The following is a 56,377-nucleotide window of genomic DNA, read 5'->3' on the forward strand; positions in this document are numbered from 1 at the left end:
GCGCCCGCAAGAACAAAGCAAGGGCAGAGTCCAAAATCACGTCACGGTAGCTAGGCTACACTTCTATATAGAACCTTCTGGTTTCATGATCATGCTCGGCCACGATCTTTCCATTCCAGCCATGGTTTCTCCAAAGCTAGCAACTTTTTAAGTCTGGCTAGGGAATTCTGGGAGTTCAAGTCCACAAGTCTTAAAGTTGCCAAGTTCGGAGGCCCTTGGTTTATTGCACAAACATAAAGCTTAAATCGTGGCTTGATAACTAGCGGGGCCAGGCTTCTACAGGGAGTCCTCGATTTACAACCGCAACTGAGCCCAGAGTTTGCTAAGTGAGACATTGGTTAAGTCTCCAAAGTTGGCAACTTTTAAGACCTGTGGATTTCAAATCCCAGCATGGCTGGCTGGGGAATTCTGGGAGTTGAAGTCCACAAATCTTAAAGGTGGCGAGTTCGGAGGCCGTTGGTTTGTTGCATGTACAATACATCAAGCTTAAATCGCTGCTTGCAAACGAGCGGGGCCAGGTTTCTTCAGGTGGTCCTCGACTGACGACCGAGTCCAAAATTTCTGTCGCTAAGTGAGACATTGCTTAAGTGACTTTGGCCCCATTTTATGACTTTTCTTGCCACAGTGGTTCAGCGGTTGGTAAGTTAGTAACCCTGTTGTTAAGGGAATCGGGTTTTCCCATTGACTTGGGTTGTCAGAATGTTGTAGGAAATGATCTTGGAACCCAGGAGAGGTGGTATTCAGCCGTTTCGAACCGGTTCACCCAAACCGGTTGTGGAAATCGCAGGTTGACCAGCCCACCCGCCCCCATTCTATGCCGTCCTATTTAGGCACATTTTCAAGCCCCGCGCACACTTGCAAGCCGTGATCGTGATCAAAATGCGTGCACGGAAGACCAAGCGCATGCGTAGATGGGGGACAAGTGAGCGAAGTACGCGCTCACATTTGCAAACCAGTAGGGAAAGTAAATGAATACCACCCCTGGTCGTAAGTGTGAACCAGTTGCCAAGCATCTGAATTTTGATCAGGTGACCATGGGAATGCTTCCAAGGTCATAACTGTGAAAAATGGTCATCAGTCACGTTTTCCAGCACCATTGTAACTTTGAACCAGGGGTGAAATCCAACAGGTTCTGGCAGGTTCCGGAAAACTGGTAATGGAAATTTTGAGTAGTTCGGAGAACCGGTAGCAGGCATTTTGAGTAGTTCAGAGAACCGGTAGAGGAAATTTTGAGTAGTTTGAAGAACTGGTAGTGGAAATTTTGAGTAGTTCAGAGAACCGGTAGTGGAAATTTTTAGTAGTTTGGAGAACCGGTAGCGGAAATTTTGAGTAGTTCGGAGAACCGGTAGTGGAAATTTTGAGTAGTTCGGAGAACCGGTAGCGGAAATTTTGAGTAGTTCAGAGAACCGGTAGCGGAAATTTTGAGTAGTTCGAAGAACCGGTAGCGGAAATTTTGAGTAGTTCGGAGAACCGGTAGTGGAAATTTTGAGTAGTTGAGGAGAACGGGCAAATGCCACCTCTGGCTGGCCCCAGAGTGGGGTGGGAATGGAGATTTTGCAGTATCCTTCCTCTGCCACGCCCAAGCCACACCACACCCACCAAGCCCACAGAACCGGTAGTAAAAAAAAATGAATTTCGCCACTGTTTTGAACGGTCACTAAATGAACTGTTGTAAGTTTGAGGACTAGCTGCATAGGCCAAGCTAAAACCAAACCCCATTATGACTCAAAATGATATATGAACCACCTATCTGGGTGCTCTGTCTTGAATTCTTGAGTAAACCAAAGTCTCATCTGGGGAAAACCCATGGTAATTATATCAGATGGAGCCACTGGTGACTTCAGGCTAGGGTGTGTTGAAGAAAGTATAGTGGCTGAGCATACAGACCACATGAAATCATACTTCAGGGTTGACCAATGTGCTTCAGTTCACAAGTGAACCCAAGCCCTTTGCATTGTGGGGGTGATATATTCTTCAAATCCAATTCATATCAGTTATAAGTATTAAATCAGTTCTAAGTATTAAAATATCATACTTACAAAGTATTAGGTTAACACAGGGGTGTCAAACTCAATTTCAGTGTGGGCTGCATCAGGGCTGTAGTTGGCCTTGTGGGGCTGGGTGGGCGTGGTTAACCAGGCAGGCGTGGCCAGCTTGACACCACTTACTGGGCATGGCATGACTGGGTGGGCGTGGCCAGCTTGACACCACTCCCCAAACTGTTGGCGTGTTTCCTCTTCGCATTCAGTAGACTGGGCTGAAGCGATGGCAGGTAGACCAGCCAAAGCAACATGGGCTGGCCCCTTATGTTTTCCAGGATGGCCTTGTGGGCCAGATCTGACCACATTGCGGGTTGAATCCAGCCCACAGGTCTTGAGTTTGACACCTCTGGGTTAACATGAGTATTAACAATTAATCAATGGAACAGCTTGCCTTCCACAGTTGTGAAGTTCGGGAGGTTTGCAAAAAAAGATAAGAATATCCATTTGTCCAGGGTGATATAAGGTCTCCTTTGGTCTAGAACAGGGGTGTCAAACTCAAGGCCCGAGGGCCAGTTCCGACCCGCAATGTGGCCGGATCCGCCCTGGAAACAACAAAGGACGGCCTCGTAGTGCCTCCATGGCTCCGCTTTTGCTGGCAGAGGGCTAGCAAAACAAACGAAAAACAAAACAAAAGGAGAAATGCACCCTTGAGTATGCAAGAAGGGACAGGAAAGGAGAAAGGGAAAGAGGAAAGAAAAAGAAGGAAAGATGGAAAGAGAGCAAGGAAGGAAAAATAATAAGGAATATTAAGGAAAGAAGGAAGAAGGAAGGAAAAAGAAGGAAAGATGGAAGGAAGAAGGAAGAAGGAAGGAAAAAGAAGGAAAGATGGAAGGAAGAAGAAGGAAGAAGGAAGGAAAAAGAAAGAAAGAAGATTATAATGAGAGTGAGGGTTTGAGGGAAGTCCTGACTTGTACGTGGCCACCACAGGTATCCCAACACGAGTGACGTTGGGCTGGCCACGCCCCTCACACCCACCCGACCTCAAACACAACCCTGAAGCGGTCCTCAATTAAGTTGAGCTTTTGACACCCCTGATCTAGGAGACCTCCAAGGTCTCTTCCAACCTTATGATTGTCTGGTTTTTACATCAAACTTTGGTTCCTCCAACACCCTATGCCACATTACGGTTTATTTCAGTTTGCCGTGTTGTGCTGATAACCAATGATGGTTAGGCAGTAATCACTTAGAATAAGTCAACTCCAATCAAATCCTGAAGGACCAGATTAAGATGACAGTTCATATCTGTTCTGACCCAGGCTACCCAAGAGCATGAAGCAAACTCCTTGTCCCGACAAAACTCCCTTTTATTAATTTACTATGAATCCTGCTCATTCACATCCAGCAAAGTCTTTCAAGGGAGGATTTACAGTCACAGAACAAAACAGAATAGAATAGTGGAATTGGAAGGGACCTTGGAGGTCTTCTAGTCCTACCCCCTGCTTAGGCAGGGAACCCTGCACCACTTCAGACAAATGGTTATCCAACATCTTCTTACAAACTTCCAGTGTTGGAGCATTCACAACTTCTGGAGGCAAGCTGTTCCACTGATTAATTCTTCTAACCGTCATGCAATTTCTCCTTAGTTCTAAATTGCTTCTCTCCTGGATTAGTTTCCACCCGTTGCTTCTTGTTCTGCCTTCAGGTGCTTTGGAGAATAGCTTGACTGCCTCTTCTTCGTGGCAGCCGCTCAAATATTGGAATTTATTAATTAAAGATACACAGAGGCCCAAATAATGTATAAATCAAAAGAAGGGGGTTGGGGGGAAATAGCCAGAAAGCCTCAGAGGAATGTGCAGGCTTAACAAAAAAGAAAGAAAGAAACCATCCTTGGAAATTTCTTAATAAATTTAAAAACAAAAGTTTAGAGATAACGCAGAACTTGGGAAATTCCACCGAGGAAACAGTCGGTATCTGATACGGATCCTCAGCTGATGGAGGTGGGGGGGGGCTGAGGCCCAGTTCCCAGTAAGCAGAATCTGCTGAAGAGCAAAACAGCATATTTTTCTACTCCCTCTCGCTTCCCTTGCCATTTTCCCCAAGAAAGTGAGGACAGCTCCTCCTGAATTTTTTTTCACCCAGTAGCTCTCCCATACCTCTTTTGGATAAGATAAGCGGCCAAACACACTTGACCACGGAATACTTCAGTCTTGCGTTTCCACTGATGTCTTCATGATACCTATTATAGGTTAGTGTGTATTTGTGTGAAAAGGTAAAGGTTTCCTTCGCACATATGTGCTACCCTGTTTTCCCGAAAATAAGACCTCTCCGCATAATAAGCCCAATCAGGCTTTGGAGCGCATGCGCTAAAATAAGCCGTCCCCTGAAAATATGTCCTCCCCGAATATATTGCAACACAGCAACAGCCACCAGGTGACCACGCTCGGCGCCTCCTGCACCTCAAAAATAAGACTTCCCCCAAAATAAGGCCAAGCGCTTATTTCGGGAGTCAAAAGAACATGAGACCCTGTGTGTGTGTGCGTTTGTGTGCGATGTCACTTCCAGTTTGCTCATAGGGTCGGTTTAAGCCCTCCGGAGGCTTCAGGGAAGCCTCCTGAAGGTCCCTGAAGCCTCCGGAGGACTAAAAACGGCCCTATGAGCAAAACGGAAGTCACTTCCAGTTTGCTCGTAGGGTTGTTTTTAGTCCTCTGGAGGCTTCAAGAAAGCCTCCTGAAGGTCCCTGAAGCCTCCAGAGGACTAAAAACGGCCCTATGAGCAAAACGGAAGTCACTTCCAGTTTGCTCGTAGGGTTGTTTTTAGTCCTCTGGAGGCTTCAAGAAAGCCTCCTGAAGGTCCCTGAAGCCTCCGGAGGGCATAAACCCACCCTACGAACAAACTGGAAGTGACTTCCAGTTTGCTCGTAGGGTTGTTTTTAGTCCTCTGGAGGCTTCAGGGAAGCCTCCTGAAGGTCCCTGAAGCCTCCGGAGGGCATAAACCCACCCTACGAACAAACTGGAAGTGACTTCCAGTTTGCTCGTAGGGTTGTTTTTAGTCCTCTGGAGGCTTCAAGAAAGCCTCCTGAAGGTCCCTGAAGCCTCCGGAGGGCATAAACCCACCCTACGAACAAACTGGAAGTGACTTCCAGTTTGCTCGTAGGGTTGTTTTTAGTCCTCTGGAGGCTTCAAGAAAGCCTCCTGAAGGTCCCTGAAGCCTCCGGAGGGCATAAACCCACCCTACGAACAAACTGGAAGTGACTTCCAGTTTGCTCGTAGGGTTGTTTTTAGTCCTCTGGAGGCTTCAAGAAAGCCTCCTGAAGGTCCCTGAAGCCTCCGGAGGGCATAAACCCACCCTACGAACAAACTGGAAGTGACTTCCAGTTTGCTCGTAGGGTTGTTTTTAGTCCTCTGGAGGCTTCAAGAAAGCCTCCTGAAGGTCCCTGAAGCCTCCGGAGGGCATAAACCCACCCTACGAACAAACTGGAAGTGACTTCCAGTTTGCTCGTAGGGTTGTTTTTAGTCCTCTGGAGGCTTCAAGAAAGCCTCCTGAAGGTCCCTGAAGCCTCCGGAGGGCATAAACCCACCCTACGAACAAACTGGAAGTGACTTCCAGTTTGCTCGTAGGGTTGTTTTTAGTCCTCTGGAGGCTTCAAGAAAGCCTCCTGAAGGTCCCTGAAGCCTCCGGAGGGCATAAACCCACCCTACGAACAAACTGGAAGTGACTTCCAGTTTGCTCGTAGGGTTGTTTTTAGTCCTCTGGAGGCTTCAGGGAAGCCTCCTGAAGGTCCCTGAAGCCTCTGGAGGCCTCTGGGAGGGGGCGGCTGTTTTTGCCCTCCTGAGGCTCTATATAGAGCCTGGGGAGGGCGAAAAAAGCATGCAAAAAATGGGGGTGGAGCGCCTCTCATGCGTGCATGCATATTGGGAGGAGTTGCATGTTGTATTATGGATGCGGCATGCCCATGCACGACCCTCCCTTTGCCCCACCCCCTTAGGGCCTGCAAGCCAAGAAAGGTTTGCCATCACTGCCCTATACCGTTTCATACTTAGAGTATATCTGTTTATAATGCTTCTAATGTTTATACTTGTATCTGTTGTCTTATTCATGCTCGACAAAATAAATAATTAAAATAATAAATCAGTCAAATAGTCAACAGCAGCCTAGTCAAGGAACTACCAATGAGAAAACAACACCCTCACCAACATTGCAAGTTACTTGCACATAATCAGAGTCAATCCAACTTTCTTCTGGCACTGATGTTACCTAGTATGGTAATAAAACGTCTTCAAGGAAATAAGCAAATTCAGAGACCACCAAGGATGACCTCCTCCTCCTCCTTCAGACTCTTTTAACACTGATGATGTTACCTAGTTGGGTCATGAAACACTTGCAAACAAAGAATCAAGCGCAGCCAGCACCAACGACTCCTCCATGATGATTTATTTTAGCTACTTCCGGCTTAGATCAACTCCCTGCATGTTTTGAGACTTAAGAGGCCATAAAAAAGAGTATTTCTATTTTGCCCTGCATTCCATTACCAAAGTTTTATTTTAGTAATCAATAAATATAATACTAAAATTTTAAAAAATAATAATAATAAAACGAAGTCCACCCATCTTAAAGCCGCACGAAGTTCAGAAACGCTGCGTTGTCTCTTTAAAAGCATAACACCCTTTTCAACCACTCTGCTTTCCTTTGATAGCAAAGCCACACGGGGCCCATGGCATCATCTCAGGCCAAGAACAGTGCGAACCCATTACGAGGAGGACAAAAGTCAAAGATTGTGTAATGTGGCAGGCAGGAGTTGCGGGGAAGGGAGAAGAAAAAAATTGGTTGGTTTCCCACACAAAGGCTAAATTATAACCCAGGGGATTACAAGCCGCAATGGCGAAGAGGATTGTTAACACTCTTAACCCACCGAGAAGGAAATATGCCGTGCGGTTGGCATCGTTCAGCCAGGGAAGGAAAATGATCATTGGACAATACACGTTTCCCATGGAGCTGAAGCAGCACATCAGACGAGGTCGTAAATCATTAGAAACTGGGTTGGCCAGTTGGGTGAGCACAGCTCTCAATGGCACACATGACAGCATTTCGCCAGGCTCCCAAAGCCATCTTGGGAAGCCAAAATGGGACCTAAACATTTCCTCGTTCTTTAGATAGATTTGCAAATGGGGGAGACAACAGGGGTTATTTTTAGGATAGTATATAAAACGGGATACTTAGAATATAGGATAACAGAGTTGGAAGGGACCTTGGAGGTCTTCTAGTCCAGCCCCCTTGCTCAAGCAGGAGACCCTACACCCGTGATGGTGAACCCATTGCCAACCCACAGGTGGCACGCCGTGCCACATTTGCTGGCACGCCAGCTATCAGGTCCGGCATGCATACGCACGCTGGCCAGCCGATTTCCCCCCTGGAATGGCCAGGGAGGACTGAATTTGAATCATGTGCACAATTTTGGCACGCAGTAACAAAAAGCTTCACCACCGCTGCCCTTCACCTTTTCAGACTAATGAAATTAGTCCTTCTGTTTAAAAATCTCCAACGGTGGGGTATGCCCACAACGAAATGAAGGCGAGGCATTCCACCCAGTTAATTGTTCCCACTGTTAGGTAGGTTTTTTTCCCCCTTAGTTCTAGATTGCTTCTCTCCTTGATGGGCTTCCATCCATGGTTTCTTGTCTTAGAATAGAATAAGAGCTTGGAAGGGACCTTGGAGGTCTTCTAGTCCAACCCCCTGCTTAGGCAGGAAACCCGATACCGTTTCAGACAAATGGTTGTCCAATCTCTTCTTAAAGACTTCCAGTGTTGGAGCATTTACAAGTTCTGGAGGCAAGCTGTTCCACTGATTAATTGTTTTGTCATGACATTTCTCTAGTTCTAGGTTGCTTTTCTCCCTGATTAGTTTCCATCCATTTGCTTCTTTAGGTGCTTTGGGGAATAGCTTGACTTCCTCTTCTTTGTGGCAGCCCGAGATATTGGAATGCTGCTATCATGTCAAACCCAGTCCTTCTTTTCATCAAATTAGACATACCCAGTTCCTGCAACCGTTCTTCATATGTTTTAGCCTCCAGTCCCCTAATCAGAGGTGGGTTCCTACCAGTTCACAACTATTCGGTAGAACCGGTTCATCAAAGAGGTTCCACCAGTGGACTGGAAAGCAGGCCACACCTACAGAAGAGGTTCCAAAAACTTTTGAAACCCACCACTGCCACACACACACAGAGAGAGAGACAGACAGACTGACACAGAGAGAGAGAGAAAGAGAAAGAAAGGAAGAAATAAATAAATAAAATAAAAGAGTAAGAGAGATGAAAGAAAAAAAGAAAAAAGGGACAGAGAGACAAAAGGAAGGAGAGAGAGAGAGAGAGAGAGAGAGAGAGAGAAAGAAAGAAAGAAAGAAAACACATGGCCGGCAAGCCACTCCCACCAGGTCACATGGCCGGCAAGCCACTCCCACAAAGGAGGCCACACCCACAGAGTAGGTTCCAAAAAAATTTGAAACCCACCACTGCCCCTAATCATCTTTGTTGCTCTTCTTTGCACTCTTTCTAGAGTCTCCACATCTTTTTTACATCATGGCGACCAAAACTGGATGCAGTATTCCAAGTGTGGCCTTACCAAGGGATTAAAAAGTGGTATTAACCCTTCACGTGATCTTGATTCTATCCCTCTGTTTATGCAGCCTAGATCCGTGTTGGCTTTTTGGGCAGCTGAAGCACGCTGTTGGCTCATATTTAAATGATTGTCCATGCTTGCCTTCCAGGACCTTTGAAAATAGGCTGACCTCATTATTTGTAGCAGCCCGTCAAATACTGGAATACCGCTATCCTTCTTTTTTCCTTCTCCTAGTCATTCTTTTTCACTTGGTTGGACCCTTCATGCAGGGGTGGTATTCACTTACTTTCCCTACCAGTTCGCAAATGTGACCACATGCACACACGCCCGCTTAGCTCACATACATACCATCCATGCATGCGCTCGGCCTTCCTTGGCTTGAGAACATGACTAAATAGATTGGCCTATAGCCGATCCGAACCGTCTGAATACCACCTCTGCCTTCCTAGAATCTTGTGATCAGTGGGGGGGTAGGGGAAATAAATCAGGTGAAGAGAATCAATCGGTGACTTGACCCCAAGGAACTCAAAAGGCAACAATAGCCGAACTGATTCTATCTAAAGACCTCTGGTCCTCCACGAAGGAGGAGGAGCAAAAGGTGGTGAGATTGAAAGCAGAAGATTGAGGACAAGAACCACCTTAGGGAAGGTTCAGCTTGAGCCTCAAAGTAAAATAGGACGCTATTAAAAGATACTACGAGAAACAGGAACAATCCGTCCCGTCCTCCTTGGATTTTATTGGGGATGAAAGCAGAGAACTTTAGATAAGCTATTTATGACTTGCCTGACCTTAATGGGTGAAAACTGAGAAAACAGAGCTGGCAGCAGATTCAGACAGTGAGGAGGTTGGGGAGGAACATGGGTCAGTCCTGGAGTCCAGGGAAGCCTCTGATGAGGGCTCTGTATTGGAGGCAGAGAGGGGACCAGGGCCGTCTGACAGTTATCAGCTGCCTTCGGAGTCAGACATCAGTGAGGCAGAGGAACAGCTGGAGCCTGTTCCCAGTGTGCACATGCGCAGAGTTGGCAGATGAAGGGCTAAAGAACAGGGGTCGACTTGGGAGTAAGGCCACAGCTGGATGATGAATGGCCCCTCCCAGAGGAAATAAAAGAGGAGCGGAAGGGGAGGGGAGTTTGCAGGAGACTATTAGTTCGCTTCATTGGTTCGTGACTCTCCGAGACTCCTTGCAGGTTTTGCAGATATCATCCTGGCAGCTCTCCAAGCCAGATAAGGTCTGTGACCGTAAATCCTCCCTTGAAAGACTTTGCTGGATGTGAATGAGCAGAATTCAGAGTCAATTAATATAAGGGGTTTTTGTCGGGATCAGGCTTCACGACCTCGGGAAGCCTGGAGTCCCATTTCTCCAGGCAATCCTTAACTTACAACCATTTAGTGAAGGTTTGAAGTTACAATCAGAGGTGGTATTCAGACAGTTCGGACCGGTTCGGCCGAAACAATAGCGGAAATGGCGGGTAGCCCTGACCACCTGCCCTGTCTCTATGCAATCCCCATTTAGGCATTTTTGACCCAAAGCGCATGCACAGAAGGCTGAGCACCTGCGCCGAAGGCCACATTTGTGAACCAGTAGAGAAGGTAAGTGAATACCATCCCTGGTTACAAGGGCACCAAAGAAGTGACTTATGACTGTTTTTCACTCTTATGACTGCTGCAGCATGTGTTCATCCCTTGGATAATTCTTTTTCAGTGTCCAGCCGGGGGTGGAGTCTATGTTAAATTTCATTAAATTTGGATCACTTCCCCCCCCCCTTTTGGAGTTGTTAGTACTGGATGTGTGTTTTTGTTTGTTTTTATGTTTTGTATTTTACCTTTTGCGATAAAACTAAATATACTTTTTAAAAAATTGGGATGCGGTTCATATTTATGACGGTTGCCGTGGCCCAGAGTCATGTGAACAACTTTTCCGACTTTCTGACAAGCAAAGAAAAGGCCGTAAAGTGGGGCAAAACTCACGTCAATTCCTGGCTCGTTTAGCAACGGACATTTTGGACTCATTTGTGGTCGTAAGCCGAGGACTACCTGTACAACTCTGAATACCTGCAAGTCTAAAATTAGCTACAAAAGGTTGACTTTCACAGCATTCTATCTGAAATAAGGGAAGGGAAGCTTGGTGATTTAATTAAAAGTTGGTCAACTCTAGCAATTTTAAAAATGGGCGGAGTTCAACCCCCAGAATTCCTCAAGCCTGCAATTCTGGGAATCCCACAAGAGAAAGTTGCCAGGGTTGACAAACAATGACTTAATCCACTACCCACTTCTTTTCTCCTCTAACATAATCGGATTAACTCCTCTGTGCAAGTCCCAGGAGGAACCATCTCTGTCCCCATTCTTTGCTGAGAAGCGCTTTATCTGCAGTGATTGCTCATTAGGGATTACAGGAAGTCTTCGACTTATAACGGTGAGCTATCATTCAAAGCCACAACGGCACCGGAAAAAGTGACTTACAACCGTTTTTCAGGGTTACGACTGTTGCGGCATCCCCATGATCATCATCGTCGTGATTTTACGACCCCATCATCCCTTGTGGGGTGGAGTCTAGGCAACTGAAAGGAGCTGGCTGAGTATTTTAATGGCCGGATGCCCTTCCCCGTCACCAATGTGGAGTTTTGTTCAGCAGATATATTCTCAGTGTGCCCAGAGAGAGAAATATCTGCCTCTACCTAGAATCGAACTCACAGCCTCCTGATTGTGAGGCGAGAGCTCCGCCTCCAGGCCACTGCACGACTCCCGGCATCCTCGTGATCGTGTGATCAAAATTCAGATGCTTCATACTTATGACCGTTGCTGTGTCCCAAGCTCATATGATCCACTTTTGCGACCTTCTGTCTGGAAAAAAACCACTTATGAGCTTTATCGACTGCAGTGATTCACTTAACAACTGTGGCAAGTAAGGTCATAAAATGAGGCAAAACCCACTTAATGAATGTCTCAGTTTAACAAGAGACAATTTGGGCTCAATTGTTCCCAACCTTGGAAGGACGGAAGGCTGAGGAGTCAACCTTGAGCCTGGTGAGATTTGAACTGCCATATTACAGGCAGTTGGCAGGCAGGCATAAGAGTGAATAAGAGTCATAAATCACTTTTTAAAGGACCTTGTATCTTTGAATGGTCACTGTTATAAGTCGAAGGCTACCAACATACTGGACCCATGTCCCTCCTGGCTGGTTGCTAACAGCAGGGAGGTGACACGGAGCTGGATCCAAGCGGTTATTACCGCCTCGCTTCGGGAGGGGCACTTCCCCGCCGCACTTAAAACGGCGGTGGTGAGACCCCTCCTGAAGAAACCATCTTTGGATCCAGCTGTACTTAACAACTACCGTCCAGTCTCCAACCTCCCCTTTATTGGGAAGGTTGTTGAGAAGGTGGTGGCCTACCAGCTTCAGCGGTCCTTGGAGGAAGCCGATTACCTGGACCCCTTCCAGTCCGGCTTCAGACCTGGTTACAGCACAGAAACCGCTTTGGTCGCATTGACCAATGATCTCTGGAGAGCCAGGGATGGAGGCCATCCCTCCATCTTGGTTCTTCTTGACCTCTCGGCGGCTTTCGATACCATCGACCATGGTATCCTTCTGCGACGACTACGGGAGGTGGGGGTGGGAGGCACTGTTTTGCAGTGGTTCTCCTCCTACCTCTCGGACAGGTCGCAGTCGGTGTTGGTCGGGGGACAGAGATCGACCACGAGGCCCCTAACATATGGGGTGCCGCAGGGGTCGGTCCTGTCCCCCGTACTATTTAACATCTACATGAAACCGCTGGGCAAGATCATTCGGAGGCACGGGATAAGATACCATCAATATGCGGACGATACACAGCTGTATCTGTCCGCCCCGTGCCAACTCAATGAAGCGGTGGACGTGATGAACCAGGGTCTTGAGGCCGTTAGAGACTGGATGCGGGCTAACAAGCTGGTACTCAACCCAGAAAAGACCGAGTGGCTGTTGTGTTTCCCTCCCAACAATTTGGCTAGCATTCCATCACTCAGGCTGGGGGGCCAAATTTTACACCCCTCAGACAGGGTTCGCAACTTGGGAGTCCTCCTGGATCCACAGCTGACCTTTGATCACCATCTGTCGGCTGTGACCAGGGGGGCATTCGCCCAGGTTCGCCTGGTGCGCCAGTTGCGACCCTACCTGAATCGGGAGGCACTCACAACAGTCACTCGCGCCCTCGTGACCTCTAGGCTGGAATACTGCAACGTGCTCTACATGGGGCTGCCCTTGAAGAGCATCCGGCGACTTCAGCTAGTCCAGAATGCGGCCGCGAGAGTGATTGTGGGTGCACCTCGGTTCACCCACATAACACCTATCCTCCGCGAGCTGCACTGGCTACCTGTTGATCTCCGTGTGCGCTTCAAGGTGCTTCCTACCACCTATAAAGCCCTCCATGGTAGTGGATCTGGGTACTTGGGAGACCGCCTCCTGCCGATTACCTCCTCGAGACCGATTAGATCTCATAGATTAGGCCTCCTCCGAGTGCCATCTGCCAGCCAGTGCCGGCTGGCTACTACGCGGAGGAGAGCCTTTTCAGTGGCAGCTCCGACCCTCTGGAACGATCTCCCCGTGGAGATTCGTACCCTCACCACCCTTCAGACCTTCCGCGCAGCCCTCAAGAACTGGCTATCCCGCCAGGCCTGGGGGTAAAGATCTGATCCGCCCCCACCCGAATGTTGGATGAATGTTGTTTACTTTTTAATTATGTGTTATGTTATATGTTACTGTCTGTATCCCCCTCCCTATAAGTTGTTAGCCGCCCTGAGTCCCCTCAGGGAAAAGGGCGGCCTATAAATAAACCTATTCAATTCAATTCAATTTATTCAAAAGATAATGGAGTTTATGATCCTTTCCCAAAGGTACACATACATGAACCTTAAGAAAATATACATCACTCCTAACATACAAGGTGAAAACATTCTTATTATTAAATTAACATCATCCTCCGCCTGTTTGTAGGATGCCTTCAATTCAGTAGCTGGATTCAGATGACATACTAAGCCATAAACGGTTTATAAATCGTGTTTATAAACAGGTGGCTTCATCCATCTCTGCTTAGAACCGATCCTAGGCACTATAACTAAAACATTGTTTATGCCAACTCTTTATTAAACAAACCACGGTTAAAGTTACAACTTAGCACGTAAAACTGAGTCCATGTATTTAACATGAGGGTGGTGTTAACGGATTATAATTCTTGATAGCAATTCCTGACTCTCTGAGCCTCAAAAGGAAGATTCCTTAATAAACTTAAATGAAGTTGCTCTCTTTGGCTTAACAACTTGATCAAAGATATGCCTTTTTAAAAAAAGAATTACCCTGTTTCCCCGAAAATAAGACCTCCCTGGATAATAAGCCCAATTGCGCTTTTGAGCGCATGGACTAAAATAAAATAACATTTTTACCTGTGTACCCTGGAGTGGGCAGGGTCTTAATTAGGGCTTATTTTGGGGGGGGAAATACAGTATTTCTAGAAACGACCGCTCTTCTCAAAATTGGGGGGACACTAAAAGCAATTAAATAAAGGAAATATGTTTTCAGTGTCAACGCACAGCCTCTCTGGAGCCTTTTTAGTCTGAGGAAGGATGAATACCGGGCATAACTTGAGCATTATGTCCACATACCTGCTACCTAGTCTTCTAAAAATATTGCTGTTTAAAAATACATCCTGGAAAATGTTCACATCACAAATTATGAGTAATTTAATTCCCATGAATTTCGCTGGGGCCTAGCCAAGTCTTGTCTCAGACTCACGGTTGAGATGAAAATTCTGCAGCTTGCACAACTGAGAAACCAGTAAACTGGGGGTTGGGGGATAGATAAATCCCAATTATTGTTCTTTTTTCCCCCCCTCTTACTTCCTACAAATTATCGTTTTCATTTCTAAAGACGTCACGGAATGCTTTTACCCATTTAACTGCTCTTTCCTTCTGAAAGCAAACAGTGCTTTGTCCCTGCAAAAATAAATAAATAAAAATAAAATAAAGTACAGAATTGGCCAAAACTTTTGCGTGAATGAAACACGAACCCATTGGGGGAAGTTTGAAGGGAGGTGACTCACACCTGGATGCGTAACAGGTGGATCGGAGGACACCAAAACGTCAAGCTGGGCAAACTAAGAAATTTCCTCCCCCCCCCTCCGCCGCCTACATTTCAAGGAAAAAATTTAAAAAGGTGGGTGGGGGAAAGAGAAAAGAACAAGGGAAGGTGGACAAGGCGTTCCAGAAGAAATAATAATCTTTATACAAAGGTACAGGACTCTACGGCAAGTGAAAAGGGTCCAAATTTTATGAAATGGAAGCAAAAAACGGTGGCAAATACCACGTTGCCCTGAAAATAAGACAGGGTCTTATTATCTTTCGACCCCTGAAATAAGCACTTGGCCTTATTTTCGGGGAGGTCTTATTATTTTTGAGTGCAGGAGGCACCAAGCGTGGGGGCTGCTGCTGTGTTGCAATATTTTCAGAGGGGGGTTATTTTGGGGGGAGGGCTTATTTTAACGCATGCGCTCAAAAGCCCGATTGGGCTTTTTATTCGGGGAGGTCTTATTTTCAGGGAAGTAGGGCAGCTACCCGGATTCCAAAGGGCACTAAAAAGTCATTTTTCCCAGCTCCGGCATCCTTTTTTGCACGTATAAAATTAAGGGTTGCACTTTTATATCCATTGCACTCACCTACTTAATATGGTGCCTAGTGTTGCTTTTATCAAGCTATGCGCCCGTCTGGCCGAGTCGTCAAAAACACCTTAAACCACAACTTAGCAACTATGTAACACCTCAAATCCTGTTTTTTTTTTTGTTTGTTTGTTTGGCCTGGGCATAGCCATGGACTAGATTCCAACGCTCAATGTTGGTTGGTTGTGTAAGCCCACAAAGGCATCTTTCACAGCAAGAATGTTTCTAAAGTACCACAGTTGGATTGGCACACAGGGCATGAAAGCCCAAAGCAAACCAACCCATTTGGGCTCAACAAAAGCTGGCTTTAAAATAATGAGGCTCATTTTTAAGTAGGCATCTATACTGGAGAGTTCCTTTTAAGTAAAACTATTCAGGGTAAATAAATATGTAGGATTAGAGTCCTCTGCAAACAGTGCGATTCTGCATGCTATGTTAAGAGACAATGCATGTTTTGACATATAGCATTATTTAAGTTATTTTCCCAAAGCTTGCTCCTCCCCTTTTTTCTTTCCTTTTCTTTCTTTTTTTCTTTTGGTTTTCCTTCCTTTCTCTTGTCTTTCTTTTTTCTTTCCTTCCTTTTCCCTTCCTCTCCTTTTTTTTCTTTTTCCTTTCCTTTCCTTTCCTTTCCTTTCCCTTTCCCTTCCCTTCCCTTCCTTCCTTCCAGAATAACAGAGTTGGAAGGGACCTTGGAGGTCTTATAGTCCAACCCCCTGCTCAAGCAGGAAACCCGATACCATTTCAGACAAAACGGCTGTCCAATCTCCTCTTCTTCAAAACCTCCGGTGTTGGCGCACCCACCACCTCTGGTGGCAAGTCGTTCCATTGTTCTCACTGTCGTTCTCCTTATTTCTGGGTCACTTCTCTACATTTTACTTGCCACGGTTGTTAAGCGAATCACTGCAGCCGTTAACTTAGTAATACGGTTGTTGAGTGAATCCGGCTTTCCCACTCACTTTGCTTGTCCTGTGGTTACAAAAGCTGATCAGATCCTACGTCCCTTCTTTTCCTTTCCTTCCTCTTTCTTTTCTTCCTTCCTTCCTCCTTCTCTTTTCTCTCTCTCTCTCTCTCTCTCTTTCTTTTCCTATGACCACTTCCAGTATCTGAACCCTTGGAATAGTGGGCGGTGGCCAAAACTAAAATCCTTTCAAAGAAAAATCAAGGCGAGGCGCCGATAAAAGTCTCGTTCTCAAAATCTCACACCCACCCATGCTAGAGCGCCATTAACGTCCTGGCACCCGGTTCCTGGAGGAAGAGCCAAGTCTTTGCAGGCTGCTGAAGAAACCACGAAACCGTGCCACGAAAGATAAGTCACTCTTCGGAAAAAAGGCAAGCTTTCCACAAATTCAAACTTAGTCCTCCTCTCAATGAGGCCCTAGCCATTTTTACCAGGCTGAATCCCCTAGGGAAGTACCGTATTTTTTCGGAGTATAAGACGCACCAAGGTTTTGAAGAGGCAAATTAAAAAAAAAAGTTTTTGCACTCTGCAAAAAACCCCAAAACGGCCCCATTTCTCGCAAAGACAGGCCTGTTCCCCCCCCTCCAAAAAAATGGAATGAATAGCCTTTAAGAGGCTTGTAGAGTGCTCCTGGGGGATGGGGAGGGCAAAAACGAGCAAAAAACAGCCCGTTTTTCACAAAAACAGGCCTGTTGTTTGTCAAAAAAAAGGGCATGGATAGACTTTAGGAGAATTTCAGAGTGCTCCTCGGGGCTGGGAAGGGGGGCAAAATTGGGGCATTTTTTTGCTCATTTCTGCCCTCTTCAGCATCCAGGAGCACTCTGAAAGTCTCCTAAAGGCTCTGCACGGCCATTTTCGTGAAGGAGGCAGAGTTTCGGAAGGCAAAAAATGCTGTATTCAGTGTATAAGACGCACCTGATTTTCAGCCTCTTTTTTTGAGGGAAAATGATGTGTCTTATACTCTGAAAAATACGGTAGTCATTTGGAAGGGAGGATCTTGAATTTAATGTGAGGTACAGCTGTTTGACATCCTTTGATTTAGGAATAAAGTTCTTCACCTCAGCTGCTAAGCCACCAGAGAGCAAAACTGTTGCACTTTAGGTTTAAAATCTAGAGAGGAAAAAATAAAAAAAGAAGAAGTGCAGGATAGATCAAATTACCAGAAAGCAACATAATCACTTTTCTTGCTAGAGTCATTCTATAGACAGGGCTAGGAACATGCTCAGTCCGAAAGCTACCTTGAAAATTTCTGGAATGTTCTAGGTGGTGAGCAGTTCTGTTCACAGGCATGAGCTGGCCCCCCCACCCAAGCCCAACGGCTTGCGAAACAGGCCATCTGCACCTTCCTGAAGACCAGCCTTGGTTGTGTTGCTGCACTTGGCATGGATTCCTTCAAAGCAATTAAGCCATTTTCTGCTGCCAATGCATCAGAGTACAAGGTGAGCCAAAAGGTGGTTATTATCCAGGCAGACCTTGGCAAACGCCCAGGGTTACAGAAATATTATCTTCGAACTCCAGAGAGAGAGAGAGAGAGAAAACCCAGGATATGTGACAGAAAGAAAGAGGCAGAGAGAAAAAGAAAGAAAGAGGAAAGAAAGAAAGAAAGAAAGAAAGATGGAGGGAGGGAGGGAGGGAGAAAAAGAAAGAGAAAGAAAGAGAAAGAAAGGAGGAAAAGAGACACAGGGAAACAAAGAACGAAGGAAGGAAGAAAGGGAGAGAGAGAAAGAAAGGAAGAAAGAAAAAGGAAGAGGGAGAGACAGAGAGAAAGAAAAAAAGAAAGACAGGAAAGCGAGAGAGAGAGAGAAAAGAAAGACAGGAAAGAAAGAAAGAGAAAGAAATAAGGAAGGAAGGGGGGAGAGAGATAAACAGAGAGAGAGAAAAAAAGAAAGACAGGAAAGAAAGAGAAAGAAAAAAGAAAGATAGGAAAGAGACACGAGATTGAAAGAAAAAATAAAGAAAGGAAAGAAAGAAACAAAGAGAGAGAGAAATAAGGAAGGGGGAGAGAGACACACACACACAGAGAGAGAGAAAATAAAGACAGGAAAGAAAGAAAAAGAGAGACAGAGAGAAAGAAAAAAGAAAGACAGGAAAGAGAGTGAGAGAGAAATAAGGAAGGGGGAGAGAGAAAGAAAGAAAAAGAGACAGAGAGGGAGAGGGAGAAAGAAAGAAGGAATGGAGAGAGCCAAAGAAAGAGAGAGACAGAGAGAAAGAAAAAAGAAAGAAAGACAGGAAAGAGAGAGAAAAATAAGGAAGAAAGGGAGAGAGAGAGAAAGAAAAAGAAAGAGACAAAGGGAGAGGAAGAAAGAAGGAAGGGAGGAGCGGAGAGAGCCAGAGAGAGAGAGAGAGAGAAAGAGAAAGACAAGGAAGGAAGGAAGGAAGGAAGGAAGGAAGGAAGGAAGGATAGTTTGGCAAAGGATGACGGTCCATCACCAGCTTGCCAAAAGGATGCTAGTACAATAACAGCCTCGGGGGTAAAGTCGCATTTGCATCCAGACATCTGAGGCAAGCACAGTACGCAACATTTTTGCAGCCTTCTCACGAGTGGCGTGATGTGAGACTTGCCACATCCTTCCAGAAACCAAGAGTTGAGGGAAACCAATGACATCATTCTCTTAATGAATTTTATTCTTCCTTCATGCCACCCAGAGGCTAGAAAACAATACAAATATACCTAATTCAGAGAAGAAGAAAAAAGAGATGTTTTCCAATAGTGTGAACCATCCAACACTCATTGATAGCGTATCAATATCTGCGCCCACATATAAATCGAGGTGGAGAATTATGACCCTTTTATGGCTTGTGGACTTCAACTCCCAGAATTCCTGAGCCAGCATAGCTGGCTCAGGAATTCTGGGAGTTGAAGTCCACAAGTCCAAGGGACCATAGACCGATGTCTTACTCAAGCTAGCTAACTTGTGAGCTTCAGATCTAAGCGGAGTCTAGGTAACATGGTCAAGAGTGAGGAACTTTGGGTATTGTAGTTCAGCAAGAGACGGCGTGGTTTGCTGTGGTCTGCTCCTACGCTACCAAAATCTACACATTTCGAGGGGCCAAAACAGATGGGCCTCTTGCTCTTGCTTCCCAGCCTGTTTAACCTTCACAAAAATGACCTTTTTAAATATATTTTTTAAAACGAAATTGAAAGAAATTCAGCAGCCTGCCCGGCTAAGCATAACAAGGAAATTAAAATAATTATTATTATTATTATCTAGTGTCGACAATGGATTCCACCTGATTATACACCCTGATGCAGTTAACGAGCAAGTCCAAAAGCAGAAGGGGGGGGGGGGGAAATCAGTTTGCGAGTGAAAGGAAACTTGCTGCTTTTCCACAAACACGCACAGACACACCACCACCGAGGCGGCCTGTCTCGTCTCCAGCTTCATCCGAAAGCCAGGAGGACATCCTGGTTTTTTCCAGAAGGGACAGCAAGTTGTGCTCCCGTGCTTCAGCAGGAAAATCTTCCAAACTTTTGGGACAAGTGAAAGGCGGAGAGAGAGAGAGAGAGAGAGACAGACAGACAGACAGACAGGGAGAGAGACAGAAACAGGGAGAGAGACAGAGAGAAGGACTTAGTTACGTCTTTTTCTACCAGTGGAGGAGAAAAACAGCAGAAAAACCCTCTGCTTGGATTAATGCAAGAGGAAAAAAAATGGGTTATAATCCCACTCTCATTCTCTGGGCAAATTCTGCATTATCATTCGCCCTTTTGCCCTCATGAAAGTGGCAGCTGATCAGCAAGGAGGAGGAAAAAAAAAAAAGGACCAAAAATCCAGGAATTAAAGTCGGGTTAGTGACGTTGGAAGAAAACCAAAGCGTTTTTGTTTTTTTTTCAAATCATCCATCCCTCCTCCGTTCGTTTCTCTGAAGGGTTGGTCTTCCAAGCTGCCAGGCCGGGCTGCTCCACCGCAGAAGAAGAGAAAGGGAGGCCGATCCTATCCGCCTTTAGGATTTGGATTTGGCAATGGCCAAGCCGATCAGGCCCGCCAGGCTGGCCGCGCCCAATGCCATGCCGCCCACGATCGCCATGCCAACCAAGCCATCTGTGGAGAGAGAAAAAGGTGTGTGTGTGCGTGCGTGTCATCTTTGAGGGGGACACGTCGAAGGGACTTTGTACCACTGCATCCAGGAGAGGGAGGGGGGGCTGGATCAATCCGTTGTCGTGGCAACCAACCCCTCTCACCCACTCACAACACCCCCCCCACCTCTTCAAAGTAACCACGCCTGCTTTCCGGAGGTCAACTGAGATCCCTTGGGCATCAATCCTAGCATGGGTGCTCCCAGGGTCACAGCGATTGCTGAGCAATCTTCAAACATTAAGTCCTTGACTTATGACCGGAGATGCACAAGCAGTCCTTGACCGGAGATAAGCCCGGATATGACCGGAGATAAGCCCAGATTTCTGTTATTAAGTGAAATTAAATGAGTTTAGTTCCATTTTACAATCAATCTGAGCTAAAAAAAAGAAAGAACTGGCTTTCTCTATCTCTTCCCCGCTCTAACCTTTCTGCATGGCCTTCTTGATCAGTTTTTCCATCTCCAAGGCTTGTGTGTTGCTTGGCTCAGTCTTCAACAGGCCCCGGATGTACTTCAGAGCCTTTTCATATTCCTGGCATGGAGAAAGATAGAGTAGCACTCATATCGAAGCACACCATGTGAAGTCACGCCCACCCATCGTAGGGAAGGACGGCGGAAGCAGAAGGATCTTGTCCACTTCTAACACCAAAAGGGGATGGGCACAGGGAATCCTTGACTTACGACCACGATGTTGTGACCCACTAGCAGCCAGCAGAGCTGGCAGCAGATTCAGACAGTGAGGAGGTTGGGGAGGAACAGGGGCCAGTCCTGGAGTCTGGGGAAGGATCTGATGAGGGATCCGAGTCAGAGGCAGAGAGGGGGCCATAGCCGTCAGACAGTTACCAGCTGCCTTCAGAGTCAAACATCAGTGAGGCAGACGAACAGCTGGAGCCTGTTCCCAGTGTGCGCATGTGCAGAGTTGCCAGACGAAGGGAACAGCTGAAGAACAGGGGTCGACTTGGGAGTAAGGCCATAGGTGGATGGTGAATGGCCCCTCCCAGAGGAAATGAAAGAGGAGCCAAAGGGGAGTAGAGTTTGCAGGAGACAATTAGTTCCCTTCATTGGTTTGTGACTTTCAGAGGCCCCTTGTCAAGTTTGGCAGATATTGACATGGCAGCTCTCCAAGCCAGAGATGGTCTGTGACTGTAAATCCTCCCTTGAAAGACTTTGCTGGATGTGAATGAGCAGAATTCACAGTCAATTAATAAAAGTCATTTTTGTCGGGACCTGGAGTTTGCTGCAGCTAAAAAACAGGGGTCAATTTGGGAGTAAGGCCACAGGTGGACGGTGAATGGCCCCTCCCAGAGGAAAGAAAAGAGGAGCGCAAGGGGAGTGGAGTTTGCAGGAGACCATTAGTTCATTCCTGCATTCTTGCCAAGTATTGCGTCGTCTGAAAGATATTGGCCTGGCCGCTCTCCAAGCCTGATAAAGGTCGGTAATTGTGAACTGACTTGAAAGGCTGTGGGAGAGGAAAGACTTTGCTGGAGAGGAATTCACTCTAAATTAAATAAAATGGGCTTATTGGCACGAGGACTCGGCTTCATGCATGTCCGTAGTGCCGGGGTTTTTTTTGTCCTCCGGAGCCTTCAGGAGGCTTCCCTGAAGGCTCCGGAGGGCTAAAACCAGCCCTACCAGCAAACCGGAAGTACGTTCCCGAACTTCCAGTTTGCCTGTAGGGCCGGTTTTTCGCACTTTGGAAGCTTCAAGGAAACCTCAGGAGAGTGAAAAATGGCCTCAAAAGAAGGCCGAACAAATCACGTGCCCTGACAAATGGCTCCGCGTGCCAGAGGTTCACCATCACAGTCCTAGACACTCAGAGGGAAGGATGTTCCATAGAGCAGGTGTCAGCGTAGAAAAGGCCCGTTTGCTGGGCACTAACCAGCCAACATTGCTCAGCTGTCACCCTTACTAGGAAGACCATTCAGGGAGAACATGAGAAGATGAACTAATTCTATTAGTTCAACCATTCAAAAAGCAACATGGGAACCATTTGTCCTCCTTACGACCAAGGGTGGGCTTCGAAAATGTTAGCAACAGAAAAATTGTGGTCGTAAGCTGTAATTGTTCACATTCGTAGAGACTCGCGAGTCTGAAAGTACAGTTCTTCTTCCGCCTCCGTAGCAGCCCGGGAAACGAGGGTGGATCCCTTCTGAGCCTTTCTCCACCCATTATATGGCTGTGGGCTATGCCCTCTCTTATCTGAACATTTCCTAGGCAGCATTTCATTGCCCCGTCGCTCAAGGCCATTCTCACCTACCCTAACAGGGAGAGACAATAGGGCAGAGGCGGTGCCGTATAAGTAGACACGTATGGGGATTAAAAGGACAAAAATCAACTTCACCTGTCTAATGGCTATGGACACATTCCAAGAAAGTTACGCTAGAATATAATAACAGAGTTGGAAGGGACCTTGGAGGTCTTCTAGTCCAACCCCCATGCCTAGACAGGAAACCCTATACCATTTCAGACAAATGGCTATCCAACATCTTAGTGTTGGGGCATTCACAACTTCTGGAGGCAAACTGTTCCACTGATTAATTGTTCTCACTGTCAGGAAATTTCTCCTCAGTTCTAAGTTGCTTCTCTCCTTGATTAGTTTCCACCCATTGCTTCTTGCTCTGCCCTCAGGTGCTTTGGAGAATAGCTTGACTCTCTCTTCTTTGTGGCAACCCCTGAGATATTGGAACATTGCTATCATGTCTCCCCTAATCCTTCTTTTCATTAAACTAGACAGAACCAGTTCCTGCAACCGTTCTTCATGTTTCAGCCGCCAGTCCCCTAATTGTCTTTGTTGCTCTTCTCTGCACTCTTTCTAGAGTTTCCTCATCTTTTCTACATCGTGGCAACCAAAACTGAATGCAGTATTCCAAGTGTGGCCTTACCAAGGGATTATAAAGTGGTATTAACACTTCACGTGATCTTGATTCTATCCCTCTGTTTACGTAGCCTAGAACTGTGTTGGCTTTTTTGGTAACTGCTGCACACGGCTGGCTCCTATTTAAATGATTGCCCACTAAGGACTCCAAGATCTCCCTCACAGTTACTACTATTGAGCAAGGTACCACCTATACTGTACCTGTGCATTTCGTTTTTCTTACCCAAATGTAGAACTTTACTCTTTTCACCATTGAATTTCATTTTGTTAGATAGTGCCCAATGTTCAAGTTGTCCAATGTTACAGGGAGGGAACACAAAGGTGCTTGTTAAACACAACATAATTCTCCATGTTCAGAGGCCGGATACCTAAAAGTTAAAACACGGGGGTAGTCCTCAGCTTACGACCACAACGGAATCCAAATTTCCCATCTCTTAAGCCAGATACTTGTTAAATCAGTTTTGCTCCATTTAACGGCCCCGTCTTCCCATCATTGTTGAGTCAAATCACTGCAGTTCTCAAGTGAGCTAGTTGTTCAGTCAATCTGGCTTCCCCATTGACGCTGCTTGCCAAAAGGTAGCAAAGGGGGGGGGTGTCACATGACTGCAGGACACTACAAACCGTCACAAATACACGCCAGTTGCCAAGCGTCCAAATTTTGCTCACGTGACTATGGGGCATGCTGCGAGAGTCGTCAATGTCAGAAACGATAGTAAATCACTTTTTTTTCAGTGCCGTTGTGACTTTGAACGGTCGCTAAACAGAATAACGAAGTTGGAAGGGACCTTGGAGGTCTTCTAGTCCAACCCCCTGCCCAGGCAGGAAGACCTATACCAATTCAAACACATGGCTGTCCAAATCTCTTCTTAAAAACCTCCAGTGGTTGGGAGCATTCACAACTTCTGGAAGCAAGACGTCCCACTGATTCATTGTTCTAACTGTCAGGAAATGTCTCTCATAATGAATGGTTGTGCGAGGGCTCACCACCATTGTTGTTGCGGGAACGAACAAGGTGACATTGGTCCAACGTGCCACTGCTGGAACAAAATCCTGGACTACCCAGAACCTGGGCCTAGGAAGACTTCAAGGAAGGCATGGGATATTTCTGCAGACACCCTTCTCAACATGAGCTTTATAACACTTAATCTCTCCTCTGGTCTAGCTAACAAAGCGAGGAGAGCCTGTGGCTTAGAGGTTAATAAAAAGGTAAAGTTTCCCCTTGCACATATGTGCTAGTCATTTCCGACTCTAGAAGGCGGTGCTCATCTTCGTTTCAAAGCCGAAGAGCCAGCGCTGTCTGAAGACATCTGGTCATGTGGCCAGCATGACCAAATGCCAAAGGCGCACCGTTACCAAAGGTGATTCCTATTTTTCTACTTGCATTTTTAAGTGCGTTCAAACCATTAGGTTGGCAGAAGCTGTGACAAGTAATGGGAGCTCACCCCATTACACGACACTAGGGATTTGAACCACTGAACTGCCAACCCTTTTTGATCGATAAGCTAGGCGTCTTATCCACTGCATCCCTTTTAGAGGTCGATACATCTACCTGATATAGGCAAGTAGCCCGGGTTCAAATCCTAGAAGAGTAGGACTAGCTGATGGGAGCTAAATCGCTTGAAATGTCAATTCAACACAAAACTAGTTTGTCGTGGAAGCCGACGGCCTCCGAAAGCTCCTGGATTGGGGCCGAAAGGCGAAAGCGGAAGCAGTTTGCTCCATCCCATAATTGGGTGCACCAGGTTGCCCCCATAGACCGGTCCCACTGGAAAAACACTCCCCAACATGAGATTCTCCAGATGTTAACAGCTGAGGAACGTTGGGAGCAATGAACTCCCAATATATGAGGAAGAGATCATGTTTTTCCATTCTTCCATTTCTGCTTTAGAAAACGAACATTTTGATGTCTGGCATCCAAATGTTTTCGAGAGGACCATCGTGTACTCGCTGGAAGGAGGTTCAACACACAGGCAACAACTTCCAGACCATCCCATGATGTTTTTGAGCCAGAGAGGGTTCATTTCAAATTCACCTCACCCTGCTTATCTCTTGCACCACACAGAAGCTTCACAAGAAGCCTGGACTTCCTTCCATCCAACCATCCCCTTCCCATTCCTGCTCTTGAGGCTGCGTGGCATATCCTTCAGCTGGGCTTAAGGGGGATTTCCTCTTGAGCAAACACAATTAGGAATGCATCGTACACCCAAGTTGTGCTCACTTCTTTCTTATCTACGCTGCTGCCTCGACAACACACCCAAGGATCGAAGAGTTATGATCACGGCACTGTGGCAGTCCATAAAAAGCCCAGATAAGAGGATCGGGCCAAGCTAGATAAGGATGTGGCTTTCCATGAAGTTTATGAAGCCAAGATTACTCCTCCAGAGATAAAGCAAGGCCAAGTGAACTGGGAGCCACAGGGAGAGTCTACCCCACACACACAGCCAAGATTGGGGGGGATTGTTACATCCCTCGAGTTCCTCTTTCACAATCCCAACACCTTCCATGTTCCAGAAGACCAGACAAAACAACAGGTGCTGTTTTTCTCCACAAGACCAGGAGATGGGGAAACCTACCGTATTTTTCGGAATACAAGACGCACCGGAGTATAAGACGCACCAAGATTTTGAAGAGTCACATTTTAAAAAAAAAAGTTTTTGCACTCTGCAGACCTCCCCAAAACGGCCCGTTTTTCATGAAAACTGGGCCATTTCTCTTTTGTCAAAAAAGGCCATGCATAGTTTTTAGGAGGCTTATAGAGTGCTCCTGGGGGCTTGTGGGCAAAAGTGAGCAAAAAGCAAGCTGTTTTTCGTTCATTTCTGCCCTCCCCAGTACCCAGGAGCACTCTGGAAACCTCCTAGAGGCTATGCAAGGCCATTTTGGTGAAGGGAGGGAAAACATGCTGCATTCAGTGTATAAGACGCACCCAGATTTTCAGCCTCTTTTTTGAGGGAAAAAGGTGCGTCTTATATTCCGAAAAATACAGTATTTTCAAATGCCGAAGAAAGAGGCCGGGGGGGGGGGGAGGCACAGCCATATGCCAGTTATCAGCTGCCTTCAAAGTCAGACATCAATGAGGCAGACAAACAGCTGGAGCCTGTTCCCAGTGTGCGCATGCACAGAATTGCTAGACGAAGGGAACAGCTAAAGAACAGGGGTTGACTTGGGAGTAAGGCCACAGGTGGGCAGTGAATGGCCCCTCCCAGAGGAAATAAAAGAGGAGCCAAAGGGGAGTGGAGTTTGCAGGAGACAATTAGTTCGTTTAATTGGTTCGTGACTCTCCGAGACTCCTTGCCAAGTTTGGCAGATCTCGGCCTGGCAGCTCTCCAAGCCAGAGAAGGTCTGTGACTGTAAATCCCCCCTTGAAAGACTTTGCTGGAGGTGAATGAGCAGAATTCACAGCAAATTAATAAAAGGGGTTTTTGTCGGGACAAGAAGTTTGCTTCAGGCTCTTGGGAAGCCTCGGTCAGAACAGGCAGGGGGTTAGACTAGATGACCTACAAGGTCCCTTCCAACTCTGTTAACCTGTAAATCTGTAAAATGTTTCCTTTTCTGCCTCACTGAAACCTTTCCCTATGCAAACACTTCCCGGGTCAGTCACTTATATAATTCAAAGTCTATGTTGGCTTTTCCCTGGAGGCCATTTGCCTAAACGCTAAAAGGCAGTCAATCCTGGCCTGGATCAACCAGTCCGTTTGCCGTTGTTTAAAATGACAGAAATAACTCTTGGAGAAAGTACCTGGCGGCTGTTCCCAAAACACAATGTAATCCCCAGGACAGGAAGAAAATATCGGAAAGACGCTTAAAACTGTCTCTAGTTTAACCCTCTTCGGTATAAGAAGGAGCGAGTGGAAATTCCACCCGGCATTTCAAGACCCTGTTACAGGTGGCCCTCGACTTAACGACCGCAATTGAGCCCCAACGTTTCTGCCGCTGAGCGAGACGTTTGCTCAGTGCCCTATTTTATGACCTTCCTTGCCACCGTTGTTAAGTGGATCGCTCCAGTGGATTAAGTTAGTAACTCGGCTGCTAAGGGGAATCTGGCTTCCCCATTGATTTTGCTTGTCAGAAGGGTGCCAAAGGAGATCACATGACCTCGGGACACAGCAACGGCCAGAAGTATGAACCAGCGGCCAAGCACCTGAATTTTGATTGCACGAATCATGGGGACACTACAAAAAAAGTCATTTTTTTTCAGTGCCGCTGTTAACTTTGAACGGCCACTAAACCAACTGTTGTAAGTCAAGGACTTCCTGTTATTTTTAAAAGGCAAAGATTTCCCTGCCCATCATGTCTGACTCTAAGGCGCCATCCCCATCTCCGTTTCTCGACCGAGGGAGCCAGCTTTGTCTGAAGACAATTAGCTTGTATCAATTTAAAAAATGGGTTCCAATAAATGTTATAGAATCGGTTTCCTGACCTGGATTACTGTTCTCACCCAGGCTTCCACAAGAGCATGAAAGAAACTCCCGGTCCCGACAAAAAACCCTTTTATTTATTTACTGTGAATTCTGCTCATTCACATCCAGCAAAGTCTTTCAAAGGAGGATTTACAGTCACAGACCTTATCTGGCTTGGAGAGCTGCCAGGCCGATATCTGCCAAATTTGCAAAGGAGTCTTGGAGAGTCACGAGCCAATTAAGCGAATTAATTGTCTCAATGCAAACACCACTCCGCTACTATTTTATTCCCTCTGGGAGGGGCCATTCATCGTCCACCTATGGCCTTACTCCCAAGTAGATCCCTGTTCTTTAGCTGTTCACTTTGCCTGACAACTCTGCACATGCACACACTGGGAACAGGCTCCAGCTGTTTGTCTGCCTCACTGATGTCTGGCTCTGAAGGCAGCTGATAACTGTCAGACGGCCCTGGCTCCCTCTCTGCTTCCGACACAGAGCCCTCATCAGAGCCTTCCCCAGACTAGGAATTCTGCTCGTTCACATCCAGCACAGTCTTTCAAGGAAGGATTTACAGTCACAGACCTTCTCTGGCTTGGAGAGCTGCCAGGCCGATATCTGCAGAAATTGGCAAGGAGTCTCGGAGAGTCACAAACCAATGAAGCGAATTAATTGTCTCCTGCAAACTCCACTCCCCTTCCGCTCCTCTTTTATTTCCTCTGGGAGGGGCCATTCATCGTCCACCTGTAGCCTTACTCCCAAGTTGACCCCTGTTCCATTCGTCTGGTAACTCTGCGCATGAGCACACTGGGAACAGGCTCCAGCTGTTCATCTGCCTCCGTGATGTCTGACTCTGAAGGCAGCTGATAACTGGCATACGGCTTTGGCCCTCTCTCTGCCTACAACACAAAGCCCTCATCAGAGCCTTCCCCAGACTCCAGGACTGGCCCCCGTTCCTCCTCAACCTCCTCACTGTCCGAATCTGCTGCCAGCTCTGCTGGCCACTGGTGGGCCACAACAATTTCCTTCTATCCCATCTTACTGGGATAAAAGAGATGGGAAGTGAAGAACAAAATGTATGCCAGCTAATCACAATCTAATGACCCCTTCGGTCAACACGGACAGTTTGAGGGAGTCCAAATCATAGAGAAGTTTTGAAAAGAAAGGTAAGGATGTGGTCAGCCAAGCATCATTGAGCTGTGGGGCAAAACGGTTCAAAATGCAATATTGCAGACTAACTCTGCCCACTGCCAGGAGTTTGACCCTGATTGGCTCAAGATTGACTCAGCTTTCCAAGGTCGGTAAAATGAGATTGTTGGGAGCAATACACTGACTCTGTAAACCGCTTAGAGCAGGGCTGTCAATCACAAGGCCCGTGGGCCGCATCCGACCCACAATGTGCTCAGATCCAGGCCGTGGGGCCATCCTAGAAAATGTTAAGGGGCCGGCCTGCGTCGCTTCAGCTCGATCTACCCCACGCGGCTTCGGCCCAGTCTATCCAATGCGAAGAGGAAACATTAAGCCAGCATGGCTTGGACCCGGTCTACTCTATGTGGCTTCGGCCTGGTCTACCTAGCACAAAGAGGAAACATGCCAGCAGTTTGGGGAGTAGAGTCAAGCTGGCCACGCCCAACCAGTTGGCCACACTCACCCAGTCGTCCATGCCTGCCCTGCCCCCCGAGATCAACCCCAGCCCTGATGCAGCCCTCAATGAAATTGTGTTTGACACCCCTGGCTTAGAGAGAGCTGGGAAGTACTATATAATAGTAAATGCTATTGCCACTGCTACTCCAAAGTGGCTTCCCCACCCCCCCACCCCCAAAAGGCAAGTAGGTTTTGTTCTTTTTTTTTTTCCTTTGAAGACGTTTCACTTCTCAGTCCCAGCAAAATCTCTGTGAATTCCTTTGTCAAACAGTCTTTCCAGGAATGTTTATCAACACGAACCTTATCTCACATGGCAAGCTGCCAGAGAACTAGTTTCCAAACAAGGGAAGGCAGCACGTGGCACAGAGTGTCTTATAGTCACAAACAGAACTTTCCACTCTTGAAACGACCAAAGGAACGAATTGTTTCCTGCAAAAGACCCGCTCCCCCTTTTGCTCCACTTTTATTTCCTATGGGAGGGGCCAATCACCTTCCACGTATGACTTTACTCCCAAGTCTACCCTGATTTCTGAGGGGTTTTTTTTCTGGCAGTTCTGTGCATGCGCACACTGGGAACAGGCTCCAGCTCTGTGATGGCGAACCTGTGGCGCTCTCTGCGGGCACACAAGCCGTTGCTCCGGCTCAGCTCTCCACTGTGCATGCGCACGGGCCTCTCACTGGCCAGATAATGGGTTTTGGGTTTCTGCTGTGCATGTGGGGGGAGGCGCATGCGGGAGATGCGCATGCATGCGCAGGGGGCTGTGCATGCATGCAGGGGCAGGGGGGAGTGTGGGTGGCAATGCTCCCCCATGGCCTGTTTTGCTCCCAGCTGGCTGCAGGGAGGCCTACTAGGCCCAAAACAGGGCATGAGGGGGTCACACATGCGTGTGTGGGGGCGCGGGGGCGCAAACGCTTTCAGCACATGATGACAAAAAGATTAGCCATCACTGCTCTAGCTGTTCCTCTGCCTCACTGCTGTCTAGCTCCATAGGCACCTGATCACTGTCAGACGGCCTTGGCCCCGTCTCTGCCTCTGACACAGAGCCTTCGTCCGAGCCTTCCCCAGCCTCCAGGACTAACCCGTGCTCCTCCGCAACCTCCTCACTCTCCGACTCTGCTGGCAGGCCACAACTTGTGATTTCTGCCGGCTTGTAATCCCAAACTGCCCTGATTTCAGTCTAATGTCAACCGACTGATGTTCAGCACAGCTGGCTCTACCGTATTTTCCGACATATAAGGCGACTGTGAGTATAAGATGACTCTCTGCTTTCAGGCGCCTGTGGGCCGGCTGAAGGCTTCCGTGCTGCCAGACTTCCGTAGTTTGAGCTCAGCGCTTTCCTCTTCCAGGTCGCCAGCCTGGAGGAGGAGACCTTACTAAGCCATCCCAGCGCTCGTCCATCCACATGCCCAGGCGAGGAGCGCCGAGGTTATCGATTGAAAGGCCGGCATCTGCCCTGGTGGCGGCGTGGCTTTTCGCTTGCTTTTTCTTTTTTTTTTCTTTTTTTTTTTTTTTGGTATGGCCTTTCTTATACCCGGCGTGTAAGACGACCCCCGATTTTTAAAATATTTTGGGGTGGGTGGGTTAAAAAGTCGTCTTATATGCTGGAAAATACGGTAGAAATGAAACCCCGGCAAATCCAGAAATAGTGGCGAGCAAGGGAAACCGAGGGGGCTATCCACCAACTTACCTTCAGTCGGTAATTGGCGACCGCGAGGTAGAAGACGTAGTCCCGCTGGTCGTCTTTGCTCCCTTTGAGCAACAGTTCTAAAAAATAAATAAACAAATGAAAGGCAAGGGGAAAAAAATGGATGCGCGTGAGTTTCTAATACAGGTTAACCCTCGACTCACAACAGTTCAGTGGGTGACCATTTGAAAGTTAAAATGGTACTGAAAGAAGTGACCTACGGCCATTTTTCATGCTTAAAAACCATGGCAGTGGGACATGGCAATCATCGTAAATATGAACCAGTTGCCAAGGGTCTAAAATTCTGACCACATAACCAAGGGGATGCTGCAACGGTCCTGTTTAAAAAAAGTGTTGTTGTAACTTTGAACTAAATAAACTGTTGTAAGTCAAGACCTACCCGCCTGTATGATGAAATGAAACATCATATGAAGAAAGAGGAATCTTTGTCTCCCCTGTTTTTCCAACAGGAAGTCCTTGAGATACACACCGGCCTTGCATACGGGGATCACTCAAATTGAGCCTCCAGGTTCAAGAGCATTGTTCTCCTGGGGCAGAGGTCAGCAAACTGTGGCTCTGGAGCCGCATGTGGCTCTTTCCTTCCTCTGCTGCGGCTCCGTCACCGGTTGGCGCCACAATTTTGAGAGGGGCTTCCGATGGCGGGGGGTGGGGAGAGAAGCACAGTGTGCCAGGAGAAGACTCTATGGCAAGGGGAGGGTTTTCCAGTTGTCTCCACAATTGATAGGGCTTTCGATTATGACAGGCAGAGGAAAAAGTACGCCACGCTAGGAGGCAAACCTATTTTGGCTCGCGTGCAATGTGCGACACCCACCCCCAGTGCGCATGCACGCACTACAGGTGCGACACCCCCATTTTTTGCATCCTTTTTTCACCCTCCCCAGGCTCCAGAGGCTTTATAGGAGCCTGGGGAAAGCGAAAAAAGCTCCCCCCCCCTCCCCAGGAGGTCCTCCGGAAGCTTCAGGGACTTTCGGGAGGCTTCCCTGAAGCCTCCGGAGCACTTAAAATGACCCTCCAAGCAAACCGGAAGTCCGTTCCCGAACTTCCAGTTTGCCCATAGAGCTGGTTTTTTTGAGCTCTGGAGGCTTCAGGGAAGCTCATGAAGCCTCCAGAGGGCCTCCGGGGAGGGGGGAGAGGCTCTTTTTGCCCTCCCCAGGCTCCTATAAAGCCTCTGGAGCCTGGGGAGGGCAAAAAATGGCTTTAAAAAAAGGATGAACTCAGCTCATCATCTTTGCACCCTCTGGGGAAAGAGTTTTTGTCCCCAAGCTGATATATTCTCTTTGTGCCCCGAGAAATACCTGCCTCTACACCTAGGATTGAACTCACCTGTATATAGTCCCAAAATTTACATGGTCCCTTCAGTTAGAGCAGGGGTTCTCAAGCTTTTTAAACAAGGGGCCAATTCACGTTCCTTCAGACTGTTGGGGGACCGGACTGGTTGGCTGGGCATGGCTAGGTAATCATGTGAGTGGGTGGGTGTGGCTAGGTCATGTGACTAGGTGGGCGTGGTTAGGTCATGTGACTAGGTGGGCATGGGCAATTTAACAATCCATAGAACAAAGCACACAAATTAAACTTTAATTTGTTTTGCTCCTGGGAGTGTTTTGTTTGCTTTCGTTTGCCTGTTGCTCTTTTGCTTGCTTTTTCTTCTTACAAGATCATTTTTTTCAATTGTTGAGGAGTCTAGTTTTGCAGCAATTCTTCTCAGCCTCAAGGAGCTTAAAAAAATCTGTGTCTCTCTCTTTCTTCCTCTCCCTCCCTTTCTTTCTCTTTCTCTCTCTGCCCCCCTTCTATCTATCTATCTATCTATCTATCTATCTATCTATCTATCTATCTATCTATCTATCTAATCTAATCTAATCTAATCTAATCTAATCTAATCTATCTTATCTATCTTATCTATCTATCTATCTATCTATCTATCTATCTATCTATCTATCTATCTATCAATCTATCCATCCATCCATCCATCCATCTTCTGGCGGGGGAGGTAAAAAATGGGCTGTTTTCATCAGATTTTTTACCTCCTGGTCCATCTGTGTGCCCCATTTCTCTCTCTTTCTCTCTCTCTCTGTCATACACACACACACACAAACACACACAAACACACCCCTCCAGAAGCATTCTGCAAGCCAAAAACAGGCAAAAACAACTCAGTTTTGGGGCAAAAATGGGCTGTTTTTGGCCGTTTTTTGGCCTCCTGGGGTGTCTCTGCACCCCATTTTCACACACACACACACACACACACACACCTTACCTCCAGAAGCATTCTGCAGGCCAAAAGCAGGCAAAAACAGCTCAGTTTTTGGGCAAAAACAGGCTGCTTTCACCCGTTTTTTGGCCTCCTGAGGCATTTGTGCACCCCATTTTTCACCTTCCCTGCTCCAGAATGTCTCTGCAGGGTAAAATTGTTGGCCTTACTTTTCAGTTCCAGCCCGCAGGGCTCGCAAAGGTAATTCCTGTGCTCAGCCGAAGGATGGGTAGGGGGGTTGTGGGCAGGGTGATGTGGGCGGAGCAGCCTCGTGGTCCTATGCGGGCTGGATTAATGGCTTCGGCAGGCCGCACGCGGCCCATGGGCCGTAATTTGAGGACCCATGAGTTAGAGAGTGAAAAAAGCACTTAAGCTCTCTACTCACTGCACTAAAGTGTGTCACGTGTGAAAGATTAGTGAGAATGTCTATACTGGAGACTGGATCCTTTTTTCTCGCCCAAAACTGGCCTTCTCCCTTTCAATCCCCTGCCATATCCGTAAGGCCTAACAGGTGAAAGGCAACATTATTCAGAGGGTGAAAGGAAATACAGGGATTTATTCTTAAGAAAAGGGTTTCGTAAGGCAGATCAAGGCTGCCCCTTTGCAGCTGGGCGAAAGCTCACCTTCCAAAAGGACAATGCCCTTTTTGATGTCCTCATTGTATTTGCTGCGGATCAGGCACCACGCGTACTCAAACTGTGTCCCCTTGGTGACGTTGCCGGCGCTTTGCTCAGAGTTGAACTTCTTCTCAAATCTCTGGAGAACAGAAATGACAAAAAGGCATGATGAATGGTAAGGAAGTCCACCTACAAACTTACAATTGCCAGTAGCCATCATTGCCCCAAAACCATCTATTCTACACACGCATAGGAAGTTTCCTTATATAATAGCAATAGCAATAGCAGTTATTTGTTCATTGTCCTTATCATAGCGAGACCTATCTCTCTTGGCTTTGTACGAGAGCCTTCTGCAACACGATCCCTTCTAGCTGTGATTTGTAAGTCATTATCTTCTTTACTGGCTGGATGCCCTTCCTGTCACCAATGCAGAGCTTTGTTCAGCAGATATAAGAGTATGTACCATATACCGTATTTTTCAGAGCATAAGATGCACCAGAGCATAACACACAGCAAGGTTTTGAATAAGAATTTTTTTTTAAAAAAATTTTTTTGCACTGTGCAAACCTCACAAAAACAGGCCCGGTTTTTTCCCCCCTTGGGAGGCTTGTAGAGTGTTCCGGGGGGGGGGGGGGGGCAAAAATGGGCCCTTTTTGGTCAAAAAGGAGATGAATAGTCTTTAGGATAGCAATAGCAATAGCAGTTAGACATATACCGCTTCATAGGGCTTTCAGCTCTCTCTAAGCGGTTTACAGAGTCAGCATATCGCCCCCACAATCTGGGTCCTCATTTCACCCACCTCAGAAGGATGGAAGGCTGAGTCAACCTTGAGCCGGTGAGATTAGAACCGCTGAACTGCAGATAACAGTCAGCTGAAGTGGCCTGCAGTACTGCACCCAAACCACTGCGCCACCTCGGCTCTAGGAAGCTTATAGAGTGCTGCTGGGGGCTGGGGGGGGTGCAAAAGGGGCAATTTTTTGCTCATTTCTGCTCTCCCCAACCCCCACGAGCTCTCTGAAGGCCTTCTAAAAGCTATGCACAGCCATTTTGCTAAAGGGGCGGAGTTTCAGGAGGCAAAAAATGCTGTATTCAGTGTATAAGACACACCCAGATTTTCAGCCTCTTTTTTGAGGGAAAAGCTGAGTGTTTACTGGCCGGATGCCCTTCCCTGTTTGCTGCAAGGAGGCAAATTGCTAGGAGGCAGAGGCAATTTTTTTTTTCTTGTGGTAATCAGGCTAAACTGGAACAGGCTGTTTGCTGTAAGGAGGTAAGTCAATAACTATAAAGGCACCTATAGAATGTTCAAATTATTAGACTTGCTTTTTAAAGACTGCTTTATTATTGTTCTAGACAACTTAACAAAATGAAGAAGCTTTTTAAAATAAATGCTTGATCTGAAGAGGCCCAGTGCTATTGTATCTTCTTTTAAAAAGCAAGAGAATAACGTATACTTCCAAAAAGTCACATCAATTTTAACAGCATCTGTACAAGTCTAGTCCAAAATGTAACACCACAAACAGTGTATAGCGTCTGTACTGTTTGGTGCAAGGAGGCAAATTGCTGGGAGGCAGGGGAAGATTCCCCCCCCCTTTGTTTTCCTCTCCAAAAGCTAGGTGTGTCTGATACTTCAGAGCATCTTATACTCCAAAAAATACAGTAAGTGATGAAGGGTATTAAATCTATTGGGCAAAAAATCATTTACCAAAATGAAGGGTAATAAAATCTACTGGAAAAATAAACCTATTCGAAAAATTATTTTATCGATGGTATAGAGGTAGTTCTCAACTTATAACTGTTCATTTAGTGACCATTCAAAGTTACAACAGCACTGAAAAAAGTGACTTCGGACCGTTTTTTTCACACTTACAACCGTAGCTGCATCCCCATGGTCACGCGATCAAAATTCAGACGCTTGCCAAGTGACTCATATTTATGACGTTTGGGAGTGTCCTAGGGTCATCTGGTCACCTTTTGAGGACTCCTGACGAGCAAAGTCAATGGGGAAGCCAGATTCACTTAACGACCCTGTGACCAACTTAAACAATGGCAGTGATTCACTTAACTGGCAAGGAAGGGTGTAAACTCACTGAACATAGGTTTCACTCAGCAACAGAAATTTTAGGCTCAGTCGTGGTCGTCACTCGAGGACTAAAACTCGAGTTAAAAATTAAAAAGCGGCCCTTCGCCCCCTTGAAGTTTGCCTTGTTTTTCATTCATTCTACATCAAGGTTCTCCAACGTTTGGCCACTTTAAGACTTGTGGACTTCAACTCCCAGAATTCATGCCGACTGGGGAATTCTGGGAGTTGAAGTCCACAAGTCTTACAGTGGCCCAGGTTGGAGAGCCTTGCTCTATAAGGAGCCTATGCAGGATAATCTCAGGGTCTTTGCGCCCTCTACTGGAGAAGAAAAAAAGCTGCAATTTCCTTATTTTGCGATCTGAACGCCCCCCCCCCCAATAAATGTGGTAAATAAAATGATGGGGGAGAAATAAGGGGGGGGGGAACCAAGTGGTCCCTCTCCATGTAAGAGAAGGCAATTCTTCACTGCCAGCAAATAACTTTGGAGAGATGCTTCCAGCTAATCACAATTTCTCACTCCCGTTTTTTATTCTACTTTTTTTTTTACTGTTTTACTTAAGATATGCAGATGATACCATTCTTTTTTTGGAGGGGGGTTATTTGACATTTTCCAAACATTAAAATCACAATTACACTTTTACAGCTTTCTGTTATCGATATTTCTTTTTTTCTGATTCAGGTATAAAACATTTTGTAGATGTTTTCCTTTTAGGATGCCGACATTGTCAATTTATAATCCCCCCCCGCCCCATAATTTTTCCCAGTGCTCCAATTCAATATTGTCCCCAAAGTTTTTAGCCCAAATTATCAATGTTTCCTTCATGGTTTCCTCCTCCATTTTGAATTTTAAAAAACAATTGTAGGTTTTTGTAATCGTTTTTTCCTTCTGTTCCTGTTACTATTTTGTCCAATTCTTGTTGCTCATTTTGAAATCCGTACTGTTCTAAATCCTTTTTGTATCTTGTTTTTATCTGTGGATGATGCCACTCTAATGGCAGAAAGTGAAGATGAACTAAAGAGCCTCTTGATGCGAGTGAAGGAGGAGAGTGCAAAAGTTGGCTTGAAACTCAACATTAAGAAAACGAAGATCATGGCATTCGGGCCTCTCAATTCCTGGCAAATAGATGGAGGTAAAAGAAATGGAGGTTGTGACAGATTTCATTTTCCTGGGCTCCAAGATCACCGCAGATGGGGACTGCAGCCAAGAAACTAAAAGACGCTTGCTCCTGGGGAGGAAAACTATGGCAAATCTAGACAGCATACTGAAAAGCAGAGACATCACCCCGCCAATAAAAGTGCATATAGTCAAGGCCAGTTGCAATGGATGCCTGTGAAAGTTGGACCATAAGAAAGGCTGAGCGCTAAAGAATGGAGGCCTTTGAAACTCTGGTGCTGGAGAAGACTCCTGCGAGTCCCTTGGGCTGCAAGGCAATCCAACCGGTCAGTCCTAGAGGAGATCTACTCTGACTGCTCTTTAGAAGGCCATATTATGAAAGATTACGGGAAAACTGCAAAGACAAAGGCACAGCCAGGCACCACAGTGTGTGTGTGTGTGTTTGTGTGGGACTCTGCTGCCAAGCACAACAATGGGTTTTTTTGTCTGAGGTGGTCAGGCCTACAACGGGCCCGTACAAGCGATCGATAGCATAAGGAAGAATCGGAGGGATTTTTTTTTCACCCCAGTCTCCATGTCTTTTTGACCTGAACTGTGGGGAGAAATGATCAGCCACGTTCCTTTTAACTAAACTAAATCCGCTAGCTACACCTGACCATCCTTGTAAATGGATCGCCAGCTTCCTAACAGATAGGAAGCAGCAGGTGAAGCTAGGCAAGATCACATCAGATACCTGTACAATTAGCACAGGAGAACCCCCCAGGGCTGCGTGCTCTCTCCACTTCTCTTCCCTCTGTACACCAATGACTGCATCTCGAAAAATCCCTCTGTTAAAACGCCGAAGTTTGCAGATGACACAACTGGTAACTGGTCTCATTCGAGACAACGATGAATCTGCGTAGAGACGGGAGGTTGAACAACTAGCAGCCAGAACAACCTGGAACGGAACACACTCAAAACCGTAGAAATGATGATGGGTTTTAGCAGAAACCCTCCTATACTACCATCTCTTACAATACTAGTCAACCAAGTTTCAACACTGGAGGCACTTTCAGGTGTCTAGGTTCTACCACATCTCAAGACTTAAAGTGGACCCCCTACCATCTAAAACGTCATCAAAAAAGGTTAACAAAGCATGTTCTTTCTGCGCCAACTCAGGAAGCTCAAACTGCCTAAAGAGCTGCTGATTCTGTTCTACAGAGGAATTCTTGAGTCTGTCATCTGCACCTCCATAACTGTCTGGTTTGGCTCTGCAACCCAACAAGACACAGACTTCAGAGGAGAATTAGAACAGCGGAAAAAACAATGGCTACCTACCTACCTGCCGTCCATTGAGAACCCATACACTGCAAGAGTCCAAAAGAGGGCTGTGCAAATATCTACAGGCCCTTCGCATCCTGGACATCGTTTCAACTTCTGCCCTCAAAATAACGCTATAGGGGCACTGCACACCAGAACAAACTGGACTAGTGATTCCCAATGTGGGGACCACACCCCACGGGGCCAATTTGATTTTTTTTTTAATTGATTTTTAAGGGGGGCAATTTGAACCTTGCTTAAACCAAGTTCATGTCCGTTTAGGATCCCTCTGGGGGCGTACACTTTTTGAATAAAATAAGAATTATATGTCCCAGGGGGGTCCATCAGGATTTTAGACTTTTTTTTTTTATAAAAGTTTTTTTTATTAGATAAACATTAAAAACATTGGGCATAGTGTAACATTTCTGGCATAAAGGTTTCCATATAGCTTCCATATAGTTTCCATATAAAACTGCATTTTATAGCCATTACATAGGTGTACGTAGTCAGTCAGTTTACCTGTCCATTGATCCTTTCTTTTATATAAATACTAATCATATAAATACATATCCAATTCCTACCTATCACACATTCTTAATGCTACATTTTCCGATTCTTAACTTGTCTGTGTTTTTCTGTCCCGGCCTTTTTCTCTCGTTTCTAACCATTGGTACTTGTCCCAGATTTCGAGGGCAATTTGAACCTTATTTAAACCAAGTTAATGTCCTTTTAGGATTCATCTGCGTGCGTAGAATACACTTTTTGAGCAAAGTAAGAATTATGTGTCGGGGAGGGGGGGGAGCATCAGAATTTTTAGACATGCTTAGGTGGGGCATGGTCAAAAAAAGATTGGGAAACACTGAACTAGACCCAAGGACAGTTTCCCCCCGAATGCCATCACTCTGCTTAGCAAGTAATTCCCGCAACACTGCCAATAATTTACTAAAACTGTATTAACATTATTCGAGCCGAGGTGGCGCAGTGGTTAAATGCAGCACTGCAGGCTACTTCAGCTGACTGCAGTTCTGCAGTTCGGCTGTTCAAATCTCACCGGCTCAGGGTTGACTCAGCCTTCCATCCTTCCGAGGTGGGTAAAATAAGGACCCGGATTGTTGTTGGGGGCAATATGCTGACTCTGTAAACCGCTTAGAGAGGGCTGAAAGCCCTATGAAGCGGTATATAAGTCTAACTGCTATTGCTATTCTCTTCCTTCCTAGTATCTATCACTCCCCATCTATGATTATAATCATGTTGCTTGTATCTTTCAATTTATATTGTTTGTATTTGTTTCCTAATATGATTTGATAGCTTATTAGTAACCTTGACTATTGCTAAGTGTGGTATCTTTTTATTCTTGATGAATGTATTTTTATTCTCCTTATGTACGCCGAGAGCGTATGCACCAAAGACAAATTCCTTGTGTGTCCAACCACACCTGGCCAATAAAGAAGTCTATTCTATTCTATTTTCGATCAACGTCTCCTTTTAAAAGTGAAAAGCCCTCAGGCTGAGAACTTGGACTGGGGTTGAGGAGAACAGGGTGATCTTTTAAGTGAAGTGATCACCGAGATGGCCAAAGACCAGGCAGGACATTTCCCCGTCCTGCTTGAAAAACCTGTGTTTGCTAAAAAAATAAAAAATAAATACCTACTCAAAATGTCCTTTGCCCTCTAAAGCATCCCTTTCATTCATGGTTTTTTTTTTTTAAAAAAAATGGAAATGGGAACCTGTTTAAACAATCTTGTCATTGCGAACATCGTCACTTCAAGGCCTGGGAACGCGAAGGGACGCCAAAATAAACCTTTGATTATAGATTGCCTCTCGGATCAAAAGAAGCCCGTGGGACGTCCTATCGAAAAATTGGCAGTCGCCTGCCTCTGGGACTACACAATGTTGCCCTTGGGAGTCCAAAAACAACAATGCCATCAAAAAGGCATTTTCTTTTAAAATAAGAGACAAAACCCCTTTTTATTAAGTTAGTATGAATTCCGCTCATTCACATCCAGCAAAGTCTTTCAAGGATGAATTTACAACCACAGACCTTATCTGGCTTGGAGAGCTGCCAGGCCGATATCTTCAAAAACTTGCAAGGCTGTCCTTGGCAAGGAGTCTTGGAGAGTCACAAACCAATCAAATGAACTACCGTATTTTCACCCATATAACCCGCCCACGCAGATAACCCGCACACGCATATAACCCGCGGGTTTTCTGGATCGTGTAAAATGTTTCCCGTATACCCCGCCCACGCATATAACCCGCCCACGCATATAACCCGCGGCGAGTAAAAGAGAAGGGAAACAGCTGAGATGGGGGGGGAAGAAACGGAGAAAGAAGCCTGCGCACGCTGGGGAAGAGGAAAGGAACGAAGGAGAAGGAAACAGCTGAGATCGGGGTGGGGGAAGAAACGGAGAAAGAAGCCTGCGCACGCTGGGGAAGAGGAAAGGAACGAAGGAGAAGGAAACAGCTGAGATCGGGGTGGGGGAAGAAACGGAGAAAGAAGCCTGCGCACGCTGGGGAAGAGGAAAGGAACGAAGGAGAAGGAAACAGCTGAGATCGGGGTGGGGGAAGAAACGGAGAAAGAAGCCTGCGCACGCTGGGGAAGAGGAAAGGAACGAAGGAGAAGGAAACAGCTGAGATCGGGGTGGGGGAAGAAACGGAGAAAGAAGCCTGCGCACGCTGGGGAAGAGGAAAGGAACGAAGGAGAAGGAAACAGCTGAGATCGGGGTGGGGGAAGAAACGGAGAAAGAAGCCTGCGCACGCTGGGGAAGAGGAAAGGAACGAAGGAGAAGGAAACAGCTGAGATCGGGGTGGGGGAAGAAACGGAGAAAGAAGCAAGCCTCCGATCGTGTAAAATAGTTTCTGTATACCCCGCCCACGCATATAACCCGCAGGGGGGCGCTGTGCATGTAAAAACCGCATATAACCCGCGGGTTATATGGGTGAAAATACGGTAATTGTCTCCTGCAAACTCCACTCCCCTTTCGCTCCTCTTTAGTCCCTTTGGGAGGGGCCATTCACCGGCCACCTGTTCCTTTACTCTCAAGTTGACCTTGCTCTTTAGCTGTTCCCTTCTCCTGCCAGCTCTGCACATGCACACATCGGGAACAGGCTCCAGCTGTTCTTCTGCCCCACTGAACTCCGACGGCAGCTGATAACTGTCGGACAGCCCTGGCCTAATCTCTGCCTCCAACGCAAAGCACTCGTCAGAACCTTCCCCAGACTCCAGGACTGGCTCATATTCCTCCCCAAGCTCCTCATTGTCTGAATCTGCCACCAGCTCCGCTGACCACTGACAGGTCACAACACTTAGTGCATGGATTTTATGTACACATTTCTGTGGTTTTCTTGATTTCCCATGCTTCTTCTCAGGTTGTTTTTCAAATTCGCGGTCCAGGCCTACCTGAAGATTGAAGTTACATCTTGCACAGCAATCTAACCAGCCTATAATTGGGTTAGTGAATATAGTTCTGCTGAGCTAATTCACCATAAATATGCGATGTAAATGTAATACGTAGAGCCAAAAAGAATTTAGGAGCAATTAAGCAATTAACAACCTGCAGGTGTTTTGGACAGTTGCCACAATAATGTATTAGGTTTTTTTTTAATCCTGCCTTTATTACTTTAACTCAAGAGGGAAACATAGCTAATACTTCTTCCTTCTATTTTCCTAACAACTATTCTGTGAGGTGCATTGGGCTGAGGGCGTGTGAGTGGCCCAAAGTCACCCAGCCAGCTTTCGTACCTAAGGTGGGCCCAGAACTCACAATCTCCTGGTTTCTAGCCTGGTATCTTAATTACTAGACCAGGGGTTTCAAATTCAATTTCATTGAGGGCTGCATCAGGGCTGTGGTTGACCTCAGGGGACTTGGCGTGTGTGCCTAGGTGGGCATGGCCAATTGGGTGGGCATGGCCAGCTTGATGCCACTCACTGACCATGGCGACTGGGAGGGCATGGCCAGCTTGACATCACTCCCCAACTGCTGACATGTTTCCTCTTCGAACTGGGTACCGTGTTTCCACGTGTTTCCCCGAAAATATGACATGTCCTGAAAATAAGGCCATGCCAGATTTTTGGGGTGAGCAAAAATATAAGCCCTTCCCCAAAAATAACCCCATTGGACAACCCCACCCCCCTCTGGTCTGGCAGAGCGCCACTCACCGACCCAGCGGTATCCCAAAGGTGCCAAGTCCCGGGAGCCGGGGGGGGGGGACAGGCGCTCACGCGCCTGGCGCCTTCAGGATACTACTGGGTCAGTGAATGGCACTCTGCCTGGCTGGAGGGGGGGGGGGTTGTACAAGTGGCTGTTCCTCCCCCTCGCTCACATGCTTTAGTGGGCGCGCTTTCAACATCCGCGTTTTGTCGCGGCGGTTTTGTCGGCGCGCATTTGTCGGGTCACGGGGAAAATTGAGAGCATGGGTCCTCAAACTTTGGCCCATGGGCTGCAGGCGGCCCGCCGAAGCCATTCATCCAGACCACACAGGACCACAAGGCTGCCCCACCTGCATCGCCCCGCCCACCCTTAAGCCGAGTGCTGGACTTACCTTTGCAATAGCAGTAGCAATAGCAGTTAGACTTATATACCGCTTCATTGGGCTTTCAGCCCTCTCTAAGCAGTTTACAGAGTCAGCATATCGCCCCCAACAATCCGGGTCCTCATTTTACCCACCTCGGAAGGATGGAAGGCTGAGTCAACCCTGAGCCGGTGAGATTTGAACAGCCGAACTGCAGTCAGCTGAAGTAGCCTGCAGTGCTGCATTTAACCACTACACCACCTCGGCTCATTGCGAGCCCCACAGGCTGGAACTGAAAGTAAGGCCAACAATTTTGGCCTGCAGAGACATTCTGGAGGGGGGGGAGGTGAAAAATGTGGTGCACAGACACCTCAGAAGGCCAAAAAACGGGCCCAGAGAGAGGGAGAGAGACGTTGATTGTGAGCTCCTTGGGGCTGAGAATAATTGCTGAAATACTGAGTTTCCTAAAGTGGACCACAGACTCCTAAACAACTGCGAAGTCATTTGTTAGGACATGCGAGGCATTGCCCTGTCAACTCCAGCACTCATGCTGACTTCCGGTTTGTCTGTAGGGCTGTTTTTTCGTGCTCCGGAGGCTTCAGGAAAGCTCCTGAAGCCTCCGGAGGGCCTCGAGGCGGCGAAGGCTATTTTTGCCTTCCCCAGGCTCCTAGAAAGTCTCTGGAGCCTGTAAAGGGCAAAAAAAGCTCGCCGAAAGCAGGGGAGAGCGGGCACCTGCACGCTGGGGGTCACGCGCATAGCATAATGGGTGTGGCACACCCATGCACGACCCCCCCCTTCGCTCCCCCCTGAAAAGTCAGCCAAAAGTGCAACATACAAACAAAAGCAACTAAAACGCCCCCAGGAGCAAAACAAATTAAAGTTTAACTTGTGTGTATTGTTTAATGGGCTGGTAAATTGGCCACGCCCACCCAGTCACATGACCGCCTAGCCACGCCCATTCAGCCACACCCACTTAGTCACGCCTACCTGGCCAGTCCGCTCCCCCCCCCCCCCCAACAGCCTGAGGGACTGTGAATTGCCCCCGTTTAAAAAGTTTAAGGCCCCCTTATTTAGAGGAACAGAAAGTACGCAGATCATCTTAGCTCCATGGAGAAAAGCTGGGATATAAATCTTACCAGTAAATGAAATACAAAATGTTTGGAAGGCACCAAGAAGCATATTCTTCAGTTCCCAGACTCAATGATTGCACCTGTCACCTTTTTTACTTAGACTGTAGTGAGATAATTAAGCTGCCAGAATCTCTTCTGAAAAGTAGCCTAATGCTAAACATTTTTGTCTATTGTATATACCTGTGATGGAGAATCTATGGCACGCATGGCAGAGGTGGCACGCAGAGCCTCTCTGATGGCACGCGAGCTTTCGCCCCAGTTCAGCTCCGCCGCGGATGCCTTCAACCAGCCAGCTAGTTTTTGAGTCTCTGCCGCGCATGCACAGGGGTGTGGGTCTTGCGCACATGTGGTGAGGGGTCGCATGCATGGGACGCCTGTGGGGGGGAGGATCCTATACTTTTCCTTTCATTAACTTAGATGTAAATACAATACTTACTGGGTAGTTTCTAAGCACTCCCTTAGCTCTGACGAAGCTGGAGCCCCCCCCTCCCCGGTCAAAACCTTTCATCTTCGTTTTGGTGGCATGGCTTGGTGAGTGGGTCATGTGACTGAGTGTGCGTGAGTGATGTTGGCCACACCCACTGTTACATGCCCCCATCTAGCCACACCCATCGGTAGTAAAAAAAATTGAAACCCACCCTGGTGGCATTGCTAGCTGTTTCCGGTGCATGCATGCTACAATAGAATAACAAAGTTGGAAGGGACCTTGGAGGTCTTCGTCCAACCTCCTGCCTAGGCAGGAAACACAATACCATTTCAGACAAATGGCTATGCAACATCTCATTAAAGACTTCCAGTGTTGGGGCATTCGCAACTTCCAGAGGCAACTTCTGTTCCACTGATTAATTGTTCTAACTGACAGGAAATTTCTCTTTAGTTCTAGGTTGCTTCTCTCCTTGATTAGTTTCCACCCATTGCTTCTTGTCCTACCCTCAGGTGCCGTGGAGAATAGCTTGACTCCCTTTTCTTTGTGGCAACCCCTGAGATACTGGAACACTGCTATCCTGTCTCCCCTAGTCCTTCTTTTCATTAAATTAGATGTTTAATGTGATTAAGAAGAAACCCTGAACCTCACAGGAAGAAATCCAGGTGACTTTCAAATGTCTTCTGGGCACTATGAAATGACATTGCTTTTGACCCCTAACAGTGACACATGTATTTATTATTTTCATTTGGTTGCTAGTGAACTCATGAGATCTTCAATTTATTTTGCATGGTTCAATTCGTGAACACCCACCCCTAGCCTGGCTTGCATGAGCTTTGGGCTGACATGCGTGCACACAGGCACACAGCTCAACATGTGCAAGTTGAGCTGTGCATGGGTGCAGGCAGGCCTGCTCTTGCGTAGCCCAGTTCCCCTCTTCCCCCGCTAGCCCAGCCAGGCCACCAAGTAACAAAGATTGGGCGCCACTGCAATAAGGTACATATTCTCAGGCAGTGTTGGTGAACTTTTTCTGCACCAAGTGCCAAAATGGGAGCATGCGTGTGTGAGGGTGTGGGGGAAAACCAGAAGAACAATGCTGTCTGTTCTCCCGGTTTCTGGTGTGAATGCATGTGCCGGAACCCGGAAGAGCATTGGGCGACAGCTGGCGTGCTCAGAGAGATAGCTCCGCGTGCCACTTCTGGCACACAGGTCATTGATTAGGCATCAGTTGCCTAGTTGCCCCAGTCCTGTCAATGAGGAAAAATTCAACAATAAATTGGCAGTTTGGCCCTAACTCCTTTGCAACAGGTAGGAAGGAGATGGCAGCCATGCAGAAGTTTCACCCATATAATTAAGCAGTTAGCAACTTCTGTCTAGCAGGGATGATTGAAGGAACCAAACACGGCTCGGAAATACTTTTTCAATTGCACCATGCTGAAATTCAAGAGCCAAGAGAATTTGGACATCGTTTTTTGCACCATACCTGCCACGTATACATTATGGTGTAATCTCAACCATTACAGCAGTGTTTTTCAACCACTGTGCCGCGGCACACTAGTGTGCCGTGACATAGTGTAAGGTGTGCCGTGGGAGAATTACTTTATATATAGTCAATATAGGCACAGAGTTAATTTTTTTTAACATTTTCTAATGGTGGTGTGCCGCGTGATTTTTTTCATGAAAAAAGTGTGCCTTTGCACAAAAAAGGTTGAAAAACACTGCATTAGAGGGATGTGTTTAGTTTTAATGATGTGGGGATATAAAGTTGTTAGAAAGTAGACTTGCTACAAAAATCATATAGGTATCTATTTACAGTTGTTAGTTTTTCACCAATTCATTTCTAACTTCATCCAAAGGGATATTTTATTTGCTCCTTTATCATTTGATTATTTAATAAGGTAAAATGCATTGTGTCCCCATTTCTGTTTTCCGATGTATCTATTTGTTTGGCTCTTTTCTCTTTTGATCTGCTTGTTTTATCTTTATCATCATTAATTTTTAAACATCTTACATAAAGCTTTTACTTAGAGATGAGAAATAATAATAATAAAAAACAGGCATTTAAAGATCAGTGTAACTATCCCAGCACAGTATTTCTAGCCTAGCCTCAGCTTGACAATTTTGATGCAAAAGGAAGAATCCCTTGTCCATCTCCACTTGCTTAAAATGCATTTTTTTCTTTTTCTACCGTTTCCCTGAAAAATAAGACCTCCCCGGATAATAAGCCCAATTGAGCTTTTGAGCGCATGCGCTTAAATAAGTCGGAAAATATTGCGGCACAGCAGCAGCCATGAGGTGACCATGCTCGCTACCTCCTGCACCTCAAAAATAATAAGACCTCCCCCGAAAATAAGGCAAGGTGCTTATTTCAGGGGTCAAAAGAAAATAAGATCGCGTCTTATTTTCGGGGGAACACGGTAGTTCCAGGCTGGGGGGGGGGGGGGGGGACAGGTTTGATCAGGGAAATGTAAGACACTGACCTTTGCTGAAGAGGTTGCTAGTTCAGGTAGTCCTTGAGTTATGACCACAATTGAGCCCAACATTTATGTTCCTAAGTGAAACGCTTGTTAAGTGAGTTCTGCCCCATTTTACAACTTTTCTTGCCACGGTTGTTAAGTGAACCATTGCATTTAGTAGGTTAGTAACACGGTCGTTAAGTGAATCTGGCTTCCCCATTGATTTTGCTTCTCAAAAGGTAACAAAAAGTGACCCCCTGGAACACTGCAACTGTCATAAATATGAACCCATTGCCAAGCGCCTGAATTTTGATCACATGACCATGGGGATGCTGGAAAGGTCGTAAGTGTGAGAAATGGTCGTAAGTGTGAAAAAAGGTCACAAGTTTACTTTTTTCAGTGCTGTTGTCATTTTGAATGGTCACTAAATAAACTGTTGTAAGTTGAGGACCGTCTGTATTTTGTATGTTTGCCGCCTTGAGTTGTTTACAGAGAAATAAAGGTGGGATTAAAACCCAATAAATAAATAAATGGAATAAATTAATATGCTTAAGAGTATTAATATTAAATAAATTAATATGCTTAAGAGTCTATTCTGTCCTTCCTACAAGTTGTAAAGGATTTAGGGCCAGCCCCTCAATTCACATCAGATTTCTTCTCACTTATCGCACCCGTACAGCAAGAATATATTAAAATAAAATATATTAATATAATTAGGATATATCCCATGCTTTCTTGCACAGCAAACACAAATGGTACCCAGTGGGAAATACAGGTAGTCCTCGACCTACGACCACAATTGAGCTCAAAACTTTTATTGCTAAGCGAGACAGTTGTGAATTTTGGTCCATTTTATGACCTTTCTTCCCATGGTTGTTAATCGCTATTAAATTACTAACACAGTTGTTAAGCGAATCTCGCTTTTCCATTGACTTTGCTTGCCAAAAGGTCACAAAAAGTGTTCGCATGGCCTCAGTAACACCGCAAGTGTCATTAAATATGAGTCAGTTGCCAAGCACCTGGATTTTGATCATGGGAACACGGGGACGCTGCAGTGGTCGTTAAGTGTGAAAAATGGTGGTGCCACTTTTTGCTCTGCTGTCTTAACTTTGAACGGTCACTAAATGACCTGTTGTAAGACGAGGCCTACTTGTAAATCAAAATGGAAGGAAGAGGAGGAGGAGGAGAAAGAGGAGGAGGAGGAGAGGAAGAAGAAAAAGAAGAAGAAGAAGAAGAAGGGAGGAGGAGGAGAGGAAGAAGAAAAAGAAGAAGAGGAGGAGGAGGAGGAGGAATTCAACAGAAAGGAATAAAGGACATTTGCAAGCCTTATAAGGTTAGGCAAAGAGACACCCATGAGGACATCTAGTCGAGTCTAATGACAAACCGAGCAAGATAGCCCTGCTGGAACTTTTGAAAATAATACCTTTTAAACATTTATATTTTATTGTGCTTTATTAATGTAGAAGAAACGCTAACATATATTTCTAGCCCATTTACATCACATCCTGGATATCAATTGTTCCAATTCTGCCCTCAAAACGACGCTATAGGGCACTGCACCCCAGAACACCTAGACACAAGGACAGTTCCCCCCCTCCCCCGAATGCCATCACTCTGCTAAGCAACTAATTCCCACAGCACGGTCAAAGTATTACTAATATTGTATTACTATTATTCTTCTCAGCCTTCCTAGTACCTAGCTCTTCGCACTTATGACTATAACCATGTTGCTTGTATCCTTACAATTTATATTGTTTCTATTTGTTTCCTAGTACAATGATAGCTTTTTAATAACCTTGACTATTACTGTGGTATCTTTTTATTCTTGATGAATGTATTTTATTCTCCTTATGTACATTGAGAGCATATGCACCAAAGACAAATTCCTTGCTGGTCCAATCACACTTGGCCAATAAAGAATTTTATTCTATATTCTATATTCCCATTCCCCATTCCATTCCATTCTCCTATCCTATCCTATTCCATTCCCATTCCATCCATTCTATTCTTCTATTCTATTCTATCCTATTCCAATCCATTCCATTCTCCATCCTATCCCTATCCCATTCCATTCTAGTCTCCTATCCTATCCTATTCCTATCCCATTCCCAACTCATCCCATTCTATTCTTCTATCCTATCCTATTCCTATCCCATTCCCAATTCAATTCCATTCCATTTTATTCTTTTATACTATCCTATGTTATCCCAATTCCCAATCCAATCCCATCCCATCCCATTTATGATATACGTTAAATAAATAGCCCTCCTGGACCCCAAGCCCAAAATTTCCCCCGGGAGGGAGTGGCTGGAAAAAGACACCTAACATTCCACCCCCCACTCCCCTCGTTTTCTATCTTAGCAACCAAAGGTAGCCCGCTCCTGAACTCGGAGACTTCCCTCGGCCACGCTGGTTCAGGACCAGGCAGGGGTCACTCACTTTTAGGTCCTCCGACGCCACCACTTCGCTCAGGACCGACTCCATCACGCCCAAACCCGGAAGCGGCCGCGAGACGGAAGCGGAAACCCTACCTAGAGTCTCTCCAACCCCTCATCTCTATGGTAAGCCTTTCGCGCCGCCTATTCGAGCCTCCGGGGTTTTCCAGCCACGCGTGCCTATAGCGACGCGGCCGACTTCGGTGGGAAAAGCCGGAAGTTGGTTGAGAGACGGCTTTCTTGCTGCTATGGCAACGCCAGTGCCAACCGCCTAATGACTAAGGCAGCCTCCCTTACGCTAAGACTTCAGCTCCCATCAGCCTCTGCGGCTCGGACAGTATCTATTAAGTATAATCTTTATTGTCATTGTACTTAAATACAACGAAATTGGTTATTGCGAACTTCATGGGAGAAATAAAGTGGTCCCTGGCTCTCGCTGTTTGGGGAATGGGCCAAAGGGGAGCGCAAGGCAGCCTGGCTAGATGGAAGGACATATTATGGGATGGACAGATAGAGACCGGATTTCCCGCAAAGGTTTAAACCGCAAATTAGGGAATAAACCATCGTAGGTTGAGATTGTGTAATGTGCTAAGCCAAAGGTTCTCAACCTTGGCCACCTAAAGAGGTGTGGTGGACCTCAGTCAGCCATGCTGGGAGGGGAATTCTGGGAGCTGAAGTCCACGCTTCTCCAAATCACCAAGGTGGAGAAACACTGTAATAAGCCATGAATCATGGTTTACAAAGCATGGTGGCTGTGGAATTCTGGGAGTTTTAAGTCCACACCTCTTCAAGTGACCACAGTTGAGAAACACTGTAGTAAGCCATGAATCATGGTTTACAAAGCATGCCGGCTGTGGAATTCTTTAAGTGGCTACGGTTGAGAAACACTAGTAAGCAAGGAATCGTGGTTTACAAAGCACGGTGGCTGTGGAATTCTGGGAGTTGAAGTCCACGCCTCTTCAAGTGACCACAGTTGAGAAACACTGTAGTAAGCCATGAATCATGGTTTACAAAGCATGCCGGCTGTGGAATTCTTTAAGTGGCTACGGTTGAGAAACAGTAGTAAGCCATGAATCATGGTTTACAAAGCATGGTAGCTGTGGAATTTTGGGAGTTGAAGTCCATGCCTTTTCAAGTGGCCACAGTTGAGAAACACAGTAGTAAGCCATGAATCATGGTTTACAAAGCATGCCGGCTGTGGAATTCTGGGAGTTGAAGTCCACGCCTCTTCAAGTGGCTACAGTTGAGAAACACTGTAGTAAGTCATGAATCATGGTTTACAAAGCATGCTGGCTGTGGAATTCTGGGAGTTGAAGTCTATGCTTCTTTAAGTGGCTACGGTTGAGAAACATCAGTAAGCCAGGAATCATGGTTTACAAAGCATGGTAGCTATGGAATTCTGGGAGTTGAAGTCCACGCCTCTTCAAGTGGCTACGGTTGAGAAACACTAGTAAGCAAGGAATCGTGGTTTACAAAGCATGGTAGCTGTGGAATTCTGGGAGTTGAAGTCTACAATTCATTAAGTGGCCACGGTTGAGAAACACTCTAGTAAGCCATGAATCATGGTTTACAAAGCATGCCGGCTGTGGAATTCTGGGAGTTGAAGTCCACGCTTCTCCAAGTGGCCATGGTTGAGAAACACTGTAGTAAGCCTTGAATCATGGTTTCCAAAGCTTGCCGGCTGTGGAATTCTGGGAGTTAAAGTCCAGGCCTCTACAAGTGGCTATGGTTGAGAAACACTGTAGTAAGTAATGAATCATGTTTTACAAAGCATGCCAGCTGTGGAATTCTGGGAGTTGAAGTCCACGCTTCTTAAAGTGACCAAGGTGGAGAAACACTGTAGTAAGCCATGAATCATGGTTTACAAAGCATGCCAGCTATGGAATTCTTGGAGTCAAAGTCCACATCTCTTAAAAGATGCTGAGGTTCAGGAGCACTGCGTTTCTGTAACAGGAAGATTACTTGTAGAATGGAGAAATGATCCTAAATTTAGTCTAATAGATCCTAAGTCTTTGCAGCAATAGAGAATCCAGCTAGTCCTTGACTTACAACATTTAGTGACCGTTCAAAGTTACAACGGCACTGAAAAAAAGTGACGTGACCATTTTTCTTAACGACCGTTGCAGCAACTCCGTGGTCATTTGATCAAAATTCAGACGCTTGGCAACTGACTCGTGTTTATGACGGTTTCAAAGTCTTGGGGGTCGTGCAATCCCTTTTTGCGACCTTCCGACAAGAAAAGTCAATGCGGAAGCCAGATTCACTGATCAACCATGTGACTAACTTAACAACCGCAAGTGGTCCGCTTAACAACTGTGGCAAGAAAGGACGTAAAGTGGGGCAAAACTCACTTAACCAACGTTTCACTTAGCAAAAGGAATGCTGGGCTCAATTGTGGTCTTAACTCGAGAACTCTCTGTAAAAAAATTAAAACGTGGCCATTTGCTTTGCTTTACATACTAAGGATGGCATTTGCTTGTCGGTGAGCAATAAAGTTAATGTCTTCCGGATTCTTCCTCTCCAGCTTCACTTCCTTTCTAGGACAGGATTTGAGGTATGAATAAGTAGCTAGCTAAGAAGCTAAAGACAAAAAAAAACAAACAAACCTGGAATAGGTTTAACTAGGGCAGAGATTAACCATTTTCTCCTCGCATGCCAAAAGCTACACACCTATAATGCAATGGGCACGACACACACACACCACAGGCCCCGCCTCCTGCACATGCGCACAGGACGCCCCCCGCAAATAAACAAGCGATTCCCTCTCCCAGCCCGTTTTGGGTCTAGCATCCCTGAAGCCTCCTGGGACCAAAAACGGGGCACGGAGGGGGGCATTGCTCCCCCCGCCCCAGTGCATGCGTGCATGACCCCACCGCCCCCTTGCGCATAAAAAATCCTAAAAACCTAAAAACCAGCTGGCTAGCGGGAGGCGCACGCGCATGTAAAGTGGAGCTGAGCTAGACAATGGCTTGCGTGCCTGCAGAGAGGGCTCCGCACAGCTGTGGCACATGTGCACGGGTGGGGTTCTTGCCAGTTTTAACCTCTTCTCTAGAAGAGGTTCCACAAATCTACAGTTTAGAACCGGTTCCAGCTCTCTTCCCCGCCGGTCCGCACATCATCAAGATGAAGAGTGAGAGGAGGAATTCTGGGAGTTGAAGTCCACAAGTCTTAAAGCTGTCAAGTTTGAACACCCCTGTTTTTTTTTCTAAAGGGTTAGTGGTGCAAGGGTCTTGTAACTTGGCAGCTTTAAGACTTGCGTGCTTCAAATGCCAGAGTTTCTGAGCCAACATTTTGGTTGCTAAGCAAGAGCGTTGTTAAGTGAGTTTCACCACATTTTACAAGTTGGCCACCCCCACCCAGTCACATGGCTGCCAAGCCACTCCCACTTGGTCATATGGCTGGCAAGCCACTCCCACCCGGTCACATGGCTGGCAAACCACTCCCACTCAGTCACATGGCCAGCAAGCTACTCCCAACCAGTCACATGGCCAGCAAGCCACTCCCACAAAGCAGGCTACACCTACAGAAGAGGTTCTAAAAAAATTTGAAACCCACCACTGACCGGGAGCCATAGGTTTCGAACGCCCTGCCGCTGTGTCCGACATAGGGCATAGCTTTTGCCCGCTTGCCTCACCAGCCATTAACTTTACTGCACGTCACTGATCTGGGTTCAATTCCAAGTGGGGGAGCAAGACACTGGAAACAATGGTGGCTGTTTGAAAAAATGTTTTTTATGGTGGACAGGATCTCCCGGTTTGAGATCCTGGGCAAAAAGCCACATGGGTGAGAGATAGAGATAGATTTATACCCTCTGTTTGGGCTTTGAATTTGAGCTTGTATTCTGATTGATGGTCAGATTCCCATGGGGCCATGCAGGGGTAACTCTGTAGGTTGTCTTTGAGTCCCAGGCTTGGTTGACTCTTGCTAGGTGATGATGTAATGAAAGAGCTTTGGGCAATTCCTACTATGGCTCTGCCTGAAGGAGGTAGATCTTTGTTATGTAGAATAGGCTGGCCCAGGCCTTAGTGGCCCATTGACAAAGGTGGTGGGAGGAGGGGTGGCTGAGTTTCTGCCTCCCTTTTAGGGGAAATATTCTGCCCTTTTAATATTTCTTAAAATATCTCATTTTCCTAGGAGAGGGATGAGTGTTAACATGCAAATACAGCCAATTGTTATTTAGTCAATAAATCACTGTGAAACAAAACCATTGTTCAATCTGTGAATCTGGTTACTGTGTTACAACTAAATTATTATACTTTATTCATTAAATATGAAACTCAGTCAACTGAACATTTAAAAATACAATACAAATATTATTATTATTATTTGGTTAATCCTTGGTGAGATTCACAGCCTTTGGGGCTGGTTGGTAGCTCAACAGCTTGAATCCTAACCAAGGACCTAGGAACTGTTAAGGTAATGTCGGAGGATATAAGCTGTTCCAAGTGGGGTGGTTTTTTGTAGAATCAGAATGTTCAAGTCTGATAAATTTAGAATTTCCAAATAGCGAGGTAGCCCTTTAGGTATTGCTCCAAGGGCTCCAATTACAATCGGGACAACATTTGATTTCTTTTTCCACAGTCGCTCAACCTCAATTTGCAAGTCCCGGTACTTGGTGATTTTTTCTTGCTGTTTATCTTCAATTCGTGCAACACCCGACATTGCAATGTTATTGTTATTATTATTGTTATTATTCGCAACAACAGAATTGTATCACAGCGGCCAGTTGTTTCACCGGATTTGGCATTGATTACTAGTCAGGCCCCACCCAGGGGCCTAGGACGTCGTAACGTATTTTTGTAATATGCGTGCAGATCCAAGCAGTGCGGCTTTTTGCATTTGACTGATGGTGATTTTGTCGATTTTTAACTGTTTTAAATGTAATTCCAGTGCTTTTGGAATAGCACCCAGTGTGCCAATTACCACTGGAATTACCACTGCTGGTTTTATTATTGTTATTATTATTGTTATTATTGTTGTTATTGTTATTGTTATTATTATTGTTATTATTTTTATTGTTATTGTTATTGTTACTACTACTGCTGCTGCTGCTGCTACTACTACTACTACTACTACTACTACTACTACTACTACTGGGAGTCCTTGACTTACAATCATTTGTTTAGTGACTATTTGAAATCCAAAAGGTGCTATTTCAAGGAAGTCCCGTTGCCTCTTGAAAAAGCACTTTTTGGGACAATCATGACCGGGATGACTGAGAATCTCCATAGACATTTTTATTTTTTATTATTTATTTATTTATTTATTCATTCATTCATTCATTCATTCATTCATTCATTTATTCATTCATTTAAATTTGTCAACAAGTACAAGGAAACAAGTCGGGAAAACACATGAAAAAATGGCACAAATAAATGGATAAAAATAAGCAAAACGTAGCCATAAACACATGAAATGAGTACATATAGATGGGCACAGTAGGACAGGGGCGGTAGCAGAGGTGGGTTCCTAACCAGTTCGCACCAGTTCGGTAGAACCGGTTCGTCAAATCTACCGAACCGGTTAGAAGAGGTTCCACCAGTGGACCCGGAAAGCATGCCACACCTACAGAAGAGGTTCCAAAATTTTTTGAGACCCACCACTGGATGGTAGGCACACTGGTGCGCTTATGCACGCCCCCTTAGGAACCTCTTAAGAAATGCATAAAGTCCCCTGGGAGACAGGTTTCAAGGTTTATTAACATTTGTATGCCGCCCACTCCCTAGAGACTCTGGGTGGCTTACAGATAAAACAGGGGACATATAAAAAAAATTTAAAAAGAAAACAATCATTAAAATTACACAACATGCATACAGCTTAGAGTGGGGCTGGATAAAATCAACAGCCCCCAGGCCTGCCGGAACAGCCAGGTCTTAGTAGCTTTACGGAAGGCCGGAAGGGTAGTAAGGGTCCGGATCACTACGGGGAGATCGTTCCATAGGGCCGGAGCAGCTACAGAGAAGGCCCTCCCCCGGAGAGCCACCAACCGACATTGACCGGCCGATGGCACCCGGAAGAGGCCCAATCTGTGTGATCTAATTGGGAGGTAAATGGCAGGAAGCGGACTCTCAGGTAGCCAGGTCCTAAACCATGTAGGGCTTTAAAAGTAACAACCAGCACTTTGAAGCGTGTCTGGAGACCAATGGGGAGCCAGTGCAGCTCACGGAGGATAGGTGTAACATGGGTGTACCTAGGCACTCCCACTATCGCTCGCGCGGCTGCATTCTGGACCAACTGCAGTCTTCGAACACTCTTCAAGGGCAGCCCCATGTAGAGCGTGTTACAGTAATCCAGTCTTGAGGTGACGAGGGCTTAAGGTAAAAGCTTAAGGTAAAAGGTACAAAGGTTAGAGGAACTAACAACAGGATGGGGTAGGATGTTCCACACATTTACTATTGCTGAAATCGTTTCTCCTGCAACCAAGATTAGAAACGATTGCATTTAGTTTGCATCTATTGATAGCCCTTGTGTTATTGCAGTTGAAATAAAAACAGTCATTAACAGGTAGGACGTTATGGCAGATTATCTTGTGCACGAAACTCAGCTCGGAATGTAGACGGCATAGTTCAAAGTTATCCAGGCCTAAAATTTCAAGCCTGGTTGTATTGACCGTTTGAAGTGTCAACAAGCACTGAAAAAAAACTGTCTGGTTTTCACATTTTAAGACTTTTGCAGCCTCCCTGTGGTCACATGATCAAAAGTTGGTGCTTGGCCACTGGCATATATTTATGACAGTTGTACTGTCCCGGTATAATGTGGTCACCTTTTGTATCTTCTTAGCCGACTTCTAACAAGCCAAAGACAATTTGAGAAGCCGGATTCTCTTTAAAAATGGCATGATTCCCTTGGCAATTTAAGTGATTCGCTTAACAACTGTGGCCAAAAAGGTCATATACGGGGCAAAATTTACTTAACAACTGTCTCACTTAGCAATAGAAATGTGAGGCTCAATTAGAATAACAGAGTTGGAAGGATTAACAGATTGACCGATTAACAGAGTTGGAAGGGACCTTATAGGTCATCTAGTCCAACCCTCTGCTTAGGCAGGAAACCCTATACCAGTGATGGTGAACCTTTTTTGGCTTGCGTGCCTTAAGTGGGAGGAGCACCGGGGGGGGGATGTGCAGGCGTGCCGCA

General features: G+C 46.2%; 1 protein-coding gene across 1 annotated transcript; it reads right to left on the reverse strand.

Annotated features, from left to right (window-relative positions):
• Positions 1-18,833: 18,833 nt before the first annotated feature.
• Positions 18,834-49,342, reverse strand: FIS1 (fission, mitochondrial 1). Its single transcript, XM_032237649.1, has 5 exons — positions 49,245-49,342; positions 33,797-33,929; positions 30,908-30,984; positions 20,733-20,838; positions 18,834-20,272 (listed from the first exon to the last, which is right to left on the reverse strand). The coding sequence occupies exons 1-5, from the start codon at positions 49,287-49,289 to the stop codon at positions 20,175-20,177; spliced, it is 459 nt and encodes a 152-aa protein (XP_032093540.1). The 5' UTR covers positions 49,290-49,342; the 3' UTR covers positions 18,834-20,174.
• Positions 49,343-56,377: the final 7,035 nt, after the last annotated feature.

The sequence above is a fragment of the Thamnophis elegans genome, chromosome Z (genome assembly GCF_009769535.1).
Source record: "Thamnophis elegans isolate rThaEle1 chromosome Z, rThaEle1.pri, whole genome shotgun sequence".
Lineage (NCBI taxonomy): Eukaryota > Metazoa > Chordata > Lepidosauria > Squamata > Colubridae > Thamnophis > Thamnophis elegans.

Excerpts from the sequence above, each read along its gene's own strand:
- FIS1 (XM_032237649.1), bottom strand. The coding sequence starts at position 49,289 with ATGGAGTCGGTCCTGAGCGAAGTGGTGGCGTCGGAGGACCTAAAA. Across the intron at positions 33,930-49,244 it reads TGGCGTCGGAGGACCTAAAA|AGATTTGAGAAGAAGTTCAA; the intron begins GTGAGTGACCCC and ends TCTGTTCTCCAG. Across the intron at positions 30,985-33,796 it reads GGGCATTGTCCTTTTGGAAG|AACTGTTGCTCAAAGGGAGC; the intron begins GTGAGCTTTCGC and ends TTTATTTTTTAG.